The sequence below is a fragment of the Dendrobium catenatum genome, unplaced genomic scaffold (assembly GCF_001605985.2).
Source record: "Dendrobium catenatum unplaced genomic scaffold, ASM160598v2 fragScaff_scaffold_203, whole genome shotgun sequence".
Classification (NCBI taxonomy): Eukaryota; Viridiplantae; Streptophyta; class Magnoliopsida; order Asparagales; family Orchidaceae; genus Dendrobium; species Dendrobium catenatum.
In genome coordinates this window covers 1,126,475-1,198,563 of record NW_021318665.1, presented here as the reverse complement: position 1 = coordinate 1,198,563, position 72,089 = coordinate 1,126,475, and the positions used below count along the sequence as shown (strand labels likewise).

General features: G+C 35.0%; 5 protein-coding genes across 6 annotated transcripts in view; 2 read left to right on the top strand and 3 right to left on the bottom strand.

The window, feature by feature from the left end:
* LOC110099189 (pentatricopeptide repeat-containing protein At3g06430, chloroplastic) overlaps positions 1 to 2,414 on the top strand; it is a 59,662-nt gene extending 57,248 nt beyond the window's left edge. For both annotated transcript variants that reach the window (XR_003700036.1, XR_003700035.1), the window contains one exon: positions 2,385 to 2,414. The gene's annotated coding sequence lies outside the window, so the exon portion shown is untranslated. The remainder of the gene's footprint in view (positions 1 to 2,384) is intronic.
* LOC110099187 (pleiotropic drug resistance protein 3-like) overlaps positions 1 to 2,816 on the bottom strand; it is a 19,635-nt gene extending 16,819 nt beyond the window's left edge. Inside the window, exon 1 of the mRNA XM_028692961.1 lies at positions 2,387 to 2,816. Coding sequence (XP_028548794.1) covers positions 2,387 to 2,785 — 399 coding nt within the window. The 5' untranslated portion in view covers positions 2,786 to 2,816. The remainder of the gene's footprint in view (positions 1 to 2,386) is intronic.
* Positions 2,817 to 15,661: 12,845 nt separating this feature from the next.
* On the bottom strand, positions 15,662 to 19,303 carry LOC110099186 (S-adenosylmethionine synthase). The gene is made up of 2 exons (XM_020826268.2): positions 19,190 to 19,303; positions 15,662 to 17,195 (listed from the first exon to the last, which is right to left on the bottom strand). The coding sequence occupies exons 1-2, from the start codon at positions 19,290 to 19,292 to the stop codon at positions 15,991 to 15,993; spliced, it is 1,308 nt and encodes a 435-aa protein (XP_020681927.1). The 5' UTR covers positions 19,293 to 19,303; the 3' UTR covers positions 15,662 to 15,990.
* A 15,978-nt stretch (positions 19,304 to 35,281) lies between these two features.
* On the bottom strand, positions 35,282 to 53,951 carry LOC110099185 (probable transcription factor At4g01260). Its single transcript, XM_020826266.2, has 2 exons — positions 52,513 to 53,951; positions 35,282 to 35,605 (listed from the first exon to the last, which is right to left on the bottom strand). Exon 1 carries the CDS (start codon positions 53,862 to 53,864, stop codon positions 52,521 to 52,523), a length of 1,344 nt encoding a protein of 447 aa, XP_020681925.1. The 5' UTR covers positions 53,865 to 53,951; the 3' UTR covers positions 35,282 to 35,605; positions 52,513 to 52,520.
* Positions 53,952 to 67,697: 13,746 nt separating this feature from the next.
* LOC110099179 (ubiquitin-40S ribosomal protein S27a) lies at positions 67,698 to 68,399 on the top strand. Its single transcript, XM_020826263.2, has one exon. It carries the CDS (start codon positions 67,800 to 67,802, stop codon positions 68,265 to 68,267), a length of 468 nt encoding a protein of 155 aa, XP_020681922.1. The 5' UTR covers positions 67,698 to 67,799; the 3' UTR covers positions 68,268 to 68,399.
* Positions 68,400 to 72,089: the final 3,690 nt, after the last annotated feature.

Genomic DNA, 72,089 nt, shown 5'->3' with positions numbered 1-72,089 from the left:
GAGAGAGAGGATTGGTTGCAGCTCCTACGTGCGGATTATTGTCTATTGCTGTGCGATGCAGGCGGGCTCGATTGTGGCTTCCTGCATTCGGTATAGAGAGATCGGGAAGGATGACGAGAGGCTTTGCCTGCGATTCCTATGTGCGTGAGTTCAGATTGGGAGAGATCGACTGATTTTCTGCATGCGGAGAGAAGCGAGGAGAGATTATTGGGTTTGGACATCGGACATAGGTTATGGTTCGGTACTTAATACTGAACTCGGTACTATGGAATACCCGCACTGAGCTCGGTACTGTGGAGTACCGAGCTCATACAAAGCTCAGTACCGAGTAAGAGGTGATGTGGCGCATTTTCATTGGGCTCTGGACGTCATCTGGTGTCCGAACCCAATAATTTCCCAGGGAGTCTTGGCTTTGTTGCTAAGTGCGACAGAAAGAGATGAGAGAGAGAGAGCTTGCGTGCGAATGAACCGAAAGCAAGAGCTGTTCTATTCAATGTTTAAAATTGTGTATTCGGGTATTGAGGCGTTTTTCATTCGTGAGGTGAGGTGTAAGCCTCAAGGCGTTTTGAGGCGTAAGCCTCAAAATCAAAAGATTGCGTAAAAACATAAAATGATAAATTTTTTAAATACTAATGAGTGAATAATATAAAACATAAAAAAGCATAAGATATGAAGTGAAATCAAAATATCTCAATAATAAGACAACATGAAATATAGTTCAACTCAAAATTCTATCTTTCCCAAATCCCAGTATTCTTTTCATTAACATATAATTCCAATTTCTAAAAATAAATAGCAATGACATATCACATAAGAACTCATAAATCATCAGCACTGTCATCACTAAGGGGTTCTTCATTTGAATCATCATTATGATGAACTGCTCTCTCCCCTTCCTCCTTTCCTGTAGAGTCCAATGTCGGGCATTTACTTCAAGATTTACGTTAAGTTTTAATATATATAGCGTGAGGCGTAAGCTTCATGCCAGTGAGGCGAGGCGGGCCTTAAGGCGGGCCTCAACCAAGTTGAGGCGCAAGCCACATAACAAAAACTCGAGGCGTAAGCATCGAGGCGTTTTTTACTAGAATTGCGCAAAGGCGGGCCTCATATTGCGCAATTTTAAACCATGCTCATTTCTAATATTTTCTAACCAAGTCTTTTCAGGTCTACCTCTACTTTTCTTAATAAAAGTCGAATCTAATACATCTACTCTCTTAACCGGGTCATTGGAAGGCCACCGTTTTATGTGACCAAACCATCCAAGTTAACTCTCTCTAATCGTATTTGCCATTGGAGCTACTCCAACCTTTTCACGTATATACTCGTTTCAATTTTTTTTTCTATTAGAGTAAAGCCCACTCATCTACCTGAGCATTCTCATCTTTGCAACACTTAACTTAATATTATGCCTCTTTTTTACTGGACAACATTATGCGCCATAAAACATTGCAAGTCTCACCATCTTCTTATAGAAGTTTCCCTTAAGTTTGAGGGGTACTTCTTGATAGAAAATACTTGAGTTCGCAAGTAACCCTAAGGGAATACTTGAGTTTGCAAGCAAACCTATCACTAATTGGAGGAAAACACCGAGAAAATAAGCAAAAACTGGGCGAAAACAGCCCCCAAAATAGTAGATTGCAATAAGGGAAACAAAGCACAACACACAAAAAGCAAGATATAAGTGATCCTCTACTCGAGAGGAGGATCAATCTCTAATAAATATAAAAATCATAATGGAAATTAACCAACTATATAACAAGAGTGAAACTTGGTTAACTTTCATTATGATTTTTGTATTTATTTTAATTTAATAAATGACAATATATAATAATAATAATAATAATATAATCTCACATACACCCTAATACCCAAAATACCCTCATATTTAAATAGAAATACCCTCATATTCGGAGTATTAGGGCGGCTAAATTAGTTTGGGATTAAATTATGTATTTATTAATAATCGTGGGACTATTTTGAGCTTTAATTTATCGAAAACATAGGTATTTGAATGTGTGAAGGGAGGTACCTTGAAAGTTCCCTTGAGTGAGTTCCATAGACTTGGGAGTGGCTTCCCATCAACTACCTCGCATCGAGCATCCACTGAAAGATTTTTGTATCTTATTGCTATTGTTGGCAGCTTCACTCCCACTCTACAAAAAATTTGCGTGTCTTGATGCATCCACTAATGTAGAAATTTAGAAAAAAAAAAAGGAATTTTATCAAAGATAGTTTCTATTATTCAAAGTATGTATGCTTCTTTTAATTGATAAAATACATGTATAAAAATAAATTTTAAGTAGGCTTTTATTAACTAGTAGATCACTTTTTTATTTCTTACATGCTTAAGCAATAACAAAACTATTCTAATTTTTTTTTTACAGACTTCATATGCCTGATCATCAAAAAAAAAAGAAGCAGAAGAAGAAACCATACTATACCTTCTGATTCTTTCTCTAAGTTTCTTCAGCAATTTCTGATTATCTTCCTCAACATTCTTGACAAGCTTCTCTATGAAAAGGTGTCTTTCTACTGCTTCTATCTGAGTGACATCCACAACTCTCATGATGCCATGCTCGCCCTCAGGAAGCTTCAAGAGGGACAATCTCAGCCGCCTCCTCGTCGGCAGTCGCTCGATTGCACCCCATTGAAGCTGCAACTCCTCATCATTATGATCACCAAGATCATTTTCAATGGTGTCAGCGCCGCCTTCATCACCGATGATGGATGACAAACTCCAGGAATTTGAAGAAGTTTTGTCAAAAGGCGATGAAGGTTCTGCCATCTCTACCGGCTATTACCAGCAGGAGAATCAGTAGCATAAAAGTGGCTCTGTTCAGAAGCTTGTGATATAAACTAAATGGCTTCTTAATATATAGAAGCTGTTCACGTCATGGAAGAATAAGGTGGTGTTATATTGGAAGTTTGGAAGAAGTTGCCATATTGTCTGTATCTTTGAGCTGTATTTTCTTAGTATTTATTCTTTTTGTGTGAGTGGAGAGAAGGGCTGCCAAAGCCTTTGGACAATAAACTTTTGTAAAGAGTAAAAGCTCAAAATATTCCGTAGATTATTGATAAATAATATTTTATGTAATCACAGAGTTTCGTATTGGTCTAATTTAGTTGCAAAGTTTAAAATAAGAGTTAAAGTTAATTCCAGTGTTAAATATGAAGTGTATTTTAGATATATTTTTTTTAAGTAAAATCTAATTTAATTGTAATTTTTATCATGTTAGATTTTGTTTTTAAAAAAATATATATAAAAAACACTTTTTATATTTAACTTTGGAGTTAATTTTAACTCTTATTTTAAGCTTTGTAATTAAATTGGTTCAATTTTTAATAGTTGAGAGATTAAATTGGAGCAATATAAAGTTTTGAAATTAATTTGGACATTAATTAATTATCAGACAACTATTTTGAGCTTTGTCTCGGTTCGTAAATAATATTCCAGAGTCAACTTAATAATGCTTCAGAGAATAAGGAATAAGAAAATAGAGGACACATGAGCTTGCATTTCTTCAATAGGGATGCCGGTTATTCTCTCTCTCTCTCTCTCTCTCTCTCTCTCTCTTTGAACTTTGTTGTTTCTCATTATTATAAATTCATTATTTTTTAGGATTGTTGCGGACTAGAATATACGAACAGTTATTACGTCCTTTGATCGGACGTAGAGCTACGTTCGGCCGTCAATAGCATGTCGTCACGTGCTCTTACTCTTTACCACGCGGCCCGACGACTTGACCCGGAGCGGAACCCGGGAATGCTATGTTCGCGATTTTCTGGGTATTGCTCGGTATTTGCTAGGTATTGCTTTGCAAAAATGAGAAATACCGCTCTGTGAAGACCACTACCATGCAAATACCGAGTTGTACCGAGTTTTTTTACAACTCGGTACAACTCAGTATTTGCTCAGGATTTGCTCGGTATTGCTAGGGATTTGCTCGGTATTGCTAGGGATTTGCTCGGTTTTGCTAGAAAAAACTCGGTACAACTCGGTATTTGCTCGGTATTGCTAGGTATTTGCTCGGTATTGCTCGGTATTGGTTATTGTCGAGCAAAATCGACCAATACCTAGCAATACCGAGCAATATTGGGTCTGTTCCGGGTCAGGTTGTCTGGGCGCGCGGTAAATAATGAAAACGCGTGGCACGATTCTACTAGCGGCCGAACGTACAGTTGCGTACGTTCACCGGACCAAATAAAAGTTCAGAATATACACGGCGATAGAGTTAGAAAATTTTTGTTTTAGCGTACAGATATCTAGCACACAAACATGGAAGAAATAGAAATACCAGGATTTTTACGTGGAAACTCTGAATGGGAAAAAACCACGGGGTCACACCCAGTTGAAAAAGTTCCACTAGTGTTTTTCTTGAGATACAAGAGGCCGACTTGTCCACAAAAGTTAGGACGATCAGATTACAATGAATCACTTTTGAATTGAAATTCAGTTACAATGTCGGGCGGAGTTTCTGCGTCTCTTGGAAATCGGGCGAAATGTCGGCGTCCTTCGGAGGTCAAGCAGAATTCCAGCGTCGTTTCGAAGTTGAGCAGGATTCTGGCGTCGGGTAGAACTCTAGCGTCCCTTGAGCATCGGACAGAACTCCGGCGACATTCGGAAGTCCGGTAGAATTCCGGCGTCGGGTAGAACTCTGGCGGTGGCGAGAATGAGTTATTCCCTCCTATCCTTCTCTTCTTCTTCTTGCTTGGGCCCCCTCTCATGAGAAATGAGGGGTCTATTTAAAAATATTCTGGAGTGGCATAGATTGTAAATAGGTGTGAGATCATGGGCAAATAGGGAGTGGTCGTGGACGGTTGATATTGAATCCCTTGATCGTGCACCGTTCATCAGACATTTGAAGGTCTTAATGATGTTGGAATTAGACGATCTTGGGCTCGTTGGATTCGTCTCGTCGATCCGCTCGATTCGACTATAAGAACGTCATATTTGGAAACCGTTTGGTAACTCAAATTATGGTTTAAACTTTCCAACAGCGCTTTGAGTGCTTGATTTGGACTTATTTGGGCTCGGATTGGGTCGAATTTGGTGTCGTTGAGTTTTTATTTTCGAAACGCTCAGTTTGACTATAAGTTCGCTGAAATCGGAGTTCAGGTGACCCTGATTTAATTTTGAAGTTTCCAGCTTGATTTTGCCTCAAGATTCGTGCCCGATCAAGATAATTTTGAGGATATATCAAGGATATTGAAAAAATATAACCAGCATTTGCTATTTTAATTGATAGTTTAATGACTGTCGATCATATCTTGATTAATTTTTCTTAGAATTTGTTTCTTTTGTGATCCTTTGATACCTTTTTCCAATACAATTATGTTGAATATTGGAATGAAATATTTTTAGGAGTTGTGTATGACAAGAAATCATCATGTAAAACTTATTGATCATTCATGTTTTTTTAAAATTGGACCGGATCGGCCGGTTTGACCGTATACCTGTACTAGGCTACTATTGATCTGCTGGTTCAATTCATAATATATTTAAATAATTTAATTTAATATAAAATATTTTTTTTAATATTAAATTAATTTTAATATAGTATATTTTGTTTAATGATATTATTCCAAAAATTTTATAGTATTATGTATTAAATACTAGTCAATCATACACATGATTCTATCACCTCATATGAGCTCTTAGCCCATGGATGCAAGAAAATGTATATAAACAAAACATTATGAAGCTCCTAAGTAATCTGAGACTAAACAACTAGTAGTTTTTACAATATGTGTATGATGGATATTTTCATGAGAATATTTTGAAAAAAAATTGTATAGAATATTCAAATAAAAAATAATTATAATAATTTTTAAAATTCTTAAATTTATAATTACATGCCACTTTGCCAAATTATGAACGGCTGAGTTATTTATTTATTTATTTCCATTCAATTTCATAAAGATTAACGTCAAACATTTTAATTAACTAAATGTCATTACCTAATTGTGATTTCATTAAGATTAACATCAAACAATTTAATTAGCTAATTTTTGGCTTTGGTCTGGCCTGACAAAATTATCATTAAATTATAATATTAACAACTAATTGATTGTTATCAATAAATTAATCTAAATTTTTTATTAATATTGTAATTTGATATTTACTTTATGCTCAAATAACTATGTCAAAATACTAATATATAGTTGAATTAAATGGCTGAGTTTTAAAATAATTTTTAATAAAATTTATTTATTTTGAAAAAAATCATTTTTTATTGTGTTACATTTGTACCCATTATCTCATTAATTGTTTTTTTTAATAATTTTATTTATTATAAATAAAAAATGCATACTGATTATATATTATTAATAATCTATTGATAGAAAACTTAGAATAATTTATTGAAAATATTCAATTAGTTGTTAATATCATATTAAAATGTTGACGTTAATCTTAATGAAATAATAATTACTTAATGATATGTAGTTAATTACAATGTTTGGCTTTAATATTTATGAAATTGAATTAAATTAAATAAATAAAAAACTCAGTACTCATTCCTAGTTTGACAAATGGGCATTGAAAGAGTGTTCCAGAACTCAATTTTAATCACTTTCAAAAGCACATAAACAAACATGAGTGCACGTTAAATAGAATCATACAAATTTTGAGATATAATAATCCTTCTTCACATTCAAAATGGAAAATATTACATGGAAGATGATCTGTTACACAATTGGCATCAAACAGTTTGGAGAACTTTCCTTTTCTTATGAGCTATCAAATTAGAAAGAATCAAACTGAATTATCAACTTATTTATATGGCTCTACTTTTATAAACAAATGTTTAGAAAGATAGGTTCATGCCATGTCGGTTTTATTCAAGTTGAATCAGCTCGATCGGTTTATTTGGTCATAGATCAAAAGAAATTCTCTAAGGGCATCTCCAAATGAACTCCAAACTCTTGAATGGAGCTCCCGGACAGCTCCAGCCGAACTGCAAAATTTCTGCTATATGGCTGCGGGTGAACAGTGGGACGCCAATACTGACGTTGCACTGTTCATCTCCGCCATTTTTACCACTCTACCGAACTTGTCGCGGGAAAAAAAGACGCGACGGTTACCTGCAAAAGGGTGAAAAATGCATTCGATTGGAGATGAAATCATGGCATTTTGTAATTTCCGGCATTTTGGAGTGAAAAATGAGATTTTCGGTTGGAGATGATCTAAGTCTACAATTGGAATAGCCTCAAGCGGCGAGTATGATATATGAACTAGTCCCAAGTTGGCAAGTATGACTCATCAAATTGGCCGGGAAACTACTCAAGGGGGTGATTTCTCATTAGTTTTGAGTAGATTACTTCAAGTTGGACATTCTATTTGAACTATTTGACTATGGCATTTTTTTTCTCTTAGTTTCTGTATGGTCATGTATTGACTCTTAATAAGACAATGGAGAAAAATGATTCATGTAGCTGATCCCACGTAGTGAGATAAAAGCTTGACGTTGATATTGTTATTATTTTTGTATTTTTTGTATAGTTATGTATGTAGCAAATTCTATCATGCTTAAACCTCAACCCTGATCTATATATCGGGGGTCATGAGGTGAGCCAAGTTTATACAATTTTTTATACTCAAGATAATTCTAAAAGGTGCAATGATTGTGGACTATGTGATAAACTAGAAGAGTACTTTGTGAAATGGAGCTACAACATAGAGATATAGAAGAACAACCAAATGTGAAAAACCAACAAGAATTCATCAGTGCAAGACAACTTGTAGAATTTAAAGAGAGGATATGCAAATGATCCATAAGAGATAGAACTTCTTTGTTCTTTTCTTTATATACAATTTTTCATCAAAGAATGAATGTATTCCCATTTTTAAAAATTAATTTATATAATTTGTAATCAGAGAATTTGCCCGTTCAACGTGACTCGGGAAACTCGACTATATTATGAAAATATTGAAAAAAGAAAAGTGGCTTCTTGATCTAAGAGGGGCAACTTAGATCAGCATTATAAACTTAATTTTCAAAATGAGATCAAATTAAATTAAAAAAAAAAAGTAGGCTAACTTGAATATGAGGGCAAGGTGATCTCATCATAATGTTAAGCTTGAAAGTTGTTAAACTACACCTCGAAGGTGAGTAAAAATAGAAAAAGACCTCATGAAGACAAACAATTAGCAGTACTTAGTGCAGTTGTCTATACAAAATTTTAAAGACATTAATATTTTAAGAAGTTAAACTCTTATATATTATAAGAAAATGATTCTCTAAAGATTATCTTACGAAGAAATTCCTTGAAAATCTACTTACATGCCTTAAATTAAATTATTTTCAGGAGCTCATTATCAAACTTGACATATTATTCAATTCACCAATATATTGAATTCACTCTACTATTGTGCATACCACATTATTGAATTCACTTCACTATTGAACTCACCACAGTACTGACTATTTTATTGAAATTTGCTTCACTATTGTGCTCAACACATTATTGAATTCACTTCACTATTGAGCTCCCCTCATTATTGAATTTGCTTCATTATTAATTTTGCCACATTTTTTAAGTAGCTTCATTACTATCATTGATTCAAAAGTCTCCTTGTATTGGTAAATTGAAGGAAAGTCTTTTTTTCCTTGAAAGCTTATCTAGGCTTAAGTGAATTCCTTCAATAAATTTTGTAGATATGATTTTTTTGTAATGTTTTGAAGACCTCGTCGACTATCTTCAAGCTTTCCAGTTTTTCTTTCAACCATCTTACTTTTTCTTCAAAAATATTGGCATTTCTCTTTAGAACAACTTCTAAATCTTGTCGTCTCTTCTCAAAGACTTTTTTCTTTAATTTCTCTCAGCCTTTTCTTCTCCTATATTGGCTTGTTGACTTCATCTATCTCTTCTCCAAGATTTGAATAGCATAGAGGAAAGAAGAGTTCACAATGACATTGATCTTGATAGCAGCATATCTCCTTCCTAATACTGGAAATTGGGAACTCTTTCTTAAAAAAAAAATAATAATAATAATTATAGAAACATTGCAAGGAGGGATCAACAACTGACTTCTCTAGTTTTTTTTTTTTTTTTCTTTTTGTTATCAATAAGTTGCTTCAGCACAAACTCACCACTAGTCAGTAATTGATTTGTCTGTGTACTCTATATTAAGGTTTAGTAGCAGTGACTGCAGTTTTGAGGGAAGCCGCTTCTTAGTAAAAAAGACTCATTAGTTTCAACAAAAGATTCATTCATCTCAAAATTTTATTTGTTGAAGTCAAACTTCTCCATTTCATACTCATCTTCCACTTCATGACAATAATAGATGATTTCAATTGATTGACTTCAGCAAACAACTCCTTACATCCTTCAATATAGCAATCTCAAATAGTTGATCACTTCATGTCTTTGAAGTAGGGCTATCAAAATCGGGTCACCAGTCGAGTTCAGGTCCAATCCGGAATTGACTTGGCATTATTCGAGTCAATCCTTAACACGACCCATTTTTTAAAAAGGGTCAATTTTCGGACCCGAGTCCAACCCGTTTAGGATTTGGGTCAACCCGACCCAACTCGTAAGCCTTAAACCTCATTCAAATAACTCACATGTTTATTTAGCCAAATCCCATAACTTCGGTGATCCGGTCCTCCGGCAATGGTAGCCGACAGCGGAAGCGGCGCGGTAGCGGGCAGGCGGCAACTCAACATCAAGTATAAGGGAAGACACGATAGCGGGTAGGTGACTCGAGCATGAGACGTGACTCGATGCAATGTGATGTGACGCGGGTAGCTGGGGTAGGCAACTCGGGCAGCAATGCGGGCAGGGCAATCAGAGCGGGCAGACGCATTTTTGTAGGACATTTCGGGTCATTCTCGGGTTTCTGGGTCATTCCCGAGTTTTCAGGTCACCCCGAACCAGACCCAATTTTTGAAATGGGTTGGTTTGTTGAACCCGAACCCAACCCATTTCAAGACCGGGTTGACCCAAACCTGAAATATTTGTGTCCGGTTCAAATCGAGTTTTCGAGTCATGTCAAATATTGACACCCCTACTTTGAAGTCAAATTACAAACGTCTTGGTAGTACTCTCTCAAAGTTGAATATAAACATATTTTATTCATATGCATAGATGATGTTCTAAAAAGAGCTATTATACAACAATAACCACAACAACAACAAGCCTTTATCACACTACGTGGGGTCGGCTACCTGAATCTTTTTTCTAAAATAAGCTATTATCTATAAAAAAAAATTATCTGTTGATAGATGTAATTGTCAAGTACAAGCTCCTCAAATTTATTAATTGTTAATGGTTCCACATTCAAACTAATTTTTTATTTAGCAAGTATTGACATTAATTGATAAAATATTTGATTATTGTTATTGTTAATGGTAAGGATATTATATTTATTTCCCATAATTAAATAATAATAGTAAGTAGTGAAGGATAAAAGATAACATTTCTTCGCATATAATGAAATTTACCGCATAAAAAATTATTCAGTTGATAAATCTTATGTTATAAATTTATATTACATATATCATTATATTTTCATGAATAACACATATTGTCTCTATCTATGCATATATTGGGGGTGTCAAAAATTGGGTTTCGAGTCCAGTTTAGGTCAAACCCAGAACTTACCCAAATTCAAACAGGTTGATCCTAACCCAACTCGGGTATATAAACGGGTCAAAAGTTTGGACCTGAACCCAACACATCGGATTACTAGAATGACCTAACCTAACACGGTTTTGTAAACCCGAGATGGTCATGCAGGATGGCGGATGTGTGGGATGGGACTGTCGGATGGTGAGTTCTCATCAACAAAGGCTAGCGAGGCCAACACGGGACAGCGGGGAGATAGCGGGACGCTACAGGCAGCGCAGGAGAGCGGGAAGATGGGGGATGCAAAGCGGGCAGCACATGACACGACGGGCAAGCGAAGACAGCTTAAGCACGTGAATTCTCATTAAGAAATACAACAATAACATCAAGCTTTTGTCTCATTACGTGGGTCGGCTATATGAATCATTTTTCATCATTGTGTCATGTTAAAAGTCAAATTCTCATTTAAATCTAATAAAGAAAGATATAAATTACTTTACATAAATATTTACTGCTAATAATGCATTAAGTTTAGATAATGTTTTCAAGTTTATACTTACCAACTCTTTAGACCATGCCCATTATGACTGTGGAATTCATATGAAAAATTTTCAGATATTTCAAAAATATCTTAAGGAATGATAACAAAAGCTGAATTTGTCATTCTTCGCTTACTCTTAGAATTGATCAAACTTTTCTTATCAATATAGAGAGGTAAAAGTTTCAATTTTTTGTTCATACATGCTAAAATAAATACAAGAAAAGTCATCAATAGGAATATCATTTGCATTTGTACTCTCCAGTCTCCATGTAGATTATACAAAATTGAGGACTTCTTTCTTGTGAGTTTTAACTTATCTCTTATGTAGTTATTAGTTGTTTTAACTTATTTTCCCCACATTTAGAAATCGCTCAAATCAGCCAATTTTAAATCCTACGCTGCAATTGCTCACAGTTCCCGTCCACAGCCAGCAACATTTTAATGCATTTGAAATATATAATATAACAACAATAATAATATCAAGCATTTATCCTACTGCGTGGGGTCGGCTACATGAATATTTTTTCTCCATTGTGTCATGTTAAAAATCAAATATTTCTTTAAATCTAATAAAGAAATATCATTTCTAATATTGTCTAATAAAGTCTTTTTAGGTCTATCTCTACATTTCTTAAGATAAGTCAAATCTAATGCCTCTACTTTCCTAACTGTGTCATTAAAAGGCCGCTATTTTATGTGACCAGACCATCTAAGACGACTCTCTCTAATCTTATCTTCCACTGGAGGTACTCCAACATTTTCACATATATTCTCATTTCGTATCTTATCTCTAAGGGTAAAGTCACTCATCCATCTGAGCATCCTCATCTCTGTAACACTTAACTTAGTATTATACTTCTCTTTTAATGGTCAATATTCGGCACCATAAAGCATTGTAGGTCTCAACACCATCTTACAGAATTTTCTCTTAAGTTTGGCGGGGCCTTTTCCATCACACAACAAGCCCAATACATTCCTCCACTTCAACCATCCAACTTGAAATTAAGAAATGGTTGAATAATTAAAATTTTGAAAATAGATAAAGAAAAAATTTGAATTGAGCCATATCTTCATGCTAAATCAATTTTAACAAGAAAAAAAAAAGATTAGGACTTTAGAAGGTTGACCTAAATCTTGCATGAATTCTTTTTGTTTCATAATCATTTGGTACTTAGTCTCATCATTAGCCTCTTCAATCTAAACCTCCACACAAATCTTAAGCTGTCTTTCTTATTGGGCTTTTATTTGCCTAATTTATTTTTGGGTTTGTGGACTTGTAAACTTTTTTTGGGCTCAGAATGAGCTATTTCTGGTGGAACCTAAATAAATTCTTTGTATTCTACACTAATCTTAAAGTAAATTCAATAGTATTTAAATCAATCCTAACATAATTTGTTCCAGCTTATTCTGAAATAACGTTTTCTCATGATTTTAAAAATTGGACCGGACGGTTCGATTCGACCGGTTCAATCATGGACCGATCCCATGGCCGGTTCGGCCCTCCTAAAAAACCGGTCTAGCATCAAACCGATAAAAACCGGTTCTAAAATACAATTTCAAATTATAATCTCAAACAAAAAGTTCTGAAAATACAATTTTAAATTATAATCATATATATTCATGTGATAATTTCATAAATTTCGGTAGAACATTTTGTTCGTTGCTCTTCTTGCTTTTTCTGAACGTTAACGTGTTTGGTACAGTGGCAGCCCATTCTTTCAGCTGTCACTGAGCTGGGCAATGGCTTTGGATCACCGACAGAGCAGGCAGAAGACAGCTTAAGCACGTCGTTCTCATCATATATTTTCCCTGTAAATTATTGCTCCTAACAATTTAATGCAGTGTCGGCATATGCTATTTATGTATATAGATTTTATCAGATAAATTTTAAATAAAGAAAATAAGAATTAAAAAAAAAATTGTCTTTTTGTTTGAGTGGGGACAAGGGTCTACAGGATGGTTGTTCATCAAAAGCTCATCATTAAATATTGTAGATTATTCAAAAATTAAAAAAAAAAAATATTCTCATAACATTCAATGAAAAACATAAAAAATTTTATTTATAAATGTTAAGATTGAACAAATTTTAAGAAAAACCACAGCGAAAGTTTAAATTATGTCGAGCAAAAAATTTAAAAAAATTTAAAAAGAATCAAACTAGCCAAATTATTTAGCGTAAAAAAGTCATAATTCTATTTGACTAATTCTGAATACACCATTTTTATTAAGCATAGCAATATCATTAGCTGATTAATGATGCATTAAAAATTTTTAAAACTAGATTAACGAACGATAAGCTCTCAGATTAATTAATCACCTGCTTAACAAACTGTGACTTTAATATTAAATAAAATAAATAATAAAATGATTTTAATGCTGGCGATTAGTTAATCTGAGAGCTTATCACCCGTTAACCTAGTTTTAAATTTTTTTAATGTGTCCTTAATCAGCTAATGGCATTGCTAATGATGCTTAGTGAAAATCTGGGTATTCAATGGCTAAATAGTTTGGCTAGTCTGCTTCTTTTTTAATTTTTATAAAATTTTACTCCTTCACATAATTTAAACTTTTTTTGGTCATGCTTCTTCTTAAAATTTGTTCATTAAGATTTACTTCAAGATTCAAATCAGAAAATGTGTTATTGGATCTATGAGCTTATCTAAGAAAGTGAAACGATGATGAATGGGAGAAATTATTCCGTGCGAAGTCCGGATGGTAAAGAATCATCTATATGTGTGTGTGCACAATGCACACACTGCGTATAATTTTGTACACAATTTGATTTCTTTTATATACACAGTATGTAGAAATACTGTGTTCGCGTCCGGACTGTTCTTTACCGTCCGGACTCCGCATGGAATAATTTCTCGAGAGAATTTATACTTTTTTATTATTATTTTCTCATTCTAATCAATATATTTTTAAAAATATTATATAAATAAATATAATAAACGTATATTTTTATTTTGTGAACCATAAGCATTACTTTCATCACCTAAGTAGAAGAGATAAGGAAGCAAATTGCATAAAGAAGACAAAATAAGACAGGTAAGAAGTGAGGTTGCACATCCTGGAAGCCTGCGACTACAAGCTGTGTTCTTGCAAAACTAGAACGGTGGGGCAGAGCTTTAAGAAAAAAAAAATTATCTCATTGGTTTTGTATTTGCACTGAAACTGAAACTATATAGGATAGTGAAGATCTGTATTAATCTTAATATGAATTCAAGAGCAATGAAGCTCGTAGTGATAATAATTCTGTTAGGATATCCTGATGCAATCTCATAGAAACTAATGTTGTTGGATCCTCAATTTTTTTCTAAATAGGAAGAGAAAAGATGGGCACAGATTATGGGAATGTGTAATAGCTGAAACAAACAGATTGAGAAGATTTTGATTCAATGAAACACCACAGTACAATGTACAGAAAAACTAGCAAAATTATGCAGGAGAAGAGGGTCCTCATGAAGAATCTAGGATAGGCTTGAATAATAGATCTAATGGATCCAAAAGTACATACAGATCTTACGACAGTTAGTTAGACTTTAATGGCTTGTTTGGGACAGCTTTTTTAATTATTCTTTTTTTTACTAAAGAGCTGCTTTAAGAAGCAGTAAAAAAGTCGTCCCGAACGAAAACTAAAACACCAAGAGAGTAATCACTCATCAGTAACTTCAAAGAGAAAATAATCCATCAAAATAAGAGCAGAACCGAGTTTTCAATTTATTAAACTCTCCAACTATCAAATAGCTGGCAAACTTGGCATGCCTATGGTCCTTTCTTTTCCATTTACTCATCTTATCGACAAACAAGTTTTCAATGTCAAGTGGGCAAAATTCTGTAACTCTCCATGCTATGAAGCCTGTCATTGCATTCCAGCCATAAAATGTACACCAGAGCAGAAACCATAAGAAGATGCAGTCTTTGTCATTTGTTGAGGATGATTCAAAGTTTGTTGCAGCATTTGCAACAGGTTACCTCAGATAAGTAACTAGTTATTCAATTATAAAGTGGCCAATTGAGAGGATAGGCTTCATTTGGGATGACTTTTTTTGCTTCTTTTTAAAGCAGCTTTTGAACATAAATTTTAATACTAAAAATTTACTTTAGAAAACGGCAAGAAAGCCTTCCAAACACAACCTAAATCAGGGAAAATTATTAAGTCCCCCCTCCAGATTTGTCCAGAGGCGAATCCGGATGTGCCACGTAATAATCCGGACGATTTGGACGCCGGACGTAATAATTTGCCCTAACTCATACCCTACCCGGCTTGGGGTACCAGTTCACCTTAGGTAAATTGGCTGAGAGCGTGCATGCTTTGCCAAGGTAAAGCTTAAAAGGTTTTTACTAATCCACAGGATTTTATCACTGCCACGCACCATATAACAATATCAACCTAAACCAGAGCATTCTCCCAAACAGTTAAAGAAGAGCGACCATTTAGCGAAAGATTAGAAAAGAAGGGTAAGCATTGCCCATCACTCAGTAAAGCTTAGCCAAGAGCATAAATATCAGTTCAGTAAATTATGAAACAAAAGTGAACAAATCACAGGGAGATATGAAACTGGCAGTTCTATTACTTTATGATAAAACATTTAAGTACATGTAGGCTGCATATAAAAAGTAACCGAACAAAATACCACACTGACTTTCATCTTCAGTTAATCTGTTCTGCGAACTGAAAAGAATCCATATATTTTTCCAGCACAAACTTCACTTAACGTCCAGCAACAAACAATTAAAAAGAAAACACTAATATCACCCAGCAGGATAGAGAGAGAGAGAGAGAGGAAGAAGCTTCAGCACAATGGCAGCAGCGGCTAGAGCACTCAAATATATTGTAGTTAACGGAACTGAATAGTTCAGGGATGTCTAAATCTTTCTTAGGCCGCTGGTTTCTCCCACTTGAGAGGCTTCACCACCTCCCAGGTGAAATCAGGGTCATCTCTTCCAAAGTGGCCATACGCAGCCGTCTTGATAAACCGGTTGCCTCCCCTCTTCAGGTCAAGGTTGATGGTGATCATCCCAGGCCTGAAGTCGAAATTCTCCTTGACAATATTCAGGATCTCCTTATCTGGGATCTTGCCTGTGCCGTATGTGTCAACGAACACAGAGAGCGGTTCGGGAACACCAATGGCATAGGAGACCTGAACAATGCAGCGGCGAGCAAGACCATTGGCCACGACGCTCTTTGCAGCCTGCCTTACGATGTATGCACCGCTCCTGTCGACCTTCGTCGGATCCTTGCCAGAGAAGGCACCGCCGCCATGGGCACCCCAGCCACCGTAGGTGTCGATGATGATCTTGCGGCCGGTGAGGCCAGCATCACCGTGAGGGCCACCAATGACGAAGCGGCCTGATGGGTTTAGGTGGAAGATGGTTTTCTCATCTAGGTACTGCTCAGGGACCACAGGCTTGATTACATGCTCCTTGAGATCAGCGGCAATCTCATCATTGGTGACGGTCTCATCGTGCTGGGTGGAGATGAGCACGGTGTGAACACGGATAGGAACCATGGCGCCGCCGTCGTTTCTGTACTCAACAGTGACTTGCGTCTTGCCGTCGGGTCTGAGCCAGGGGCAGGTGCCGTTCTTGCGGACCTCGGTGAGACGGGCACCGAGCTTGGTGGCAAGAACATGACTCAAGGGCATCAATTCTGGGGTCTCATCTGTTGCATAGCCAAACATGTGGCCCTGGTCGCCTGCACCGATCTCTTCTGGGCGCTTGGTGAAGTGTCCATGCACACCCTGAGCAATGTCAGGAGATTGTTGCTCAATGTTTACAAGCACCTTGCAATTGTCAGCATCCAGGCCTACATCATCGGACACGAATCCGATCGCCCGGCAAGTATCGCGAACGATCTTCTCGTAGTCAACATTTGCCTTGGTGGTGATCTCGCCGAAGATCATGACCATGTTAGTCTTGCTGCAAGTCTCGCAGGCGACCTTGCTGTCAGGGTCCTGCTCAAGGCAAGCATCAAGGATGGCATCAGAGATCTGGTCACAGAGCTTGTCTGGGTGTCCCTCATTGACGGACTCAGAGGTGAAAAGGAATGTGTCCAACTCAGCCATCTTCACCGCTAAACGATCTGCGTGACAAGAAAATCAAAAGAATCTCATCAGCATCAACAAGATTGGATTTCAGACATGGATGTTCAGCAGACCAATGATTTAAAATTTGTAACAAAACTATTAAAAAAAACAGCTGCATCAAAAATAATGTCTTCCAAACAATTTATAGTTCAACCATTGTGATTTATAGATATATCTTCAAAGAGAATCAGGAATTAGGTTCAAATATAATCATGATCCAATTTTCACATGAACAAAACCCTAATCAAATTAGATACAATCTGGAAAAAAAATACTTTATTTTCAAAATATACATCATACATATTAAATTGTTAAAAATGGGAAATTTTTTTTCAAAATGGCTCGTCAGATTTAGTCAATCAAATAAAACACACCAAATTATTTTCCAATTGTTAGAATGATGGACACCATTGCAGGACTACAAAACATTTATGTGCTCATCACATGTCTACAGAGATCCAAAATTAGGCATCATCGAATGATTATGAAGACCACAAAAATTACACATAAGAGATGGTAATACCCTTAGCTCCAATTTATCAGTAAATTCACGTATAATATCCAAATAGAATATACGTATGAATTATTAAAAATATTTTCATTTTCCATTTCTTTTTAGGCATCCAAAAAATACTCATAGTATAAACTTTAAGAGTAGAGAGCATATACTTTATCCATAATACTCCCATATTTATTAAAACAAAATCTCATTTACATGCCTTAATTTGACTTTGAAAAATGAATTATTTAAAAAGATCAACAATTTTAACTTCTATTAAATAGAAAATAATTTTCATTCCGGCTTTTAGTAAATATGCATATCAAAGTTGGTTTAATACTCATATTGTAATTTACTAAAGGTCAAAAAAAAATTTTGGAATTGGATTCATAAAGACCTGCTCATGATCTTTATCACTAGCATGGCATCTATTACATAACAATCAATTGGTTTACCTACGAATAAGGTAAGGTATATACCCTACAAAGAATGTTAAAAGCATCTCAACTACAAGAGAACAACATACAAATGGGTTAAAAAGATTCCAATAATTGAAGCACGAAAGTTAGGCAGCATAAAGAATCCCAAACTTATCAGGAATAAGAATCTTATAAAACCAGATAACTCTTTTAAGATTTTTTGTGATAAAATCATACAAAGACAACACTAATTAAGTGGAGCATATCTAGCCAATCAACAAGAAGTTCAAGCCCCCAAAAAAAAACGAAAAAGGGCATCTATATAAATTTTAGGACTACAGGAAATAATCAAAAGACAAGGATATTTAATAAGAAATATAAGATACTTCCCACCCAAAATAAAGAAAAATAAGAAAGTATTTTAAGTGTCATTTCATGATATAAAACAGAAGACTTATAATTATTAAATAAATAATTTGCATTTATCAAAAGATTTCATTAAATTTTGACGGTGAATTTACACTATCAGAAGCTTTGACAGTTTTTTTTTTTTTTTTTTTTTTTTTAATATAGAAGAGCTAACGATAAACTGCACATCAACAAAATTTCTTTCACATTGCACTTTGAGAGGTTTTAACCATCAAAATTGTAACTAATAAAAGAAAAGAAACACGTCAAGAAAGATCTTCAAAAGTTGAAATAGCACATCAGCTCGTACACGAAATATCCCTAATCTCCCACCATAAAGAGAAAAAAATCTCACAGATCTCTCAGATGACCTCAATCCACAAAAAAGTTCTGGATCTAGCAGAGCTTCATTGTCAGTCACCACAAAGTAGCAACAAAAACTAAAAACCAGACAGATCCTCACAATTTCAAACAACAAAACCCATCGTAAACAAATTAAGAACATCCAGATCTAGCAACATACACTAGGAAAGTTCTTAAGGGGAAAGAAAAAGACAACCCCCGACGAGGCATAGAAGCAACAATGACCAGGCCAATAATTCTACCAGAAAAATCCCCGTATAGCCTATCGAAAAAGCCCTATCCAATTGAGTTCAGCACTCACCTAAGGAGTCCGATAGATTGTCACTTGCGGCGAGAAACCCTAGCTCAGATCTCCGGAAGAGTGGAGAAGAGAAGTTCTTACCCCGTTTCACGCCTTGCCCCATTCGTTGGCCGAGCTTTTATAGACGCCTCGGTGCTTTGAAATTGGAAGGCGATTGAGTTGGATCCGGATCCGTCCGTCCCCAGACAGCGGATTTGTCGGTGGGTGGATCTTGTCCGTTCGATTGAAGCGGGTACATCCAATTATCTCGGATCCGGTTAGGGCGATCGATAAGGATCATCTGCGGATACGGGTGAAGTAGTGGACGGTTGGTGTGGATAGCGACCCGAACCCGATGGGTTAGTGACCGGCTTTAGCCCGTGCCCACCAACTACGCTTGCCCCGGTCGCTTACGTAGCCTCAGATCAACTATATTCTAGCTTTAGCCGGCTTTGCGCCGACGCTTTTTGGCATTTAAAATTTATATTAAATAGCTTTATACAAAATTATATGAGTGATCATAAATAGGAATTAAACTCATTTTGATATGTTAGTTGAATGCTTTGATTATTAAATAAATTTTAAGTAATTTATTGATGTATTTAAATTTTATAATTTAATTAATTTTTTGAGTATTTCAGAATCATCAAATTTATGCAATTTTCGAATACACCGAATATTTTTCTTCGCCGATAGACATCACTTGTCATGTTTGTTGGTCTCTACTAGTTGTCGCCACCATTAATTAATTATCACCCACTACAATAATGTCCTTAATCAGCTTCGATAATTGGACCTTATTAATTTTGATCATGATATGGACATATTCTATTTAATAGGAGTTTTATAATTTGACACGACTCAAAAATTCAACCCATACCCAACCCAAAAATTTCAGGTTTGGGTCGACCGGTTTATCATACGGGTCGGGTTCAAGATTAGAAAATGACCTGATTTAAGTTTTGGGTCAGATTCGAACCAACCTAGTAACCCGAGTTTAACTTGAATGCAACTTAATTTCTTATTAAGTCTTTAGGGATGTCACCATTTGTATTATCAAGCTTGCATCTTCAACTCTTCTGTTTCACAACTTTCGCTCTTTGCCCTATCCCTCGCTCTCATTTGGCGTATCCATTCTTCGTCTTACAGTGGTCGTTGTAGCCTCAATTCGAAATTAAGCTACCACGAGGCTTCATGTCTTCTTTTCTCCTCTAGTTACTAGGTTTTTTTTTCCCCCCTTCAGGCCTTTGATCTTGATAGTTTATATCGACATCTGATAACTTATTTATTTTGAGATAATGGGCTGATACTATCATTGATTGGCAAGATTTTTAATTTTTATACTTTCTAGTTTTTATTTAAAGATGGTGTCATTTGTGTTAGCTTAAGATTGAGAAGATATTACTGATAGAAGAACGGAGCTTCTTGGAACAACACAGAGAGCAACACATAGGTATTCGTATTTGGAAAAAAAAAATGGAAAATCTTGTCATTGAACACTGTGTACAAATGAATTTATAGAAGTTAAGACCTGAGTAAAACCGTAATATTATTTATACAAATAAGTAAATATGTGTAGATGCCCTGTTAGCCTCCCTTAAGTGAAGCATTCATTTGATTGAATGGTTAACTTGTGTCTTAGCTCATTGAAGCGGGATACCGAAAGTGGCTTGGTTAAGATATCTGCGATCTGGTGTTGAGACGGTATATGTTGGAAATGAACATCGTCGGATGCTATTTGTTGTCTGATAAATTGATAGTTAATTTCGATATGCTTTGTCCGAGCATGAAAGACAGGATTTTTGGCGATGGCGGTGGCTGAGATGTTGTCACAGTATACCGGAGTTGGAATTTTCTGCTCTATTTGAAGTTCCGCAACAAGACGCCTTAGTCAAAGGACCTCCGAAATGTCAGCCGATAGAGATCTATACTCGGCTTCCGTGGATGATTTTGCTACAGTAACTTGTTTCTTAATTGTCCAAGAGATCAAATTGGGTCCGATAAAATTACAGAAACCGGAGGTCGATTTTCTGTCTGTGTTGTCGGACGCCCAGTCTGCGTCAGTATAGGAGTGTATTTGAAGATCGCCTATTACAATAGGTAACCCGAATGAGAGAGTTCCTTTGATGTAGCGAAGGATGCGTTTAATCTCCTTATAATGTTGAATCGTTGGAGTTTGCATATGTTGGCAAACTTTGTTTGTGGCGAACGCAATATCTGGTCGAGTGATTGATAAGTACTGTAGCGATCTAGCCAGCCGGCGGTAGAGGGAAGGGTCGGAAAATGGCTCTGACGTGCTTTGTTTGGAGCTGGATGTAGAAGACATCAGTGTAGGAGCACTCTTGCATTCCGTCATTCCTGTAGATTTAAGCATGTTTGCAGCGTAATGGGCTTGTGTGAGGAACATTCCTTGCGAATGAGTCTGCACTTGAATCCCGAGAAAGAGATTAACTTTTCCTAGTTGTTTGAGGGCGAACGTGGAATTGAGATCTGTTAGCAGAGACTGTATTGCCGTTTGATTATTGCCTGTAAGTATGATATCATCAACATATGTAAGGAAGTAAATTTGTATATCATTGTGAGTATAAATAAGCAAAGAAGGATCAGAGCGGCTAAACCAAAATACGCGATTTTGTAGAAAATCGGTGAGCTTTTGGAACCACTGCCTTGGCGCTTGTTTAAGGCCATATAGTGATTTGTGCAATTTGCAAACCGCGGTTGGATGTTGGGGATCAATAAATCCCTGTGGTTGTTTCATGTAGATATCTTCTGTTAGATCCCCATGCAGAAAAGCGTTGGAGACGTCCAGTTGGAGAATGTTCCATTTCTGATTCAGAGCGAGCGTTAGAAGTAATTGAATGGTCGGCATTTTTGTGACCGGACTAAATGTCTCTGTGTAGTTTTCTCCGAACCGTTGTCCGTTGCCAAGTGCCACTAGTCTCGCCTTATACCTATCCACTTGACCGGAAGGCAGCCGTTTGATCTTGAATGTCCACTTGCAACCCAACACCGGTTTGTTGGGTGGTGGTGAGACAAGAGACCACGTGTGTTGATGTTGTAACACATGTAGTTCCTCTGCCATAGTAGTGAGCCAATGTCAGTGTTTGATGGCCTGTTTGTAGGAGACAGGGGACTGATCGTCGAATGTAGAAGTAGTCAAGGAGTAGATGGGATTCGGTTTCTGTATGCCAGATTTCGATCGAATTTGCATTGGATGCGGAACATGTGCAGGTCTGGTTTGATGATGAGCAACTTCCGATGGCTGAATCGTTGTAATACCGAGCTCAGTCGGAGACAATATAGGTGGTGGAGTAACTGTATGCGGAGTCGATGTGGAGATTGCCTTGATAGACTGTTTGTTGTGATTTACCGTGGATGCTGGAACGAGAATGAGTGGCGTTGAGTTGGAGGGAGTGGTTGTAGAAGAGGATGTCTGGTTTGATTTTTGAAACGGAAATATATCCTCATGGAAGACCACATGGCGCGAGATGTGCATTTTGAATGTAGATAAGTTGTAGCAAATGTATCCCTTGTGCGAAGTCGAGTACCCAAGAAAAACACATGCTGTTGACCGAGGGGAGAATTTGTTGGACGAGTATGGTTGCAGCCACGGGTAGCACATACATCCGAAGATGCGAAGGTGATCGTATTTCGGAATGGAGTTGTAAATTATCTGGTGCGGAGACTTTTGAGCGGTATGCTTGGAAGGTAATCGGTTTATTAGGTGTATGGCAGTTGAGATAGCTTCGCTCCAGAATTTAGCTGGAGTATGGGATTCTTGTAGCAGGGTTCTTGTTAGCTCAAGTATGTGCTGATGCTTGCGTTCGGCGACTCCATTTTGCTCCGGAGTGTGCGGACAGCTCACACGATGTACAATTCCCTGTTCTTGCAGAAAAGAATTAAACAACTTGTTAATAAACTCACCGCCACCATCGGATTGAAAAGATTTTGGTGTTTTTCCGAATTGATTTTGTATAGGAGCACAAAACGCTTTAAATTTAGAGAGCGTTTCGCTTTTGTTATGCATGAAGTAAAGCCAGGAATGCTTGGAGTAATTGTCAATAAAAACAACGTAGTATCGAAAACCGTTAGTAGAAGAAAAAGGAGACGGACCCCATACATCCGAGTGGATGAGATCGAAGGGAGCAGAAGTAACCGAGCTACTTTTACTAAAGGGAATTCTATGGCTCTTGGCCGTATTACAAGAATTACAGTACGAAATAAAAGAGCTATCAATATTAAGCGGTAGGTAGCGAGCAATGGAATGTAGAGTCCGATTATTCGGGTGGTCGAGCCTTGCGTGCCAAAAATGCAAAGATGTGGTCTTTGTGTGAAGAGCCATTTGATTTTCGGTCGTCGGGGTGCGAATTTGGTAAAGGTCATTGCTAAGACGTCCACTGAGAAGAAGACGATGATCCTGAGAATCTTTCATTTCAAAACCATTAGCATGAAACGTGATGTATATAGAATTGTCAGCAGTTAATTTTGAGATAGAAAGAAGATTGTGAGTTAGTTCAGGTACGTGCAAAAGATTGTGTAGGTGTAGCTTACGCGCATTATCGGGTAGAGGAAGCAAACTGTGACCAAAGTGTTGGATCGGAACAGATGATCCATTGGCTACGGAGATAGAATCTTGACCGTTATATGCGAAGGGAGCTTGAAGATTTGAGCTGTCTGGGGTCAGATGAGACGATGCCCCCGTATCCAAGATCCAGTCCTGTGTTGGGTAAGAGGATGATTGAGTGAACATGGCTCTCAGGTTATGACTTGTTGTAGGAGCGTACTTTAGGTCGCAACGATACCAACAATTGATGGCAATATGTCCTGTTTTGCCACAGATTTGGCAGACAGGACGAGTGTTGTCGTTGGCAGAAAGGTTACTGTTGGACGGAGTACTGGCTGAGGTGGAGTAGTTGTTATTCTTGTTCTTGATTGAACATTTGTAGTTGCGATTGCGAGGGGGATTGTTAGGGGCAGCATATAGAGTCGGCGCCGTGACAAGTTGATCTTTGACCGCATCCTGGTTGATGTGTATTTCTTCATTGCACAGAAGCGAATAAAGATTGTCCAGGTCCGCCGGGATCGAAGAAGTGCGGATCAAAGTTTTGAAGGAATTGTAGGTAGGAGGAGGACCATTTAGTATGTATAGGATGATATCTTCCGGATCAACCTTGGATCCGGAGGCAGCAATACTATCCACAATATTCTTGATCTGTGAGAGATACTGCTGCATTTGTGTCAATTTTGGATTCATCACAAACCTAACTCGAAAACTCATTTTGAAGCCTATATTATTTAGTTGCTAAAAAGTAAATTTATTTAATTAAATATATTTAATTTGATTAATGGTCTTTTTTTTTAAATTAGATGTGTTAATTCCAAAGTTAGTATTGGAAGAATATTAAAATTTTATTAGGCAAATGAATCACTCCCAATATACTCAAGAAAATTGTCAAAATTCGTATAAGAGGGTACACATGATTTTCCATTGTATTAGTATCAGTATCAATCAGTAGCTTATATCACATGCTTAAAATCACGTACTCAGTAATAGCATGCAATGAAACAATACAGTAAATCATATCCAAGAAATCATACTAAAAAGTAAAAAGTTCTTGCTTATGTGATATTTTTTTAGTAATTAGTTGATCAGTAACTGTTAGTTCAATAAATAAAGTCATCACTCTTGTTTGTCGACACAATAATTAACTCATTATAATGCATAATCAATGAATCGCGTGAATCAATAAGGATTAACACCAAATCACAGTGTTTAAAGAAAAACGCATTGGCATGCCATCCTATACAAGTATAAATCAATCACCAGTCAACACTCAACACTTCAGTAAATCATCAGCTTTTACTTATCTTTATAAATATTATTATTATTATATTATAAAAGTAATATCAATCATCTATTACCTAATCGCATGCACATATTCATTTACAATGATTACATTAATAATATAATCAAATTAAATTGTCAAATTACTATTTTGTGCAATTCGTATAAAATACAATAACTACAGTTTTAACCAGTGAAATCCTCACAACCCGACCCAATATGACCTGATATTACACAGTTCATATTGTGTCTGATTGTGCCACAATTGACCCCAAGATCTAGATGGAGAAGTATTGAAAAAACTTTCAATTTATATATTGCACAAAGCCACTATTGAATGTAATATAAAGCAAAAAACTACTGAATCTCAACATGACTTTTTTATATCATCCAATATATATACAATCTGAAGGCTATCTACAACAATGCTTAGTAATAGAGAGAATAATAAAATAAAGCCAAGCATATGAAAATTAAAACTAATAAAATACACCTACAACATATACCGGATCAGTTTGCAATCCAAACTACTTAACTCGCTCATTACCCTTCCTCGGGCCTGAAAATAAAAGAAAAAGCGAGGATGAGCTAACACGGCTCAATAGGCTAATGTAGCTAACTAAAACTAAAATAGTTAGAAATATTATGCAATAGAAATAAATTGAAAGCATTTAAAAGAAAATCGAATTGAATCATACACTACAATTGAATACAAATAAATAAATATTGAAATTAACTGAATTATAAACAAATACTTTATAATGATTATTTGAATAGCTCCTACGCGCAAATTTTTATATATCTTCATTATCAAAATTCCACTTCGACACCTATTATCACTGGCGTAACAGAATTTCATCTTGGTCACTCACTGGCATTGGCATCACAATACTTATGTAACAAAATTCCACCTCGGTATTGTTGATATTATCTACCTCATTACCTATTTAAGGGATTTTGATGATAACAAACATATGCTTGGATGCTCTAATTTGTGTGCTAAGTATTTCAGGTGTAATGATGTGCATTATAATTGCTTATGGGATTTACATTGCACAACTCAAGATCAATATCAAATGTTGAGATTAAGATGTATTATTATATTAATATTCAATATATCCTTAAATATTTAAAATTATACATGAGTTTTTATTTTACTGAATATAATAATATGATGTCTGAAACGTGATCTAATTTTTATTGCATTAGATTGTTTGGATTCTATAGATGTAAATTGATATATTATAAGACTAATTTCAATTTCATTTAAATTTATAATAAATTTCCAAACATTATCTGATTTAAATAAAAGCTGCTACTAGCCGTTTTAGCCCTATTTTGGATGCATATGATGACTTTTTGACATTCCCATGTGGCTAGCCATTTTCTAGTCATTTGAATCTCATATATAATTAATATAAATGAATTGTTAATGGAATATAATATTATTAGTTGATAGACAACATATTAGATTAGTTGATAGACAACATATTAGAATAATATTTTTATTCAAATGTGCCTTTACTTGTCTTTTCTCTTTAAATACCTATCTTCTTCTTCATGTAAGGGCTGATCAAACAAAAAAATCTCTAGCAATTTTTCCATTCTTCCTTTCCTCTTTACATGCTAAATCTTGAGAAGAGAAGCCTTGATTTTATTCCAAGTGTTATTTTCATTTGCAAGATTGAAATAGTTGTTGGAAAGCATCAACACACAAAACCGAGTAACATCTCTTAAGTTCTTGAGTTTGCTTTCATCTCTAAATCCTTACTTGTTGTTCTTTTAGCTTTCACAATATATTTCTTTCTTGAAAATATTTATTTTATGGTGAAATACTTGTTGGAAATTTTATATTAAAGTTTTCTATATCACATCTTTCAAATCCATAAAGTTTAGCAAAGGAAATATTTTATTTCTTTAAGGTGACATAGATTTACATATATTATCAAATTCATTTTACTTTATTGGAAAAGTTAAAGTTTAAATCTGCAAGATTATATTTTTATTTAAAATATTATTCTTATTTTAAACAAAATATAAATCTATCTTAAATTAAGTGTGCAAGTTTAATATTCCATTTGCAAGTAGTGAGGTGATTAAAGTTAATTTGTAAGATCACCTCAAATAATGTGGATATTTTATTGCAAGATTAATTGAGCTTATTTTATTTACATCAAATTGTATTTTTCATTTTCTTTATCTAAGTCATTTGACCTAGAGAAGTTTTAACTGTAATTAGATTGGGTTGTACTCGCCCGTATATGAGAGTACTTAGGTTGTAAAGAACTTTTTTGGTTTAAAGAAGTGAGGTTTGCAAAGCAAATCTGGGATTAGTGAATTCTAGCCCGAGAGGTTGCTAGCGTGGATGTAGGTCGGATTGGAATCCGGACCGAACCACGTAAAAATATTGTGCCTCTTATTTTCATTCCTTACATTTATTTTTCTGTCTTTTTTTATAAGAATTATTGTGAGATTACTTACACTTTTTAAAATTGTTTTAAAATCATTTTAATTTTCTTCTTTTAATAAAAATTTTGAAAACCCCAATTCACCCCCCCTCTTGGGGTGCCATAGTCACCCCCCCCCCACTCTTGGGGTGCCATAGTCATCCAACAGGTATCCCTCAGCCCACAACATAATAGAAGCCCACCTTGGTCGTCCATTAGCACTAATATAATAAAATCTCACCTTGGCCACTCACTGGCGCTGGCATAATAAAATCCCACATTGGTCACCCACTGCATCGGCATAATATCACTTCATTTCACGCCACATCATATCATATTTTATATATGCATTTCATTAATTAAATCATACTTCAATTAAATTTAGAAATTATCAAAATATCTTAAGGATAGGCCACAGAAACACTACTGAATAAAAATTCATTGTTTCAAAAAAAAAAAACCAAATTATTAGAGATTATATAAAATATCATTCTAAAGTCTTAATTGAATTAAAGGACAATTTTGAGATGTCAAAATAAATTCCTGAGTAAGAAAAAATTACAGCTTTTTCAAAACCTCTAGACATAAATTTTTTAGAATATACTCAAAAATTTTATAATCTAAATCTCTATAATATATAAAAAATAAAGCTATAAAAGTTTTGTCAAGATAAAGTTATCCTTATTTTTATGTTTAAAAAATATAAATTTGATCAGAAAAATATTATAAATAATAAATTATTGATAATTGAAATAGTCAAAATATAACATATCTCGAGACAAACAAATTTTTCAACTGGACTGATTAAAAAAATTGATCTATTACTGTCAAACACTTGCTTTCTTCCTACTATTTCTTCTCATCTTCTCAAATCCCTCCTTTGTTAGCTGAAATGCCTTAAATGAAACATGATTAGTGCTTTTAGATTTTTTTCATATAAAATAATAATATAATATTATTATTGCAATAAATTTTTAGTATAAAATTCATAGAAATTTTTGTAGGGATTCTAAAAGTTTTTAAAAATATTCATAAAATAACACATTTTATTTAATTTTTTTTTAAATCGGTTAGCAAAATAGACACCTAACAGTCTCAAAACCTCCACTTATGACAACATGTGTCAATTTCTTAAAGAATTTCACAAATGTTAAAAAAAACTTTGAAAAAATAATAAAACTAAAACACAACAATATATATGTTATGACGAAAATGGTTTCTGATTTAGACTTATAATGACTCGTAAAATTATTTTTTACTATTTTAGATAAAAATATCTTTTATTAATTTTTGAGTTATAACAATCCACATTTTTTAAAAATATTATTCTCGACATTCTCAAATCAAAATAATGGATATAGCTACGTCATCTTAGATTCCTTCTCCCAAGCAGCATCTTTGATAGTCTTATCCTTCCACTACAACTTGATCATTTGAATTTATTTTGCTCCTCGGTTTTCTAATATTATATGCTAGAATCCCATATGGCTCTTCTCTATAGTGCAGGTTCAAATAAACCTCAACATTATTAGTATATAATCTCTGACCAGAATCAAATGCCCACTTCCTTAGATATGATACATGAAATATATTGTGCAAGCAGAACTATCAATCCTCTCAATAACGTCAAAAGGTCTAATGTATCTTAGACTTAGCTTAGTGATTCTTCCAAATCTACTAATACAATTCATAGAACTAACTTTGATATAAATAAAGTCACCAAATTAAAATTCCACTATCATGTATTCTTTTATTATAATACTTCTTTTATTTACATGTGTAGTTCCCTGTCTTTTTCTAATCAAATGAATCCTTATTGTAGTGTCATCTACAAAAGCTGATTCTATCACCTATCTATCGCCCACCTCTATTAAAGGCAAAGAGGTTAAGTACAAGGTAACCTCTTTGTTAGTAACATAAATACAATATATATATATATATATATATATATTTAAAATAAAATAATTATATAATATTATTATTATTATAAAATTTTAGTATAAAATTCAGAAAAATTCTTTTAGGGATTCCAAAAATTATAAAAAAATATTCATAAAATAACTCAATTTTATTTAAAATATTCTAGTGAAATTAGTTTACAAAATAGACATCTAACAGTCTCAAAACCCTCGCTTGTACCGACATGTGTCAATTTCTTAACAAATTTTACTATTACCCTAAAATTATGAAAAAAAAAATAGTGAACCTAAAACACATCAATGTATTTGTTATGGTGAAGACAACTTCTAATTTGAACTTATAATAACTCTCGAAATAATTTTTGACTGTTATAGATAAAAATATCTTTTGTAAATTTTTTTAGTTATAATAGAAATTACGAAACCAAGTAGTCAAAATGCTTAGAATAATCGGTATTACGATATACAAAAAGTTACGTGGTAGAAATTCACTAAATTTGGAGAAAATAAAATTAATTTGGGAAAAAATAAATGATTGAAAGAAAAATCTTTGAAAACAACAAGATATAGAAGTTTCTTACAATGATTTGAGTAATTTTCATAAAAGCGGCGGAAAAAACCAGCTGCTTAAATCCAGTTTCTTCTTTCTTCTATCCTCCTCCCCTTCTCTTTTTTTTTTCCTCGACAAGTCGAGTGAGTGAGTGGAGTGAGGTGCGGTGGGTGTGTGTGTCGGGGGGGGGGGGGGGGGGGGGGTGCATATAAACTTGTCCCAATGTATGGCACCGTAGTGCCCAAGTGATTGATCTAATGTTGTTGTGCTACATGCAATTCCAGAGTTACTGTAGAACAGAGAGTTATGACATCAAAGCATCTCTAGCGCTTCTAAGTGCCACAATGCTCGAAAGCGTAGCAATGCATTGCTCCATACAGCAGTCTAAAAACAAATCTGAAATTTTATATTATTCAAAATTAGGATTTTTACTGAAGCAACGTGTAGACATTTTCCCCTATTTCCTTTTATAATTTCTTTCAACTCTAATCAGTAGGGAAGGAGAGAGAGAGAGATAGAGAGAGAGAGAGAGAGAGAGAGAGAGAGAGAGAGAGAGAGAGAGAGAGAGAGAGAGAGAGAGAGAGAGAGGGAGAGAGAGAGAGAGAATAAAAAAAATATAGAAAAAAAAACATTAGGAGAGAAAAATAATAAAAGAGAAAAGAAAAAAAAAAAAAGAGAGCAAACTAGGATCAAAGGAATAGAAATTTGTAAGAATTAATCCTCTTTAAAGTATGACAAATGTGGATTCATCATTATCTATGCTAAAGTTTCTTGTGATGTTATTTATCCCTTCTATATTCTAATGTTCTCTTGTATGTTTATTTTCATGTTGGATAATTAGGGCTATCTTATCATATGTTAAGTTTTGATAAATAGGACATAATTTATTTTTAGAACAAATAGGAAGAACTATACTATATACATACCATCAAAATTATTTATATCTATAAATCAATGCATTTGAATATGCTACAACAACTAAGAATATGTGTAGGATGGTTATTGTGTTTTGTAAAGTGATTATGTTGCTATTTAGAAAACGGTTGTGGATATTATAAATATGTTCTTTTTTAAAAATTAAATTATTATCTTCTTAAAACTAATACATATTAGCAATTTATATTATAAAAAGAAACTTCTCATGACATAACTTTCTAAAAAGCTGTGAAAATGTAGAAGAAAATAATAGTCAAATAGAACTGTATTTAGGGTTTAGAACAAAAATATTGTAAAAAACTTATCTCAAACTGATCCTAAATCATTGACAAAATATTGATAGCAAAAGTATATTTTTTTTTTATTTTAATTATGCTGCATTTTATTATACTTATGTTGAATTTTAATGAATAAAAATAAAAGAATATTAACTTTTAAATAATCAAAATTTAAATGATTTATATAAAATTATCCCAAAGAAGTAATGAGAAGTCTTCAAATTTAAAAATATTTATTTATTTATTTCATGATTAAAAATATTTTTCTTCAACAACTGGCATTTATGCAATAATAATATGAATAGAAAACATTAATCCTGTACTAATGTGCAAAGAAAATGGTCAGCACTTGGGCTGTTGGGCTCATTCTGCTACTTTTTATATTGCATTGAAGGAGAAAATTCTATTCTAATGCTTCTATCTGATAGATACAGCTAACCGTCTATAATAATGTTTAGTTGGCCTACAAGTTGTTTATTTATTTATTTATTATTTTTTTTTTTTTTGTATTAATGAAACCAAGGCTTCGATTGTAACAGCTTTCTTCCTGTTTTTAAAAATATTTTTGTAGTGCAAAAATTTATTAAATTTGATTTTTTTATACAAAAAGTTGTTTTATAAATCAATAATAAAAATATCCCAAACGAAGCTAATATATGATTCTTAAAGCAGCTTTCTAGTATAAAAACTTAAATTTTTTTACTAAAGATGCTTTAATAAGCAGTAAGAAAGCCGTTCCAGACGAAAACTAATGCTACGTTTGGGATGGCTTTTTTCCTGCTTCTTAAAACAGCTTTCTAGTACAACAAATAAAAATTTTATATTAAAAAGCTACTTTAAGAAGCAGTCCAAACGAAGCATAAGACTTCATTTAGGATAGCTTTCTTACTGTTTTCCGAAGCAAAATTTAAGTATAAAAAATTCTAGTAAAAAAATTTGTACTAAAAAATTATTTTAAAAAGTATTAAACTAAAAAGGTCGTAAATTTGAGTTCTTGTATATATGTATATGCAAGTTTATGATTAAATTGACTAAAATTTATGTAGTGCATATTATTTAATATAGGATGCACACGCAAACTAGAAGTTGCCCACATGATTTGTATATTCATTATTTAGATATATACACCACATTTTTTAATTGTATATGACAAATGAAGATCGTCTGTGACAGATGTTTATGTCTAAGCTCTAAAAGTCATGTTATTTGCATTCTTAATTTTAATCATATAGCGGAACTATTTTAATGTATTCATAGAACTATTTTAATTTAGGCACCCTGAATAAAATTTATGGCTCCCCCGTTACTTATATGAATCAAATGATTCTTTAATATTGATTATATATTTTTATAAATAATTTCAATTTGACTAAGCTCTCCTTACTTTATCTACCTCGATTAGTCCCCTAACTGACCCGCGAAGGTAGCCTGTCATCTAACCATTATAAGTAAGACGCAAAAGTCAAGCGATTAAAAACGTGCAGCCAACTTCATGAATTTCTCCGTTGACTGAGGAGGAAGACGAGCACGTGACCTTTTCTCTCTAAGATGGAGTAGGGCTGCAAACAAAAACACAAAGGTAGAGTTATTCAGAGACCAATCAGAATGAGCCATGTCATCTATTCGTTTGGTACCACGGCTCAGTACCGTTGACGTGGAGTATTCTTGTTGGACTTTGGACGGCGTTCTGTGTCAGGTCTCTGCACAGAATAATTTCTCCGTTTGAGAGGGCTTAATTTTGATTTTTCTATTTTGAAACCATAAATTATTTCTTGTTGATGTTTGAATGTGACATTTTTGTAAAAATATTTTTTACAAAACTTAATTTTTCTACTATTTAATTCTCTCAATCAACATTTTTAAAACTAGCTTTTACAAAAAATACCTGATAACCAAACCAAGCCTTAAGGTTTTGTTTGTGATGGCTTTCTTAAGAATTTGTCTGGAACGGCTTTTTTACTGTTTTCTTTAGCAGTTTTTTAGTACCAAATTCTTTTAAGCAAAAATTTGTTTTACGAAAAAACTGTTTTAAAAAGAAGCAATAAAGTCGCCCCAAGCAAAGCCAAAATAAAAATTTGACTCTTATTAGACATAATAAATAAATAAAATCATCTCGTAGAATTTCTGCTATCAATTTATATATATATATATACATCATATTTATGTCAGATGCCAAAAAATAAAAAATAAAAAAATTAAAAATAAATATTTATGTCAGATGAAGTCGGCTTCGGCTTCGACTTGAGCGCTAAGCCGAGCTGCATGACGTGGCGGGTCCGAGTGAAGCGGTGGACGAAGTGCGCCATTACCTATCAAGGAATGAAACCGGCACGTGTCGGTAGAAGGAGTTGGTGCGGTGGGACCCGAAACTGGTTTGGTAGCCCGCCCAACTCCTCGAGGAGAAAAGAGAGAACGGGGCGATCAACCACGACTGTTTGGTGGGTAATCTCGCATAGAATAAAATTTTGAATTAGTTGAATAATTAATCTTTTATATTTTAAATTTATCAAATTAATGTCATTGAATAATTTGCTATGTCAAACATTTTCACATAAAATCATGAATACATAATAGTTAAAAGGCTGGTAATTACATATTATTGATATGACTATTTCATGTTGGAGCATTTGCGACGGTAGAATTTAATATTAAGCTTTTTATTTTTCTACTGTCGCGAATGCTTCAACATGCAATAATGATTATAAAAAAGGCTTCAAATTTATTTAACGTATTTGATTAAAAATATTAAGATTTGTGCTCATATGATTTTCATGCAACTAACTTCAAATAGGACAAAAGTCCATGTAATATAGATAGTATTAAAGTCAATGCTCCTCACCAAACATTAATCTCAAGATTCTAATATAAATATGATCATTAGATATAGATAATTGATATTGACGTCAAAACTATCGATATAAATTTGATTATTCAATTCAAATATCTCTAATAACATTAATCTCGACGCCTAGAGCCTTCTTCCACCCATCCATTGAAACAATCAAAACCATTAACTATCGATGTCTTATATATTCTGACCTAATGGTCTCACGATTTTATCATATTGATGTAAATTTTCAGGATGTCACCCATCCTATGATTATTACTCTCACATAAACACGCTTAACTTTCAAGTTTCTTAATAAAATTTCAATAATTACGTCAAAAGATGTCTCGATATTTAAAAATTTGGATCTATTTTCTTAAAGGTTTTCACATCTATCAGCCTTTGGAGTGTGATACTCTATATAGTGGATCTTAAAGATGATATGATTTGATTCTCATTATTCAATCACTAGAAGGATCAAAAACATTTAAAAAAACAATTTAGTAACATGAAAACATAAATACATAAGGTAGGATACTATCATTGTGCTTAGCCCTTCTTATTAAGCACAATATATTTTTCCATGCCATAGAGGAGAAAGAAATTCATGCAAAACATCAAAATTTTCATTCAACATAACTACAAGTCCAACAATGGTGATTTTTTTACCATTTTGCTTTTAAAATAACAAACATGATTTCATTTAGGTGATACTTTCCTATTATTTTTTCAAAAATTTAAGTCAAATTGCCCAGAACGACTTCACAACCAACTTTATATAATGCTACATGTGTCTTAAACAGGTTAATTTTTCGGTGCATATATGGATGTCATCCGAAAGCAAATCAGAACACGTCACATCACCCATTTGCTGTATACCGTGATTGTGTACCCGCTGTGTACCAAGTGATATGACGTGCTCTGATCCATCTTCATAGGATCCGATATCCGCACAGAATAATTTCTCCTCAAACATAGCCTAAATATTAGATAGTCCTAAAATCTCAATATGCAATGGATGATCCTTACAAAGCAGCATAACCATTAAACACTCCACAAAATATGAAACAAACCTCAAAATGACTACACTATTACCCTCACAATTCAAGAAATTACCAAAGGCAATACATAACACCACAAACAAATGGCATGGCAGACAAAATATAACTATGATGGTCCTTCATTAAATTTTAGAATGAATTTAATTAAAGCAAGATTATCTGGAGCAGGTCACCAAGTTATTGAATATCAATTTTGATTAAATGAACTGATAGAACCATACATAAATCTCAACTACAAAGTACAGCAACAGGAGAATATAAGCAATCTTCCGCCAAATGCATGAAAACATAGATAACTTTGCCAAAACATCTGTAACACAGCACAATAGAGTATCTTACAGGTTATGTGTATATATCTTCCCCAAATGACTAATAAAAAGACCATAAGAAGTCACGCTTCTTTCAGCAATGTTATCTGCTACAGTATTAAACAGAAGAAAAAAGCTGAGACAAAACTCTACTAGAGCGTTCTGCGATGATAATTACCCAGTTTAAGCTTTGGCTGAGCACCTCAGGCTGCTGCTAAATGAACCGCACATTCTCAACTAAGCTTCCCTTTCCACTTTAAGCCATTCTGCACGTAAAAATGGAGATTCTTTAAGAACAAAATATAATTTATTTCGGCGTGTATTTGGAATGATTAACTGGGACATGAAAGTTGAAGAGAAAGGAACATGGAAAGAGAATGAAGAAGTGGATATTGCATTCTAGCTGTAATGCAGGACATTTTATTGTGTACGGACACTGGACAATGGACAAAGAGAACCGCCTGATTTTCTTTCTGTCTATAGCAAAAACGCAGTCAAAGCGCAGCTGCTATAGTAACTGTGCTTTGACTGCGCTTTTACTGTAGACAAAGAGAAAATCGGACGGTTCTCTCCCGTCCAGTGTCCGCACACAATAATCTCTCATAATTCAGTGGGTGTGTCTGCCTCTTCTAAATAAAGTGCTTGCAGATAAAAAATGAAGGCCATATATAAAGAATATTATTTATAGTTCAAACTCTAAGAAGTTGCTAAACCCAAATATGGCCATGGAAACCTTCAGAGGTGCATATGCTACACAATTGAATTATTAAATGAGGTCATGTGTGTATATATATATCAGCAAAATATTTGCTACTTATGATGTATTTAACAAAAAAGTCTGTCAAACCTTTGAGCAAATCATATTCTCTTTGTTTTCAGTCCTAAATCAACCATAAAAAATACAAGGAAGCTTCCCTAGTCAGATGCAAGTAAAATCGATAGCAAAAACAGAAGATTCAGCTATCTTAATTATACCTTTAATTCACACTGATACATAAAATGATGTGCCGATCAAATATGTTGGTAGTTCAAAACTTTTCAGGGACCAGCATGCTTATAAAAATAACATCAAGGTTAATAAAATTACTTGAAAAACTGTCAAAATAAATGTAAATTAGCCATATATTCAGAATATCGTATAGAAAGAGAAAAAAATTAGCAAATGAAATTATAAATCAAAACACATGAAACAGCTTGATTTATAAAGGCCCTTTACAATGAGATAAATTATCAGATAAAATTACAATAACGCAAATTTAAAGTTTCAAAATAATAAGTTCCTTGGTAATAAGAACCCAACACTTAACGAAGATGCGAGATTTTCACTAATGGAAATAAAAGAATGATGCTCCTCGAAAATTGACTTGTCAAAAAGAGTAGCTATGTGTGATATTTTAAACAGTAGGAAGTAGAGAAGCAAGAGTTTAAAATCAACCAGCAAAAGCCTAAAATTTTATTTCCTTCTTATTAAGAGGTAGAATGGTTTGTTGAAGAAAGTAATATAAAGTAAAATGAAGTGCAATGTATTTTAAATGGATGAGTGTAAAGTAAATACGAGCAATTTTTTTTTTTATTTGGCTTGTAGTAAAATGAATATAATGTAAACCGAACAATGGCAATGATCAGAGACAACAGCAGGCGGTGGTAGCCAAAGGTAGCATTGGCAACGGCAAGTGGCTAATGGCAGTGGCAAAGGCGGCGATAACAAAGGTGACCGACAACGGCAATGGGCGGGTGACAGTAGAGGCTACAGGTGGTGACAATGATAAAGAATTTATAGTGTACTTTGAAATTAGTCAAATATAATGATTTTCAAATACACCTAAATTCAATTAGAGGACAAATTTCAAATACTTCAAAATTTTACTCTGCATTTCTTTTACTTCAAACCAAACACCAATATTTTTTAAAACCTCTACATTTCAAATACTTTGCACTCCTTGTACTCAACCCAAATAGCCCCTAAAGCTAGTAAACTCACTTGAAGGTCAGACATTAAGGGCACAATTATCAAAGATAATGGAACATACTCACATGCAATTTTCAACAAGCTACAGTTTGGGATAAACCTTGATTGATGAACGTCTGAAAAATACCAAGTTCAAATATTTAGACTTTTCCATTAAAAAAGACCAACTAATATTTTATAAATGCACTTCACCAGGTGTGTATGGCCATCTATGTGACAACCGGTTCTTCCGGCCGGTTCAACGGCCCACCCTTTATAATCCCGCGAACAGAAGGATCGCGGAACAGAACTGTTCGCGCGAAACAGAGAGGGGCGGGCGACGGAACGTTTGTGCGGGAGAGGAAAGTGAGTTTCGTTTTTCTAATTTTAGCACATAATTGTTTTCTATGATAGGAAATAATGATTCCTTTTCATTCTTATCGTTATTAGAGTATTATTTTGGGAGGGATTTGAAGAACAAGAGAAACGGACGATAAGGATTAAGGGAAAGGTTTGTTGATTTTTCTTTCAGATTTCTCGTATAAATTTCCTCCCTTTACCTCATCCAAAGTGAATGATATGTTTCTTGAAAGATAAGGAAGGGATTGAAGCGAAAAAGACCAACTAATATTTTATAAATGCACTTCACCAGGTGTGTATGGCCATCTAGTACCTTAAAAACATAAAGTTTTGAGAGTTAAAAGCTCTTAAGTTGTTGTTAGGTTGAATGCATTAGGAGTGTAAGAAAAATAAATGAGATAAGAATCAAAATAATCTCTTAACTCTTCATAAAATATCAAAGTAGTTCCTGTTGAATCACACGGCGAGGGGGCCTGTGACTTTGACAGGTCATCAATCCGTGGACTACAACCATGGGCTACAGTTGGAGATTTCCTCTTTTGACTCCAAGATCCATGGGATATAACTATTAGAATCAATTAGATTAAATGACTTTCCTCTTCTGTTGATTATAATTAATTAGATTAAATGTCTTTATTTTTTTATTTATTCTCCTAAAGTGTATATATTTGTAATGATTCTACGAAATAAAATTTGAATTCAATTTCTCCTCAATAATTTATTCATGGTATCAGAGCTTAGAGAAATCGTCAGCCTTCTCTGAGTGTTGGTGGCAAACCTTCCTCCATTTCTTCTTGCCTTCAGCCGGCAGTAACTCTCCATCCTGCCGATAGCCTCTCTTTAAGCACTAGTATCCATTGCCTAGAATTTATCTTCTCTTTAATTCGAGCAAACTCAACCATGTCCATGGATAGTGATATCTCATCCTCCTACCTAAATATTACCGATTTAAATACTGAAAACTCTGGATCTGCAGGCAACTCTTCTCCTCTTCCTCCTCTCATCACAAACCATAGATTTAATAAATTTTTTGCAATGGTCTCAATCGGTGAGAATGTTTATTTGTGGGAGAGGGAAAGAGAACTATCTCACTGGTGAAGCCCCTATACCACCAAAAACCGATCCTCTCTACAAAATATGGAAAGCATATGATCATCATATCATATTTTGGTTCAACAACTTCATGAATGTAGAAATCGGTGAGAACTTTCTTCTTTACGAGACGGCCCAAGGAATATGGGAGGCCATTAAAAAGAACTACTCCAGTTGTGACGACACTTTCGAGCTATTCGCAATTGAGACCATCCTTCAGGAGTCGAGACTGCTGACAAGAGGACCAGACCGTAACTGAATATTTTAATACTCTAACCCTTTATTGGCAACAATTAGATATGTTTGAACAGTATCAATGAAAATGCCTGAAAGATCACGTACTTCACCGGACAATTGTTCAGACAAAAAGAATATTCAAATTCTTGATGGGTTTGAACAAAAAATTGGATGGTGTTAGAGGACAGATTATGGGACCCAAACCTCTTCCAAATCTCCAGGAAGCCTTTTATGATGTTCGAAGGGAAGAGAGCAGAAGAAAGGTCATGTTGGAGGGCCTATAAGGATCTCCAAAGGTTAAAGAAGGAAATACTCTTACTGTCCACATCAATCGCAAGCCCTCACATGTTGAAATTCGACATCAAAAGAAGGGAGGAAGAACATGGATGTGATCCCTGTGCCAAACCAAGACATACAAAGGAGACATGTTAGATGGAAAACCAGCTTATTGGAAGGCAAATAAATCAATATAAGAAAGCAAAGGCAAACTCTTTCAACACCACACAAGATCGATAATCAAAGCTGAAGCTATTCCTTTCACCAATGAGTATTTAGAGATGTTGAAGTTGCTAAATAACAACATCACGAACCAACATTCTTCATAATCTGTTACCAACCTAAACGCTCGCTCAGGTATAAAACAGTCAAAACTTTGTTATTGACTCAGGAGTATCAAATCGCATAACAAGAGACATTACACTCCCTTATGACTATAAACCTTATCATTCAAATCGAGTAGTTAAGGTTGCTGATGGCACAACATCCAAACTATTCGGGTTTGGGTCAACCCGACCTTTTTTTGCAAACGAGTCAATTTTCTCGACCCGAACCCGACCTGCTTTGGGTTCTGGTCAACCCAACCCGACCTGAATAGTGCCTTTCATCTTCTCTTTTCGCCATTGTTGTTGGGCTTCATTGCTTCGCAGGAGGTGTAGAGATTGCAAGCGTCGCTTCTTCGGCTCCTTGGTGGCTGATCGACATCGCTCCTTTGACGATTTTCCCTTCTCATCGGATCGGAAATTACAACATTTTGATCGGAAGCAACGACGGGAATTCGATCGTTGTTGTTCGGCTTTGTTGTTGTTCGTCATGTTCGACTTCGCTCAATTCTGTTCGGCTCCTTTGTGGTTGTTCGACATCGCTCCTTTGACGATTTTCCCTTCCCATCGGATCGAAAGTTACAACATTTTGATCGAAAGCAACGACGAGAGTTCATTCGTTGTTGTTCGGCTTCATTGCTATTCGACTTCGCTCGTTGATCATTGTTGTTTGGCTCTGTGGTTGTTCGACATTGCTCCTTTGACGATTTTCCCTCACATCGAATTGGAAGTTACAACATTTTGATCGGGAGCAACGACCGGAGTTTGCTCGTTGTTGTTCGGCTTCGTTATTGTTCGGGTCATACTCGAGTTTTTGGGTCAGCCTAAACCCGACCCGATTTTGCAAACGAGCCGGTTTTCTAGACCCGAACCCGACCCGCTTCGGGTTTGGGTACCCAAACCCAAAATTTTCGGGTCAGATTCGGGTCGGGTCCAATATTGACACCCCTACTTTTGTCACAGAAGCTATCACCCTTAAATCGGTGCTTTATGAGCCCAATCTTGAGTGTAACTGATTTTCATTAGTAAATTGACTCATGATCTTAATTCCTTAGCAATTTTATCCAATAATGTATATATTTTTCAACAACACGATTCAGAGAAGAAGATTGGCAGTACTAAATCCATAATTGTTGTTAATAATCATCCTATTGTGAATTAATTTGTTGAGAGTCATTCTAGAGTTAGTAAAGATGGAGAGATTATCATGTGGCATTATCAATTAGGTAATCCAAATTTAATGTATCATGAAAACTTTTTTGCCATTTATTTATTAATAAAAATCCAAGTTTATTCAAATGTGAAAATTGTCAATTGGTTAAATACACCAGATCATCTTACCCAATTGTTCCTTACCAACCTTCTAAACCTTTTGCCTTGATCGATAGTGAAATTTAGGGACCCTCAAGGTTAAAAATATAAGTGGTGAAAGATGGTTTGTAATATTTGTTGACGATCATACTAGACTCACTTGGGTTTATTTAATAAAAGAAAAATCCAAAGTTGAAAGGATATTCAAATCATTTCAACCGATGATTCAAAGCCAATTTGATAAAAAAAACCATATTTTAAAGTCAAACAATGAGAAAGTACTTTCATTCTATCATGAGAAAATACCTATCAAGCTAATAGATAATCCAAGTGAGTTTATGTGCGTATATGCCTCAACAAAATGAGGTAGCTAAGAGAAAAAATAGGCAATTCCTGAAAGTTGTCAGATAGGCAACTCCTAAAAGTTGTCAGATATATTATGTTATTCACAAAAGTACCAAAATATCTATGGGGGAAGTCATTCTTACTACATACCTAATAAATAGGTTACCTGCTCGGGTACTAAATTTTGAAACACCTAGACAAACTCTTCTCAAAGCCTGTCCTCATGCTCAGTTCATATCATCAAATCTTCCACCTAAAGTTTTTGGGTCCTCTACATTTATTCATATATATTCACACGATAGGTGCAAGCTTGACCCAAGATTAAAAAAATGCAACTTTATTGGATATTCACTAACAAAAAGATGTTACCAATGTTTTTTCTCTACTTCTAAGAAGGTATATGAAACCATGGATGTCAACTTTTTTGAAAATAACTCATACTTCACTAGTTCTGAAATTTAAGGGGAGAGTGAAGGAGAATTTAAAACTTGAGAGTGAAATTTCTTATTATACAACCAAACAGAGTCCAGTCAAAATCCATAAATATCACAAGAAATCAAAATCATGAGTATTTCCCAAGGTATATCTCCTATGTATGAACCTCCACCTTCAGACCTATTACCTCCACTCATAAGTCATAATCAATCCATGCAAAGAGTAGCAATTAAGGAACAACAATATATATACTCAAGGAAAAGAACGAAAAGGAGAAAAATGGGGAAGTTCAAAAGGAGATAGAGTCATCAAATGGCCAAAAAGAATCATGCACCAAGCATCCAATTGAAAACTTTCTCTCGTATAGCAAATTATCAAACATTTATCAAGTCTTCCTTTCCAAGTTGGATGATGTGCAAATTCCGGCCAATATTCAGGAAGCTTTAAATAACTCAGGATGGAGACAGGCTATTAAAGAAGAGAGAAAAATCAAACATGGGCAATTCAAATCTCCCACCTGGAAAGAAGTTGTGACCAACAAATAGGTGTTCGCCGTAAAGCATAAGAAGGAGGCAGTGTTGAGAGGCTGAAAGCTAGATTGGTTGCAAGAGAATTCACTCAGTCTTACGGAATAGATTATCATGAAGCTTTTGCTCCTGTTGCAAATATCAACATTATCAGGATTCTTATTTCCTTAGCAGCAAATTTAGATTGGCTCCTACATCAACTAGACATCAAGAATGCATTCTTGAATGGGAACCTGAAAGAAGAAGTTTACATGGAGATTCCAATGGGGATTCAAAAGCCTTATGGAAAAAGGGACAAAGTGTGTAAACTACGGAAATCTTTGTATGGATTAAAGCAATCTATTAAAGCATGGTTTGGAAGATTCTCAAAGTATGTAAAAGGCCATTGTTTTAGACAATGCCAGACATATCATACCTTATTTGTGAAGCAGTTAGAAAACAAGGTAGCAGTACTGATTGTATACGTAGATGACATCATCTTTACTGAAAATGATATAAAGGAAATAATGAAGATCAAACAGGCTCTGTCCAAGGGGTTTGAAGTTAAAGATCTAGGATCACTTAGATACTTCCTTGGTATGGAGATAGCTCGATCAAGCAAAGGTATATTTGTTTCCCAACACAAGTATACCTTAGAACTACTAAAGGAGACCGGCCTGCTGGGATGCAAACCATCCAGTACACCTATGGATCCTAAGAAGAAACTTGGGATAAAAAAGGAGGGGGATCCAGTTAATAAAAGAAGATATCAACGTCAGGTAGGAAAGCTTGTATACATCTCCCACAACCATCCAAATAATGGAATTGCTATTAGCATGGTGAGGCAACATATGAGTAATCCTATGAAGGAGCACATAGAGGAAGTATATCAAATCTTGAGATATCTCAAGAACACTCCTGAAAATGGGCTATTATTCAAGAAAAATGAAGATAAGAAATTGATCCTTTATTATAATGCAGATTGGGCAGGAATCCAGGTTGACGGTCAATCGACCACATGATATTGTTCATTTGTGTGAGAGAACCTACTAACATAAAGGAGCAAGAAACAATCTATTGTTTCTAGAATCGGTGCAGAATCTGAATTGAGAGTATTAGTAGTTACAATTGGTGAAGGTCTTTGGATCAGATAAGTAATGATTGAACTGGGAATAAAGATTGAAGGCATGATAAAATTGAAATCTGACAATCAATCTGCAATTAGTATGACCAAGGATACAACAAATCACGACAGAACAAAAGAATGTTATCATTGACGGACAATTTATATCTAAGAAAATAGAGAACTCAAAAATTGTAGTATATACCCCAACTCATGAACAACTTGTCAATGTTCTAACAAAGGCACTACCCGGCTCTCTACTTGATAAGTTTTTTTTTTTTTCGGGAGTGTTGAATCACACGGTAAGGAGGGGGCCCACAACTTTAATAAGAAAGCAATCCATGGGCTATAACTGTAGGCTACAATTGGATATTTCTTCTTCTAACTCCAATATCTATGAGATATAATTATTAGAATCAATTAGATTAAATGACTTTCATCTGTTTATCATAATTAATTAGATTAAATGGCCTTATTTTTCTATTTATTCTCCTAGAGAATATATATTTGTAATGATTCCAAGGAATAAAATTTGAATTCAATTTCCCCTAAACAATTACTTCAGTTCCAACTATATTAAATGATCATTTTGGTCCTCATCTCTTTAAAGATGAACCAAAATAATTCTATTATAGGACTATTTTGATTCATTTTTAAAGACTTAAAGGACCAAAATGGTCATTTAATATAGTTGGGATCATTTTTGTCCTTCATAAAGTGTTAATAGACCATTTTCATCATTTTCTCGAAAATAAATATAGCGGTTTTGAAATTTTAGGTGTTTAGTTGATTAAAAAAAAACATACACAAAGTAATCATTTAAGGAATTTAAAATCCCCCTTTAGTTTGTTTTCCATGCATTTCGAATTTCTCCTATTTCGGCAAATTTATAACACAACACGAAGCATTTCTCATCGCGAAAAAGACCTCTGCTTGCTAAATCGCATGCCCATGCGGAGCTACTTGCACTTACTCTCACACTCATTGGCAACCAGTTACGTGTCACCATGTCCTTCACCTGCACCCGCTACCTCCAAAATTCCTGCTCGTCATGTGCCCCAAGTAGGGGTGCAAACGAGTCAAGCCTACTAGCGAGCCGGCTCAGAATCGATTCGATAACAGGCTCAACAAGTCGAGCTTATCGAGCTCGCGAGTAGAGCTAGAACACAATTTCGAGCTCGACGGCTTATTGAGCTCGAGCTCGAACAGGCTGCTGCTCGACTCATCAGCTCATCGAGCAGCTCGACGACAGAACTCGCAGGAGGGAAATGCAAATCCATGAAGCGAGAAATCCAAGTCGCGAGTGGGAAATAAAAAAAATTGATGGATCTCGACGACGACGACGACGCATACGATGGGATGAGCTCGACGACAATCTCGATAGCAGGAAATTTTGAGCTCGAAGACGATCTCGACAGCAGACGACAGGAAGAGCTCGATGACGATCTCGACGGCAAACGACATGAAGAGCTCGACGACAATCTCAAAAGCGGAAAATTTCGAGCTCGACGATGATCTCAACGGCAGACGACGGGATGAGCTTGACAACGATCTCAATAGCGGGAAATTTCGAGCTCGACGACGATCTCAATAGCGGAAATTTTTGAGCTTGACGGCAGACGACGGGACGAGCTAGACGACGATCTCGACAGTGGGAATTTCGATCTTGACAACGACCTCGACGATAGACGCGACAGAACGAGCTCGGGATGATGGACTCGATGTCAGACGCAACGGTGAGTGATCTCGACAACAGACGAACCTCGGGACGACCATGGCTACGCTAAAACCACTCGGTACGACGATCATGACCGTAGACACGACGATGACGATCCTCGGGACGACGGATGCTACAACAAGCGATGGATCTCGATAGCGGGGCTCGATAGCATAGCTCGAAGAGCCGCTCAACAAGATGACGAGTTGAGCTCAAATTTTGAGCTCGAGCTCGAGCTTGGTCTTTAATAGTCAAGCTTGACTCGAACACTCCTTGATCGAGCTCGACTCGACTCGTTTGCACTAGGCCCAAGTATTTTACATTAAATTGTTAAATTTATTTTTCTTACAACCAAACAAAAATTTGATATCCATAAATTAATTTTATAATTAACCAAACAACTCTAAGAATTTCAAATACCATGTATTTATTTTATACCATTTTATAAATACATATAAATTATAAAAACTTCCAACTAAATAGCTCCTATATTGCTAGCAAATTGAATATGTTTTCAAAAATTTCAAATACATGATAAATACAACCAACAATTGCTGCCAACCTAGTTATTAATCATACTCATACATACAAGGAGAGACACAATGAGAGATAAAGGGATGGGCAATTAGTAAATACTTAAAATCATTCAAAACAAGAAGACTATTTATGTAGATTTATGCATATGCATATTAATGGTTCAAGATAATTGATAAATGTTAGTTTGTCATATGGGACCATGTAAAAAAAGTAACAGCGTCTACCATGCATGAGAGGCCTTCATCTCATTAAATCGCCAAAACACGTCAAAGTCAGTGTTCGTTAAAGTAATATATCTATATTTAGGCCAAGATGATTAATCAATGATGCTTTAATTAGTGTAACGTTGACATCATCCATTAAGGAAACACCAAAAAAATGTAGAGAAGAAAATATAACAATAAATATATTACGTTAGTATTACATAGAAAGCAATACAATAAAAAGTAAAACCTCACTGCAAAACTGTTCATTCTCTTCTTTTTCACAAGAAAAAAAGATGCTGTAGTTGGAAGAAAATAAAACAATGTCATACTATATAAGACTGCACCATGCACCTTCTAAAAACACAAGGGCTCGTAGCTCGTTTTATAGTGCTTTACTGCACAAATAAATGCTTAAGGCCAACGTACGGCCTTTTTTGGGCTCAAAAGTCTCACCACTAATGGAAACAAGAGAAAGATTGATCAAAACAAGAAACAAGCAAATCCTACAAATACCATGTAAAATATATAACCCAATCATTTGGAAGCCAAAAATAGCCTTTTGAATACATGCATGAGATGTGGCTCAAATCTGCAAAAAATCCACCGACTAAACTAATAACTTAAATAACTTCTCGACGAATTGACTTATCACATGGTATAGGTAGTGTTAGCGTTGGCATGGCCTGGCCTAAATGATTATAGGCGTGAATATAATTTAAGCTCATGTAAAAAAGCATACGAAGTAAAGGTGACAATGCAGAATTTACTAACATTGCTTTAAGACATTCTAGAAATACATCCAATGGTTAGCAATCAAATGAACAGTAATGGACAAGGTTTAGGAGAAGTGGACAACAATAACAAAATGAGCGTGAATCTAAGGAGAAGAGTTTGTACCTTGATTGTTAAACATACTAACTAATGCAATGCAATAAGCTATGTCAAACCTAGAAAATATTTTAATTTAGTCTTGTTTAACACAGTCATTTTCATGTATTTTATTATAGTATAGTCTATAGTAACATATAATTATGTCAGTTCTTTCCTGTTTACCCAATCACCCTTCTTTGTAATTCTATTATTTGTCAAAGGTAAAATGATCATTTTCCATTGTGGATATGCTTGTCATTTTATCAATTTTCTTAGGATTACATCATCCAAAAACATTGTTATTATTATAATTAATCATTGTTTAAAATTGCGCAATATGAGGCTCACCTTGAGGCCCACCTCAACGCAATTCTAGTGAAAAACTCCTCAATGCTTACGCTTCAAGTTTTTTTTATGAGGCTTGTGCCTCAGCTTGGTTGAGACATGCCTCGCCTTGCTGGTGTAAGGCTTACGCCTCACCCAGTTTATATATATATAATTTAAAACTTACATAAATCCTAAAGTAAAGCCCCAAACAAATCACACATTCATGCACCCTCGAGTCGCAGCAACTTCCTCTCAACTGCCTCAACCTTTAGCTCGCCGCCTTCGCCACAGCCACCACCATCGCAGCCACCATCAAGAATCTTTGAAAGCAGAACACCACCACCTCCTCTAAAAATTTGGGAGTATTAATCTCATCTTTATATTGATGAAAAACATTTATGAAAGAGGAAGATGACTAATTTAAATAAATAAGAAGCATATTGGGAGCATTGGGATATATATCAATTTGCTACTTCATAATTCAATAAAAAGATAATATATCATCTTTTAACATATTATTAGGGTATTATATAAAAAATCGCTTTTAATATTTATTTACACTTTAAGAAATTTTTTTTATTTTGAGGTATGACCTTGAGGCTTGTGCCTCAACTCACAAACAAAAGGCGCCTCAATACCCAATTTGGGTTGAATTTGAAGGATGGCTAATTATGAAAATGGTTTAATTGCTTACTTAATAATCTAAAGGCCATATATTTGAGTTACAAACATCACCTATCTATAATATAGGAGTAAGATTGTAAAGCAAACAACCACAGACGCTTCATTGGAAGGGACTTCATGCACTAGGCTACAACTTTGTTGATTATAAATAAAAGAAATGGCTTTTCTATGCATCCCATATAGGGATCAAATCTTCCCGCTTTCTCTTAGCCATGAGATTATTTCTATCCACCTGTACCCTTTTGTCTACCTCCCCTTAAATAAGCATCCATCTCTTCTTTTCAATCTCAACTTTCTCTTTATCTCCCTAAATCTTCCTCCACATAAGGGCTTTTCTTTCTCAATAATCAAGACATCAAACCTCCACCAAGATCCACACTTTTGAAACTTAATTAGGAAAATGATTTTGGTTGATCCTCCCCCTCAATTAGGATGCTTAATATTGCATGATCCAAAAAATAAGAGCTAGGAGACTAGCCTTGGTTGCAGGCACAACACAGGTGTTTAGGATTGGATTCATGTGGAGAGAGGATTGTAGATTGTAAGCACTAAGTTAAAAATCTTAACAGGTTTTTATTTTTTTTCTTTTCTTACTTTGCCCTTCTCCTAGTAGACTCCCTTGCCTTGACAAAAATGTCCTCCACCTTCTGTCTCCGAGGTAGAAAATGAAAGAGAAGAAAGAGTGAGTGGAAAAGAGAGAGAGGGAGCACAAACTCAAATTTAACAGAGAGAGAAAGAGAGAAAGGTAGGCTAACTAATGAGATAGAGAGTGTGTAGGCATTTGGAGAGAACAAAACTTAATGAAGAGCCTTTAGATCAAATTAAATGCATGAATTAATTCAATGAATGAAAATCTTATTATAATATATTATTATTTATAGAAGGAAAAAACTTATCTATTCATCCTTAAAGAAAAAAAGAGCTACTATTCCTGACCAAACAACTCCTTGATCAAGCCTTCTTCCTCCTTATTGACTCATTAGGAGGGAAACCCCATGAATATTAAAATTCCCTCTCTCTTTTCTCGTCTTCATGTATGCGGCTTCAAGAGGGACCTTTTCGAAAACTTTACTTTTAAGACTTCTTATGTACCATGACACTAGCTTAAATAAATGAAAGTTTCACGCTTGTGGTTCAACCTCCTAGATCCACTTCCATTGCCCTCTTTTCATATCAATTATTATTAAAGCATGGCTATTAGACTTAGCACTTTTTTCTTCCATGAGTACATACTTCTCATTGATAGTGCGGTGCATTTTTCTACATTTATTTCAAATTTCTGCTTGTTTCATCTTAGTTATATTTTAGCACTGACCATTCCTAAATTCATGTTTTTGATACAACTTTGCCAACTTTCTGCAATTTATTTTAGCTTATTATTGTTTTCTATCCATTTATTCTTTTGGCTTATTGTTTTTCTTTTCAACACCCTCCTACCTAATAAAACAAACACCCTACAATCTTTCCATTACAGCCAGTCAACCCTAAACTCCACCAACATTTCATAAATTGAAATCCTAACATCCATAGTTTTCTCCACAAAATTCTACACCTTATCCTCCATTTGATTATGTATTTATTCTATCCATTCATAAAATCCCATACAAATAGTTAGTGCGGTTGAACAACCTATAAAATCCCAAAAACATAAAAAATAAGAATTTTCTTGAAAAATCAAATTCGGATGTTCACAATTTCAAAACTTTGAATTTGATATTATGAAATAAAAGAAATTTGAAATCTAAAACTTGATATACCAATTTGAAGTTCAAACTCAAATCAAATTTGAAAGCCAACTGCAATTATGTCATTCCCTTTTTCTCATTGTATAAATACTCCATCCTCTCACCCATTTAAGATATAACATATGTTATAAACTTCATATAGCCACCACCTCATCCTATCCTCCTTTCATGCACACATAATCTTATCTTATCCATTAAAACCGTATCCCATCTAAATTGTTTAAAAACCCTATTTAAACCCACTCAAAAGAAATCTAACCTGATTAAGATTAGGACAATATGGCTAACCCAACACAATGCCCAACCTATCCCAACTATGAGCCTAAGTGGAAAAAACAAATAGCTTCTATCCAACAATGCTTCAAAGTAAGAGCGTCAAACCAATCTATCAATTACTCCCACTTTCTCATTGCAATGAGGTCCATTTTCTCTCTTTACCCATGCCTCTCTTTCCTGAGGTGTTCATTCACCCCTACTTCTCCATCTCATCTTTCTATTCATTGGCCGGTTCTTCCATGTTAGATTATTTCCTTCTTATCAATTAATTTATCAAAGCTCCACCATAATCTGCACTTCTACTTCCCAATATACATCAATGACAAGCATGTCAAGCACAACAACATCAAGCCTTTATCCAATGCGTGGGGTCGGCTACATGAATCATTTTTCTCCATTGTGTCCGGTTAAGAGTCAAATTCTCATTTGGATCTAATAAAGAAAGGTCATTTCTAATATTTTCTAATCAATGACAAGCATGTGATTGCACATAATGTAACCCCATCATGATCAAAAGTCCTGCCCTCGATTATCCCATCTAAATTATTTACAAAACCCAATTTTAACCCACTCAAAAGAAATCCAACCTAATTAAGATTAGTACAATATGGCTAACCCAACACGATGCCCAACCTAGCCCAACTATGAGCCTTAGTGGAAAAAACCTAATAGATTCTATCCAACAATGCTTCAAAGTAAGAGCATCAAACCCTTCTATCAAATATTTCCACTTTCTCATCGCCATGAGGCTCTCTTTACCCATGCCTCTCTTCCCCTGAGGTGTTCATTCACCCCTACTACACCATCTCATCTTTCTATTTAATAGTTGGTTCTCCTTCCATGCTAGATTATTCCCTTCTTATCAATTATTTTATCAAATCTCCAACATAATCTGCACTTCTACTACCCACTATACATCAATGAAAAGCATGTGATTGCACATAATGTACCTCCACAATGGTCAAAAGTCTTGTCCATGATTATCCCATTTAAATTTTTTTTTCAAAACCCTATTTTAACCCCATCAAAAGAAATCCAACCTAATTAAGATTAGCACAATATGGCTAACCCAACAGATGCCCAACCTAGCCCAAAATGGATAAAACAAATTGCTTCTATCCAACAATGCTTCAAAGTAAAAGAATCAAACCAATCTATCAATTATTCCCACTTTCTCATCGCCATGAGTCTCTCTTTACCCATGCCTCTCTTCCCCTGAGGTGTTCATTCACCCCTACTTCTCCATCTCCTCTTTCTATTTATTGGCTGGTTCTTCTTCTATGCTAGATTATTCCCTTCCTATCAATTAATTTCTCAAAGCTCCACCATTACCTGCACTTCTACTACCCACTATACATCAATGAAAAGCATGTAATTGCACATAAAGTATATCCATCATGATTAAAAGTCCTATCCTCGATTATCCCATCTAAATTATTTACAAAACCCTATTTTAACCCACTTAAAAGAAATCCAACCTAATTAAGATTAGCACACTATGGCTAACCCAACATGATGCCCAACTATGAGCCTAAGTGGAAAAAACAAATAGTTTCTATCCAACAATGCTACAAAGTAAGAGCATCAAACCCATCTATCAATTATTCCCATTTTCTCTTCGCCATGAGGCCAATTTTATCTCTTTACCAATGCCTCTCTTCCCCTGAGGTGTTCATTCACCCCTATTTCTCCATCTCATCTTTCTATTTTTTGGCTGGTTCTTCTTCTATGCTAGATTATCCCCATCTTATTAATAAATTTGTCAAAGCTCCACCATAATCTGCACTTCTACTGCCCATTATACATCAATGACAAGCATGTGATTGCACATAATGTATCTCCATCATGATTGAAATTTGTGCCGAAACTTGCTTAAATTAGAAGTTTAGTGGGGCTTTCTAGCATCTTCAAATGACACTTGTTGTGTCAATAAATACTTAGATGATAAAAGCATGAAAGTAAGGGGAACAAAATGAATTATGTTTATGTTATGATATTTTTCTGTACGACTGCCTGCTCCCGCTCCGTTAATTCGGGCTAGCCGGGTCGGGTCGTGACAAGAGTGGTATCAGAGCCAAGGATTTAATACTGATCAATGAAAGAGCCTATAGGATGATTGATTGAGTCTTAGAATGTTTAGGCAATGTAAATTTATGAATTATTTTGTCTTATGATTATGTTTATGTTATGATATTTTTCTGTACGACTGTCTGCTCCCGCCCCGTTAATTCGAGCTAGCCGGGTCGGGTCGTGACACAAAACTGCTAGAAACAATCCTTAAAACTCCTCATAATCCACCCAGAAAACTATTTGACATTTCATGTAAATAGTTGTCTGAACAAGCATAAAAGAGAGGAGCCACAAGTTCAAAAGGCTGCCCTATTGTTACAAATGAAATTATGAATCAAAACAAAAATAAGCACTGCATGTCAAATGTTCAATTTCACACGGAGAAGTCTCAAGCTAACAAAACGTACAAAATATGAAACAATGAATTCGTATGATTATGATTTATGAAAATAACCATTTTAAGTTCTTCACAAAGAAAAATAAAATATAAAAAGACATGTAAAATAAAACATAAAAGGCTTGGTCACCAGCCTCCAAAAAACAGTCAGTATAGTTCATGTTATCTCTATGATTACTTATAATGTTGGACTTGACGACAGTACACAAATAAAATTACTAGGAAAACAAAGAAAGTAATCAAATCCAATAGATAGAGCAAGCAAAGCTCCAATTTTTTTTCTGAACAAGAGTGATAAGGACATATGCTTCCAAGCAATTAACATTAAAAACAAACAAAACTAGAATTCTCCCAGATTAAAAAAGATACAATAAACATGTCAAAATACCAGTATCATTATTTTGCAAGTGCATCTTCGATTAGCTTCAATGATGAAGCTAAGAGCTTCATTTTTCGCATGTGTAGCTGAATCTCAGTAATTTCCAACTTTTTACAACTTCCCTCCAACTTTTTTGCTTCTGCAGTAGGTATATGACTCTGCACTACTGATGCAATGTTGGCGTGGTCATTCTTGGCATGCCAACGCAGAAAAGGATACTCCACTGCCAAATGATTTGCTTTTCCTTTATCCTCCTTAATGATCTCCTTCACTTTCTTCGCTTTCTCTGGCTTCAAATTATTCTCTGGAAAAACAGGTTCATCCTTGCGAGGACCCCAAATCTTCTTCGACAGATCAAAAGCAGCAGCATCATGAACGTTAGAAATGTTTGGATTATTAGGATCTTTTACCTTTTTAATAATAGTGTTATACTTCTGCTTCAACCTACGAATCTTGTCATTCATCTGGGTCAGGGTGACAGAGCTGGATAACGAATCATTCACAGATTTCAGCAGGGACTCCACCGGTACTTGAGTGGATGTCCCGTGATGGTGCTCGTTATGATCCAGAATGCATTGCAACAAGGCCAACTCATCTGCCTTGCTCCAAATCCTCCGGGTAATCTCTTTCTTCTCCTGGACTGCCTCTTCTCCAATTATATCAGCAGTCTTTCTCTTTTTCTCAGAAATTTGGGCTGGGGTGGTGGTGGATCGCTTCCTAGAGCTGGGGCTCTTGTCCGCTGGCTGAACAGGGCTGCCCATTGGCTTGGAACTTAGTGGTTTCAACGAAGGATCGGCAGCGTTGCGGGAGGAAACCCGAAAAGGAGGTGCAACAGCATCAGAATCAGAGCTACTTCCTGATTCATCTTCTGAGGCTGAGTCCGAACCAGAAATTGGTGTTGCAGCTTGCTTCCCTTCACCATTTGCAGCTTCTTGGGGTGGAGGAGGCAGTGGCTGCTGCTCCGATTCAGAACTGGAATCCACCTCCTCTCCATCTTCTGATTCCGTATCAGAAAGAGGAGAAGTGTTGAAACCTTGCTTAACATCAGCGTTTCTGGAATCTGTCGGCAGTGGTGGTGGTAGTGGGTTGGCTTTTACAGCGGCTGCCCCGGAATCCTCAGATGATTCCTCGTCCGTGGACTCCTCTTCACTCTCAGAGCTCTCTTCATCCTCCGCTTTTTCTCCAGAGAAAAACTTTGGGGAAGGCTCGGGGTGCTTTTGCAGAACTGCCGTGGTGGAAGCAGCGGCAGGCTTCTTCACTGGAGAAATCGCAGGAGGAGGAGAGTCCTCCTCGTCGGAAGAGGAGGGGGGCGGTGTAGGAGAAGGAGGAGGAGGTAGCTTCTCCTTCGACTTCTTAGCCATGCTCGCTGGTTGTTGCTAGGGTTTTTGGCGGCGGCGAGGGCTTTAAAACGAATATCGAACCTTTAGCCGCTTGATCGGCATTTTAAAGCCGATGGTTGGTACAAATGACGAAATTTTTTTACCTAAAATTTAGTTATGATAAAAATTATATAAATATCAAAGTTATGAATGAGATGGCATAATAAATTTTATAATTATTTAAATAAAAAATAAATATATATCAATATAAATTTATAGGTATAAATAAATTAAATTTATAAATTTCTATTAAGTTATTTGGTCCAACATCAGTTGGGAGCTTATATGGGGTGGTAGGACCATATGGATATGTTGTGTTGGTGCTTAAATGATAAATAATTATTATATAAATTTAAGCTTATTATAAAATTAAAGATATTACATTCAAATTAATTTATCAATTAATATTTTATTAAACATTTTATAGTAAATGTATTTATTTAATTTCTTAAATAAGATATCAATCGAATCTGCCAGTTCTTAAAAATTGGGACCATCTCAAAGGTTGGTTAGTTGAATTGGCGGTTCCAACCGATTCACACTGGTTCGATGTTGGGTAAATTTTTAAGTTGAATCGAACCGGTCATATGACGGGTTCACACTTGAATTGGTGGAATCGGCCAATCCGATCCGATTTTCAAAACCATGATAAATGCATCATGAGATAGCTTTAAATAACAAGTATAATAAAGAATTGGAGTTCAAATGATGTATAATAAAAAAATCTCAATCAAAAGCTAACATAGACAATATATGTATACTAAAATGGGGCTCAATAGATGGTCAAGAAGGAAAATATTAATGACTATATCATCTTAGTTATGTTTGAGCAACTTTGATACAACAATAACAATTGTGTTGCATCTCAAACTATTTGCACTCCATTATAAAAAAAAAATAGACATCATCATCCCCAAAAAAATATTGTAGGTTTCCTAATTATGAGTATAGAGAGTAAGATTGTCTTGTCAATAAGAAAAATTAGATGAAATTAAAAAAATGATAAAGTAAATTTTGGAAACTAATGATTCGTTTGGGACAGCTTTATTACTGCCTCATAAAGCAGCTTTTTAATACAAAACTTAATTTTTTTATATTAGAAAGCTACTTTAAGAAGCAGAAAGAGAGTCGTCACAAACAAAGCCTAAGGCTTCATTTGAGTCAGCTTTCTTATTGCTTTCTAAAATTACTTTTTAGCACAAATTTTTTAAAAAAAAAAATTAGTAAAAAATTTGTCCCAAACGAAGCCTAAATATAATCATAGTGGTACTATCATGAAAAAGTCTCTAATATATGATTTAGCATAGTCATAGTTTTGTTGGCATTGTCACACAAAGATTTCCAAAAGTGTTTGGCAGTATTACTTGGCTTTATCCAAAGGGAGGTATAACCATTGAATAACTAAGAGACATGATAGGTGCAAGGGGTGCATAGTCTCCATATGAGTTTGCATTAACTCAAAAGCCTCATGATAATGCTGAAGAGAAATGGAGACAATTGGCATCCTTACCAAAGGCTAGTAATGGAGGAAAAATAGCCTCTTAATTTCTCATTATTTATCATAGAAAAATGAACAATAAAAGTGCAAGCCACAATTTAATTAATGAAAATTTTGGGGAAGCCAAGTTCTAGAAGTATAATGTAAAGGAAGCTATAATTAGGGTTGCAAACGAACCGAGCCGAGGGAGTATGTGAGTGTTTATGTTTGTGTTCATTTAATATCAGCTTGTTCAAGTTTGGTTCATGTTTGTTCGAGCTTTATTATTTGTGTTCATGTTTGGTTCATTAAATTAAATAGTGTTCATGTTCGGTTCATGTTCAATTCATGTTCGTTCGTTTAGTGCTTATCGAGCTTGTTCACGAACATATTTAACGAATTTTTTTAACTGTCAAACAAAAATGTTCATGAACATATCTATGAACGAACACATTTATAATAAAAGCAATTGTCTATTTATTAATTATATAGTCAAATATTAATTATTTTTATCGAGCTTATTCACAAGTTCAAAATCGAACACAAATCGAGCTTTTATCGAGTTTGTTCACGAACTTCAAATGATGTTGTTCGCGAACATAAATGAGCCGAACGCATTAGTGTTCAAGTTTGTTTATTTAAGAATCGAGTATTTAAAATATTGTTTAAGTTTGTTTGTTTAGTTAATTAAACGATCACAAACGAGCTTTAATCGAACCGAACAACGAGTAGCTCGGCGAACGTTTGGTTTGCTTGCAGCCCTAGCTATAATTCACTTTGTCAAAAGCTTTTTTAATTATGTCAATTTTGATAGAGAAGTATCTTGGAATTGCTCTTTCAAAAAATATTTTAACAAAGAATAAAGCTTAAAAAACTGTTGCTCTTTTTTAATGATGATGGTTGAGATTTAACTAAATAAATTAAGAAAATAATTATCTCAATTACATGTAATGGGATAAATATTTGATGTTATTATTATTGTTGTAACTATTGCAATTACAAAGGATTAAAAATTTTAAGTTATTAGAAGAACTATAATATTTTATATGCAGCTATAACGAAGAAAAAAATCAAATGAAATAGACTAACATATAAAGTAGTGTGAATATTTCAAAATAATAAAATTAATGATGACCCAATGACTTAAGAATAACCAAGAAACAAAAATTCAAATTACATGAGAAACATAGCTCATAATTTCAACTAAAAATATAGTTGTAAAACAATTATCTTAAAAAAGGTGAAAGGCATCCACAAAGAGATTTAGGCTTCGTTTGGGATGATTTCTTTCTGCTTCTTAAAGCAGCTTTTTAGTATCAAATTTTTATTTTTTGTACTAAGAAGTTGCTTTAAGAAACAATAAAATAGACGTCCAAAACGAAGCCTTAGTCACTCATCTATAACCCAACATGAAACATCACATATGAACAAGAAGCATAGAGAAACCCTCCCTAAGTCTGATTGATAATCAATAAAATAATTTCAATCTTCATAAAGATTATAAAATAAGTCGTCTTTCTAATATATTGTAACTAAAAGAAGTTCCTAGATCTAGGAAAATCAAAGCTAAGAAAATAAAATTTTCACATAAACTTAATCAAATTGAACTAAGGTTGCAACTGAGAAGGCACATTCATTTCCAAATTCCAACATTTTAATTTATGTCTTAAATGAATCTTTTTTTTTTATCCAGCGGAAGAGGAGAGAATGAAGGATTATAAGCAAGAACTATATGATGCATTTCAAGTCAACTTGGTGCAACAAATTCTAAAATTTTGAAAATTAGCCAATGACCCCATGTCATTACAAATAATCAAAGTTTTTAATTTATTTATTAGTATTGATTGTATTGTAATTAGGATAGCCAAAAATAAAAAGATCATCGGCAAAATGATTCAATATTTATGGAAGTGAAATCAGAATGGTCAAAAATGTAAAAAAAATTGATTAAATTTTGGACTAAGATTGTACAATTGGGCTCAAAACTTAGATCAAAATGGGTAGGCCTAACTCAAATGGCTAACTCGGTCTATTGAGTAATTATCTAGTTCGAGTAGAGTCAAACTAGATCAAAATATTTTGAGTCAATTTTTATACAAGTTGAATTTAGACCCAAGCAACTATGTATTAGCAAATTTGAAGCAAAACAAGCCTAATATTTTCTACTTTCAAGCCCTAATTATTGCAGTTTCATTAATTCAAACCTCGTCAATATTGTTTGTAGGAAATTTAATTGGAGAATTAAGGCTTCGTTTAGGACGACTTTCTGACCGCTTCTTAAAGCAGCTTTTCAGTATAATAATTAAAATTTTTGAACTAGAAAGCTGCTTTAAGAAGCAATAAAAAAGTTGTCCCAAACGAAAATTAAGAATTCATTTGGAACAGTTTTTCTTAAAGCGATTTTTTTATTTTTGTACTTAACAAAATTGTTTAAAAAAACAGTAAGAAAATTATTCCAAACAAAACCTAAATAAAAATTAAATACACGCTTTAAATTAACAGACTTGATCAAAATATGTTGCTTGAAATATCACCACTCTTTTCCCTAATAAATTTAAAAATTGATCAATTTTCTATTTATATTTATGATCATATTTATTTATTTTTGAACAAATAATTAACAAAAAAACTTGATAAAAAAATTCACTTAACAATGATCTAATTTTTTAGTTCATAATTCTTTTATTACATTCTATATATTTTAAAAATATTTTATATTATTAAAGTATAATATGATAAAAATATCAACAAAATAGTCAGCTACATAAATATTTGTACTTTACCAAATTGTATAAATAATATTTAGTATTCGGTTCAATAAGATTCATTTAATGATATGCATTCCAGACTAGCTAGTAACACATAAAAGTATGGAAGTACAGCCTCATGAGATGAGAAAGATGCACGAGACTGCAGAATCCATTATTTCAAATCTAGCATTCACTAACTATTTTTGGTGCATCTGCAGACTCCTCATATGAGGATCAGCAGCTACCATTTGTGGACTTGGTCTGCATGTTTATCAAGGCAATCGTTTTTACCAGTCAAGTTATCTTCAATGGAGAAGGAATAACGTATCCACCGAGGCTCAGGGTGATTGGTCGGCGAGTACGATTGGGAACCTCTCATTCCAGGTTCGAATCCCCTCTACTATGGCTTGTCCGTTTATGTGGGGCAATGCAAGTGTGGGCCCGATGCCGTGGGTGGCCTTACTAGGTTCCGCTGAGGGCTTAGTTATGACGTCAAGTGCTTCATTTAGAGTGGCAGCGGATAGATACCCCTGTTCCACTGATCAAAGTTCTACTCATTGTACTGTGATTGCTTCATTCAGTTTGGTTTGACTCAATATTCACACACATCTTGATAATATTGTTTTACAAAACTTAGCATCATACAATATGTAGAAACCAGACCTCAAAAGGCCTACTAAACTTGCTAAAAGCACACTTAACACAAGAACAAACTACAAAGTAGCACCTAATTAGACAACTAGTAGCACATATATGATAAGCAAAGAACACAACACAGTGAACTTCAAGCAAGAAAACAAGCATGCAAGTTTCTTCAGAAGCTGAGTTCATGGCTCTCCTCCATGTTTCTGATGAACTCCCTTCTCTTCTCCAGCTGGAATAGGCAGTCCGCCAAAGCCTGGAACTAAGCCAATCCCAGGACCAAGTGGCAACGTAAAGCCAGGAACAAAAACTCCTCCAAAGCCAAAGAAGTTCTGAGGGTGAAGAACCTCAGGCTTGTTCTTCAACTCCCTCCCTGCATGGGACAAAACAAGGATGGAAAGAACAAAGGCAAGAACCAATGCAATCTTACTGGAACTCCAGGCCATTCTCTTCTTGCTGTTATTTAATTTCCTGCATAAGACTTGGCGTTGTGTTCAATTAGGTTTTATAGCGTGGGAGAAGGTGGTGATTGGTGAATTATTTATGAGGGTTCATAAAACCTGGAACGGGTAATGGTACCTGGAGGAGATTAAAGATGTATTTATGACTTACTGACTTTGGCAAGTGAAGTGGGTTAATGGGGCCTTTCTTTTTCTCTCTTTCTTTGCCTGATGTAGCTTTCTTTGCACAGAGAGATTTATATTTGGACAGGAGATATTGCATTTAAGCTAGATGATACATCTATTAATAGCGATAGTTTGACATGTGTAAAACATTCTCAATATTCTATAAATACTTCTTGAATAGTTGACAGCCACTTAATAAATCAAGGATAAAATAATTTGACTGGTGAAGGGCACCCAAGCTTGATTTTGGAGGGTCGTATGTGCAAAATGTAGGTCAGCAATCTCAATTCTATCATTAGAGAGAATGGGATAGTAAAACCAATTATAATGTGTTTAACTTGTCTTTTATAGAACGATCATGCATATCTAGCAGGCTTTTGATTCCCTCATTTTCTAGGTCTTCCTTATTATGCTTGATACATCATCAAAAAAATCATCTTGATCGGACACGAATCTAGAGGCAAAATCAAGTTGGAAACTTACAAAATTAAAATTTGGACAATCCAAACTCCGATTTCAGAAAACTTACAGTCAAACTGAGCGTCCCGGACTTTCGTCAAGACGACCGCCTGACGTCGGACTTCAGCCAGACAACCATCTGATGCTAGAGTTCCACCGGACCACCGGCTGACACCGGTGTTCCGCCAAACCACCGTTGGACCACCGACTGAGGCCTAAACTTTTGTCGGACTATCGAAAGAAGTCGGAGTTCTGCTATACCACCGAATAATGCCCGGACTTCCGCTGGACCACCGCCTGACGTCGGACTTCCGCCGGACCACCGCCCGATGCCGGAGTTCAGTCGGACCACCTCCTGACATTGGAGTTCCACCAATCCACCGTCGAACTACCGACTGAGGCCCTAATTTAAGTCAAACAATCTACAGAAGTCGGAGTTCCGCCCTACAACCGAATAATGCCTCATGCCTGGACTTCCGCCAGACCACTGTCTGATCCTAGACTTCCCTTAGGACCACCCCTGACACCGGACTTCCACCCGACGTCGAACTTCCGCCGAACCACCACCTAACGCCAGAGTTCCACCAAACCATCGTCGGACCACCAACTGAGGCCCGAACTTTCGTCGAATCACCGACAGAAGTCGAGTTTATGTCATACCACCAAATGATGTCCAAACTTCTATTGGACCACCACATGATGCTGGACTTCCACCGGACCATTGCCTGACGCCGGAGTTTCGCCAAACCACCGTGGGACCATCAACTGAGGCCCGAACTTTTATCGGACCACTGATAAAGTCAAAGTTCCTCCATACCACTGAATAATGCACAGACTTCCGCTGGACCACCGCCTTATTACCATGATCTTTCTGACCCTTGTCTTTTGCCGACTTTGGTCCTTCCGACCTCCGTCTCCTACTATGGTTCTTCCGACCTCCATCATTAGATAACAATCTTTCTGACCTCTGTCTCTTGTCGACTATGGTCCTTCTGACCTCCGTCTACTACTATGGTCCTTCTGACCCCTATCACCAAACAACAGTCTTTAACCCCTATCTCCTACCGACTACGGTCCTTCTGACCTGCATCACCTACTACTATCCTTTCGACCTCTATCGCCAGACAACGGTCTTTTTAACCACTATCTCCCTCCAACTACGGTCCTCCTGACCTCCCTCGCTAGACAATGGCCTTTCTGACCACTGTCTCCCACCGACTACGATCCTTTTTACGTCCCTTACCAGACAACAGTCATTCCCACCACCGTCTCCATAAAACAGTCTTTTCGACCTCCGTCACTTGTCAGCTATGGTTATGCCGACTAAATGAACATTTTAATACCAATTCTTCTGATTCCCACAATATAATATGATGTACATTTGCTACATCAACCAAAGGACTTTCTCCCCAAGGAAGGGCCTCATTTGTAATCGACTACAAATAATAGTGGAGTAATTCAAACTGGGCCAAACCCCATGATTTTCCCTCTTTTTAGGGGTTTCAACGTAAAAATCCTAATCTCTTATGAATGCTACACCCTCCCTTTTATCTGCTTGCACTACAGGAAAACAGCTAATTTCCGACAGATTTTGCGGCGGAAATAAATTCGTCGCAAATTCCGGCGGATTTTCCGGCGGCATTCCGACGGATTTTTTTCAAAGTCATTTCCGGCGGATTTCCGACGAAATAAAAATTAAATATTTTTATTTTAAAATATAACTTAAAATATTGAATTAATTAAGTTAATTAATTTTTAATTTTTAATTATTTTTATTTCTGCCGGTATCAATTAAGTTATTGAATTTTTAATTTTAATTTTAATTTTTAAATTTAAGTTAATTACTGAATTAATTAAGTTAATATTTTTTTATTTCTGCCGGTAACAATTTTAAGTTAATTATTTTAAAATTAAATATTTTCTATTTTAAGTTAATTAATTTTTATTTTTTTTGTTAAATTCAATTAACAAATTTTAATAATTCTATTTTCTGACGGATTTTGGCCATTTTTCCGACGAAAATGTCCGCCGGAAAATGACGTTTTTCCTGTAGTGTTGTTTGATGGATCTTCTTACAAAGCTAAGACATTAAATTTTATATTTATCTACCACCGCGAATATTCCAGGACATAACAATGCTCAAGGGATAGGACTACACATGGTTGTACTTTTTGTCTAGTATGACTATCTATAACTTTGTTAATATCACACGATTCCTGGTCAAATTGTTTATTACAATTTGTAGAATTATCAAGGACTTGTTGAGCAATTTTTGTCTTTTTAATATAATTTTATGAATAAATTGCTCTTATATAAATAAACGGTATTAGAAAGTTTTATATTACAAAATACATATTTATTTTATATGTATGTTTTATCATTCATAATAAATAACTACATTATATTTAAATTATACAGTCACATGTTTGAAAGATTATAAATATTTTCACATTTTATTTGAAATAAGTTATTTTAAAATAGAGCTAATGTTAAATATCATATTCATGATAAATATGATAAATATTTAAATAGTATATGTTGTAATATATAAAAGGCTTTAAAAATATCATATTATGTAATGTTTATACATGTATGGCAACTAAGATATGAGGTAAGCTCTTACGGAGGAAAATGATCCTCAAGCTCTTGACAAAATTCCCATAGACAGTTCAGTATCAATAATGTTGAGTTATACACTTATACATGAGTTTTAATTATTTTATTTTATTATCTTAGCCTACATATTGGGTTACCATCTTATGAAAAATTCTTCTGTGCAGAGCTCGGATTATGAGTCCGGATGTATCCGAAACTCCAATTAAAATTGGTTGTGTCGCTTGTACAGAGGGTGTGTGTTATACACACCCTATGTAGAAGGTTGGACATGGACTGTGTACATGTGACACGACCTATTTTGATTGGAGTCCGAAAGCAAACTACGTTCGGACTCTGTACAAAATAATTTCTTCAATCTTATAAAATATGGTGTGGGTTTGTTACAATCCACTATCTCATGATGATTGATGACATACACATCTTTCGTGATATGTTCTAAAGCTAAGATAATAAAAAAAGCTAAGACTATATTTTATGACATAGAGTAATCTTGTATGTTGGACATTAGAATTTTTTTCTAAGATTCTTTTTGTAAGATTACCTTAATGACTCTTAAATCATGCCGTTATTCTACTAAGTTTACTCTAGATATGCTTGGCCAGTTCAAAAGCACACAAACTAGACGCTGCGAAGTTTATTTACTATATGTTCCCTTTTAATTATGTGTAGCATTAACAAACCTTTTTTTCACAGATGGGCACCGACAAGAGATAGCTGTAGTTGTCAAAATATTTCGCATTTGGCTTAGACAGATGAGAATTGACTTCATGTATGTCAACCATACAATGAAGTCATGTGTTGGTGAAGTTCCAAGCAATGTTATAACGTGATTCTATGTTGGGGTGGATGTAAATCATGCAACGAACACAAAATAAGAAATATAAAGCAATGGAAATAAGAGGACACCAGAATCTAACATGGAACAATCATGCGGGAAAAAAAACTATGGAATCACACTAGACTAAAAAAGTCACTATGAAAATTGAGAGAAATTTGTGCATATCTCTCTTCTCTCTCGCTCACTCCACTCTTATACCGTTCTTACACACAATATAAAAAAAAGTCAAGTAAATAACACCGAGGAACGCCACCCTTAAGAAAAAAAGTGAGAGAAAATTGTTCAGCCTGCCTCGAAGTGTTATGGTGCTCACACCTATGTCATTGGTCCATCTGATAACACTGCAACATCAAATTTAGAGTGTTGTGATGCTAATCTCTGTCATTTCTCCCAGCAAACTTTGTAGCATCGTAGCGCTCGGGTACATAACGTCAATGCGTTGTAAAAAAAAAAAAAAAAAGGATGCGAAGCACCCGAGCCAACTCAAAGGTTTCAAGTGAGTCGGAGGCTTCAACCTTAGAAGTTGGTGTCTTCTCTTCATATGGCAAGTAGATCAAAGACTCAGCTGAAGTCAGTTCAGCAACTTTACTTCATCTTGTGATATGATTCAACATCTAGTTGATGCCAGTTTGAAGAAGGCTAATTATATAGAATTAGGCTATGTGCCTCCAGCGTTTTGCAACGAGCCACCTTTTAGTTTAGTTAGGTAATTTATATTATTTATTAGCTCTTTATGTTGTCAATCCTGTACCTCCCAATTTGGATCCAAACTTATAAATAGGGAGTCAAAGGTAAAGCTCGGATTATGAAATCTCTTGCGCTTAAAAATATTATTGTGGAATTCCAGTAATATCATCTACATCTCATCCATCCTCCACCACTTCTTCGTCCACATCATTATCTCCACAACTCTCTCAATCTTCAACTCCGACTCCTCTACCACCACCAGCAATTTCCATTCACCCAATGCAAACTCGTACATAAAATGGGCATTCAACGTCCCAAAATCATCTTGGATCTTCTTACCATTAACCAACCCTCACAACATCCCAACACGTATAATCAAGTAGTTAAACACAAACACTAGCGAGATGCTATGTCAGAAGAGTTCATGGCCTTACAACGGTGGGGTACATTGTCCCTTATACCACCTCCACCCAAGAAACCAATCCTTGGTTGCCGATGGACTTTCAAACTTAAACTATCATATCATGATAAATATGATAAATATTTAAATAGTATATGTTGTAAAATATAAAAGGCTTTAAAAATATCATATTATGTAATGTTTATACATGTATAGCAACTAATATATGAGGTAAGCTCTTACGGAGGAAAATGATCCTCAAGCTCTTGACATAATTCCCATAGACGGTTCAGTATCAATAATGTTGAGTTATACACTTATACATGAGCATGGGCGGATCCCAATGGTAGTGAGGGGGGGAAAATGCCCACCCTCAATTTTTTTTTTTTTTATAATTTAGAGGGTATTTTTTGGAATATTTTGAGTATTTTGGGTATTTTGCCCCCTCTTAAAAAAAATTTTTGCCCTAATTTTATCAATCCTAATCATTTTTGTTCATCCCCTACTAAAAAAAATTTTTTTGCCCACCCTAAAAAAAGATGTTGGATCCGCCTCTGTATGCACATGTCTGGAAAATATAATTGTATGCTGAACTGAAGTTTTATATTTTGCATTGATAAAATAAAAAGGAAACCTTGAAATCTTATTTCACATGAATTCTCATATTGCAAATAATAAATCTCTAGATATGCTTGGCCAGTTCAAAAGCACACAAACTAGACGTTGGGAAGTTTATTTACTATATGTTCCCTTTTAATTATGTGTAGCATTAACAAAACCTTTTTTTCACATATGGGCACCGACAAGAGATAGCTGTAGTTGTCGAAATATTTCGCATTTGGCTTAGACAGATGAGAACTGACTTCATGTATGTCAACCATACAATGAAGTCATGTGTTGGTGAAGTTCCAAGCAATGTTATAACGTGATTCTATGTTGGGGTGGATGTAAATCATGCAACGAACACAAAAGAAATAGAAAGCAATGGAAATAAGAGGACACCAGGATCTAATGTGGAAAAATCCTGCGGGAAAAAATTACGGAACCACACTACACTAAGAAATTGACTATCAAAATTGAGAGAATTTTGTACATATCTATCTTCTCTCTCGCTCACTCCACTCTTATACCGTTCTTACACACAATAAAAATAAAGTCAAGTAAATAACACCGAGGGACGCCACCCTTCAGAAAAAAGTGAGAGAAAATTGTCCAGCCTGCCTCGAAGTGTTACGGTGCTCACACCTATGTCATCGATCCATCTGATAACACTGCAACGTCAAATTTAGAGTGTTGTGATGCTAAGATCTGTCATTTCTCCCATCAAACTTTGTAGCATCGGAGCGCTCGGTACATAACGTCAAGGCGTTGTAAAAAAAATGGATGCGAAGCACCCGAACCCAAGCAGGGGAGGACCCCCGCACTACCCAGCTTGTACAACAAATTGAACAAAGGTCCGAGGTAACTATACAGCCCGATTGATCGACACAATCAAATTCCACATAAAATAACATTCTAGAATAATTAAGAAGAATTTGACAGACATGGAATATATTCAATCAAAGCTAAAAATTTATCGCCAAGATTCTGAGACAACTCAAAGGTTTCAAGCGAGTCGGAGGCTTCAACCTTAGAAGTTGATGTATTCTCTTCATATGGCAAGTAGATCAAAGACTCAGTTGAAGTCAGTTCAGCAAATTCACTTCATCTTCTGATAAGATTCAACATCTAGTTGATGCCAGTTCGAAGAGGGCTAATCATATAGAATTAGGCTATGTGCCTCCAGTGTTTTGCAATGAGCCACCTTATAGTTTAGTTAGGTAATTTATCTTATTTATTAGTTCTTTGTGTTGTCAATCCTGTAGCTCCCAATTTTGATCCAAACTTATAAGGAGTCAAAGGTAAAGCTCGGATTATGCAATCTCTTGAGCTTAAAAATATTATTGTGGAATTCCAATAATATCATCTACAGCTCATCCATCCTCCACCACTTCTCCGTCCACATCATTATCTCCACAACCCTCTTAATCTTCAACTCCACCTCCTCTGGCCACCACCACCAGCAATTTCCATTCGCCCAATGCAAACTCGTCTTAAAATGGGCATTCAACGTCCCAAAGTCATCTTAGATCTTCTTACCATCAACCAACCCTCACAACATCCCAACACGTATAATCAAGTAGTTAAACACAAACACTAGCGAGATGCTACGTCAGAAGAGTTCATGGCCTTACAACGGTGGAGTACATTGTCCCTTATACCACCTCCACCCAAGAAACCAATCCTTGGTTGCCGCTGGACTTTCAAACTTAAACTACATCCGAATGGAACAATTGCACGTCACAAAGCCGACTGGTTGCTCAAGGCTTCAACCAAGGATATGACGTCAATTATAAAGAGACATTCAATCCCGTTGCTAAGCTACCAACTATTAGAATCCTTCTTCTCATATCTCTACATCACAATTGGCAAACCCTTCAATTCAACATTTTGAATGCCTTTCTCCATGGTGATCTCCACGAGGAAGTTTACATGCAACAACCACCTGGTTTTACTGACACCCAACACCCTCACTACGTATGCAAACTTCATAAGGCCATCTATGGCCTCAAAAAGCACCTCGGCAATGGTATACCAAATTCACAACCTTCCTTATTCATTTCAAGTTCAACTTCAGCAAAGCATGTCATTCTCCACTTAAATACCACAAATTATACATACAACTTTACTTACTAATCTATGTCGACGATCTTCTCCTAACCAACCATCATCAGCCACTATTCACCGGCTTCTATCCGAAATGCATAACAACTTCAATCTCAAACAACTGGGTTCCATTTAAGCATCAGCCGGTGGTATGCAGAGGGTGCTAGTGGGGGTCAGGGATTTTTAATGAATTAAATAATTAAAAATTAACTAGGGAAAGAATTTCAAATTCCTCAAAGGAGTGCCACTATATTTACTTTACATCTCACTAAAGAAATTTTTTTTTTTTTTTTTAAAAAGTTTTCTTTTCATGATTTAAATATTTTAAAATAACAAAAAAAATTTAATAGCAAATACAAATATGTTAATCATCTATAAAATTATGTAATGAAAAATATTACTTTAATTCATTAAAAATTAAAATAAAAGCTTATTTGATTATATGCACGGAGAGAAAAATAATTTGATAAAACTTCTAAAAATTTTAGCTGCCATACATTAAAAAAAATTTTAGCCATTGCAAAAGAAAAGAACAAAAAAACTGGGAAAATGATACAATACATTTTACTCGCGAGATATCTAAACCCTATATCATCCGTAGATATGTATATGTACTTTGCATCAGTTGAAAACCCTAGCCGCTGCGAGCTACAAGAGCGAAACCAACCCTAAAGCGATCGCCGGACGGCGGCTATCTCTAGACCTACGACGGAAAGATGCAGATCTTCGTCAAAACTCTAACGGGGAAGACGATCACCCTCGAGGTGGAGTCCTCTGATACAATCGATAACGTTAAGGCAAAGATCCAGGATAAGGAGGGCATTCCGCCGGATCAACAGCGCTTAATCTTCGCCGGGAAGCAGCTTGAGGACGGCCGTACCCTCGCCGATTACAATATCCAGAAGGAATCGACGCTTCACCTCGTTCTCCGCCTCCGTGGGGGTGCCAAAAAGCGCAAGAAGAAGACATACACCAAACCCAAGAAGATCAAGCACAAGAAGAAGAAGGTTAAGCTCGCCGTGCTGCAGTTCTATAAAGTTGGCGATACTGGAAAAGTGGCGCGCCTGCGCAAGGAGTGCCCCAACGCTGAATGCGGAGCGGGGACTTTCATGGCGAACCACTTCGATCGGCATTACTGTGGCAAGTGCGGCCTGACCTACGTCTATCAGAAGCAAGGTGAGTGATGGCTAATCTTGCCTTACTTCACACATGAAGTAGAAGAGATGCTTTGATATAACTTGTGAGATTGTTGGAAATAACTGTTGATGGAAGAGATTTTTGAACATTTCCGTTAAAGTGTTACTTTAAAGGGAAATTTACATACATACAATTTTATACCATCCTATTTACATATTAAACATTCAAAACTTTAATATTACATACATATCACTCTATATTATTTTAATATCAAATATACCACTCATATTTTATTCCTACCACTCATATATTTCATTTCTACCACTCATATTTGATATAAAAATGAACTATGGGTGGCATATATGTAATATTAAAATTTTAGGTGCTAAATATGTAAATAGAATAATATAGGATGGTATGTATGTAAATCTTCCTAAATTGTTTTGATCAAACAATTCGCACGGTGCCTTGTTAGGTTTTATCTTCCATTGTCTTATTGGGTGTTAAGGATCTAGTTAAATTCCAGTAGTGTTCATGTTGCTATTTCTTATGCTGATATTTGCTCGATGCAGTGATTGCTGATATTTACTTTGGTATTGATGGATTATTTATGCAGTCAAGATGTATGATTATATATATATTTTTAATTTTCTTGTGTTTTGGATGTTATGTTATGGCTCTATGATAGAAGCAAACATATGATAATGCCGGGCTTGGTGCTCTCAAGTTGGTTCATACCATTGTCTTTCCACATGTGTTGATCTTGCTCCTTAGTGGTGGTTGGTGATTATTTGTGGGTTCTCTTTTCCTTATTGGGTTTGACCCATTCCTTCCCTTAGATTGATGACTATTTGGTTTTTCTTAGTGCTGGCTGTTTGATTTCTCTTTGTGCACTCAATTTCATTGTTGTGCACTCAATTTCATTGCTATACACTCGGTTTCCTTGTTGTCCACTCGGTTTCCCTGCTGTTGGTTGCCCGATTTTCCACTTGTTATTTTCCTGTAGAATGCTTTGACTTCTTTTCTTGTGGGTTGATTTGGGTGGTTCTTATTGGCTGTTTTGGGGTCATATTTATGTGAGCAAATAAATACTCTTTCCCCCTCTTTCTCCTATATATGTAGTGGCTTAATTTCATTGTGGGGAATGATTTTTGAAAAGAAAAAATGTAAACCTTAGGGTTCTTCTAGCTTGTGGGCTGATATTTTCCTTATCTCCTATTACTTCGGTTTGGTCTTCTTTATACTTCTCTCCAAGGTTTTCCTTCCACCTGTATATTTCTTCTCTAAAATATTGTGAGTTAATTATTTTAAACTTTGAGAGTTTCTTCTAAGCTTTCGAGCTATTTTCTACCTTTCCACAACTAGTTCTTCTCGGTCTTCTTTCTACTTCTTACTTCTTACTTCTTCTCTCCACGGTTTTCCTTCCTCATGTATATTTATTCTCTAAACTATTATGAGTAGTAAGTTGTGATGTGCCCTGTTTTTTCGTTATTTGTCAGAGGAACAAAGTCTTGTGTTGGATAATACTGCTTTGTCCTTTCTTTTGAGTACCTTCCCTAATTTGTGTTTGCACGTGAGTGACCATTCATGGTTGTTCTAAGAGTTTATAGTTTGTGTTTTGTTTCTTGGTTTTCTTGCGCGACTTCCTAACCATTTTTCTACATTTAGTTTTATATTAAGTTTCCATCATTTGGTGTTTGATTATGTGATAGTGAAAGGAGGAGTCTTTCTGCATGCCTAGTATTCTCCTACTTATTTTAGAACTTAGGTTGCATCAATTATTTACTATCTGGCTTTTTAGAAATGGGTTTGTTTTAATTTTATTTGCAAAGAATTGAGACTCTATGCCATCAGGTATTTGATCCAATTTGTATAATCCAATCCAAGATTTTTAAATCTTAGTTTCCGTCCCATCTTTAAAGCTTCAATTTTAGTTTGATTAACTTTTGGTTTTTATTCCGGTTAATTTTTTTTTACTTTTGTATATTTAAAAATGTAATTATGATATAAAACACAGGATCATTCGAATCGTGATGCAAGTTGCAACACAAAATGAAATTAGTTATAATTCAGTAATGGAATTTTAGTCGAACTTTGTCTGCTACTCAGAAGTTTCACAGTAGTTTGATGCAAAATATGCAAACAATATTGATTCATCACTAATGTCAGTAAATTAAGCCTAGCTGCCCTTAAAACTTTTGATAATTTAAAATATTACTTGGTTTTAGATTGTTTTCAGCCAAAATCCTTCTAAAACCAAGAAATTACTCAAACTTATTAAAACTTAAAATCATGATCCAATCAAGTCAATCTGAATTAATAGGATTTTTTAATTTATGCAGGATATTGTAAACTCATTTATTGTAAATCATGTTAATCCACATTTAATCAATTTTAAAATTAGTAAATCCTATAATTTATCAGTATTTGATTTGTCTAAACAGTTGGTAATTAAATGATAATGAATTGTTTATTTCAATAGTTAGCCATGATTTATTGTTTTAGAGGTAACTAATTTGTGCTTAATTGTACTGATGAGGTAATTTTGACTTAGGATTTATTAATTATCTCATGTACATGCTCTTTCTCTCCTATATCCCCACAAACACACGCACACTATCTCTCTCTCTTGCTGTTTATTCTTTCTCTCATAATAATACTCAAATCTTTTATTATCTTATCTTAGAATAGGCTAGATTAACAGTGGATAAAGGGATGCTAGAAAAGGTTAGATTAATTGTAGATTAACTAATTTTGTGCTTAATTTAATTATATTGTTATGAAAATTAAACATAAGTTAATTATGATCTCATCTATAAGTGGGACGGTGCAACTTAGTTGTGATGAAACATGCGAGAAAGTTGACTAAGGCTTCGTTTGGGACGGCTTTCTTCTTTCTTCTTAAAATGGCTTTCTAGTACAAAAATTAAAATGTTTGTACTAAAAGCCGCTTTAAGAAGCAGTAAGAAAGCCGTCCCAAATGAAGCCTAAGTCTAAAACTATGATTTTTTTTTTTTTTGGAATTGGGGATGTTGAATGTGAAGACAAGGAAATTGTTGATGCTAATGATTCAAGTAAAATGATTTTTTATTTATTTATTTGCAAGAACTGAGACATCATTGTGGAAGGTTAAAATTTAATGTATTGTATGTAGGAAAGTTAACCATGAATGGTGTATTGATTGTAGCATAAAGTTTGTTGGAAGACAAAAGTGTTAAACTGTGATTAATAATTAACCAATGACATTAGAAATGTAATTAAGATTTTTGCTACTCAAGTTGGAGTGGATGATGATTTGAAAACTAGTAAGTGGTAGATAAACTAATGCTTTAGTTATAATTATAAGGTGTGACTTAGGTTTGGTTTGGGACGACTTTTTTATTGTTTTTAAAATAATTTTAAAGTACCAATGTTTTAATTTTTGAATTAAAAAGCTGCTTTAAGAAGCATTAAAAAAGTTGTCCTAAACGAAGCCTTATAATAGGCTCAGCTAGGTTTTTTTGTGGCATGAGATAAGAGATAAATGCTATGTGAAAAACTATACTTAATAATTATAAAAAAAAAAATTCAAATTTGGAGTCGCCCAATCACTAATTGTTTGCTTTTTTGAAATTAGAAGATAGGAGGAGACAAAGGCGAGTCTTAGGTTTCATTGGGTTGGCGTTCTTACTTCTTTTAGAAATAATTTTCTACGACAAAAATTTAATGAAAGCATAAAAAAAAGCAATGGCCAAAAGCTGTCTTAAACAAGAACTTTTATTTTATCCAGTGAACGTTTGGTTTTAGGCAAAAAAAGCGGCTGTACCGAGTACCGAGTATCGAGGTGTACCGAGTTTTTTCAAAAAACTCGGTACAGGCGTTTTTTTGCC

What these genes read in the sequence shown, in the direction of transcription:
- LOC110099186 (XM_020826268.2), bottom strand. Translation starts at nt 19,292, where the DNA reads ATGGGGCAAGGCGTGAAACGGGGTAAGAACTTCTCTTCTCCACTCTTC. An exon ending in CAATCTATCGGACTCCTTAG is followed by an intron (nt 17,196 to 19,189) that starts GTGAGTGCTGAA and finishes CTTGTCACGCAG; the next exon opens with ATCGTTTAGCGGTGAAGATG.
- LOC110099185 (XM_020826266.2), bottom strand. Translation starts at nt 53,864, where the DNA reads ATGGCTAAGAAGTCGAAGGAGAAGCTACCTCCTCCTCCTTCTCCTACA.
- LOC110099179 (XM_020826263.2), top strand. Translation starts at nt 67,800, where the DNA reads ATGCAGATCTTCGTCAAAACTCTAACGGGGAAGACGATCACCCTCGAG.